The sequence below is a fragment of the Poecile atricapillus genome, chromosome 12, assembly GCF_030490865.1.
Source record: "Poecile atricapillus isolate bPoeAtr1 chromosome 12, bPoeAtr1.hap1, whole genome shotgun sequence".
NCBI classification, from domain to species: domain Eukaryota; kingdom Metazoa; phylum Chordata; class Aves; order Passeriformes; family Paridae; genus Poecile; species Poecile atricapillus.
In genome coordinates, this window is record NC_081260.1 from 12308605 (window position 1) to 12380693 (window position 72089).

Below are 72089 nucleotides of genomic sequence, written 5' to 3' on the forward strand. Positions count from 1 at the left end.
GCAAGGCAGCAAATACTGCAGCATGGACAGGTGGGTTTCTACAAAACAAGTGTTTGGCTGGCTTGGGCACAATAGCAGAGGTTTTCATAGGAATGTTCATTTCCCTGGCTGAGACTCCTAAAGGAGGTAATTAAACTGTAATTAAATGCTTTTCCATCACCACAGCCCAATCCAGGGTGCAGACAACAGATGTGTGCTCTGGTCCAGGGCAGCTCCCTGGGGCTGCAGGGTCTGGGTGGGGAGCAGAGCTGCAGGAGGGGGTGACATCCAATGTCTGGGTCTGTGCCTGGCCCTTCAGGACCACAGCCGTGATAGGGAATGCCCTAAAACAAAAATAAAAAGGTATGAAAGCCCACAGAGCAAGGGCTATCAGACAAAAATGAAGGGGTACAAAAGCAAAACTACAGTGGTGGGTGGGGCTCTCCTGGTGGGAAACCTCTCACCCTGGCCAGGACCCCAAACCTGCCAAAATGCTTCCAAGCAGGGAAGGAGGCTTGAGGCTATAACCAAAATAAAGATTCCAGGACCTGTTCACAAACACCCCCAAAACTCACCATGAGGATCGTATCTTTAGGCAGCACAAATGCCAGGAAGAGGAGGGAGAAGAGAGGTTTCTCCCCATTTTATTTATGTTAAAGGGCTGTATGCTACATTTCCTGATTAATTTTGAAAAGATATAATTTAGCAACAGAAGGTAGGAGACGTGCTGTATTTAATTTTGGAGTCTATAAGGCTTTCCTCACCCTTGGCCCATCACTGATTTATGTGCTGTGGAATGTGCTGAATTTCTTAATGGATGGGTAACATCATTTCATATCCCAGGAAGTGATAAGCTGCCCAAAATGTCAGAGCTTCAGACTGATGGGTTTCAATCAGGCTCTTTTCTTTAGTCTTTGCATTGTGAATGCTTTTTCTTAGCACCATCTAGGAACCATTTGATCAAAGTGGATGGTATTTTGGTAAACACTTCACATGCAATCTTTAACAATATAACAGCTTTGTTAATCACTGTAACAGATTAAATGCTCCTTCTCTGAGCTGGCCTAGTTTGAAATTATACAGCCTAAAAGGAAAAAAAAATACGGGGGGGAGGAAAAAAAAGTGCTCTCATTCTGTTTGTATTATTTTGCAGTACAAAAAGAAGATCAGCATCATCAGGAAAACAGACTTCATCTTGACAAGTAACTTTGTTCTGAAATGTAATTATTGAGCCAGACTCGCAGCATGGGTAACCCCTAAGGTTGTGTGTCCTTGGAGTGTGGGGGAAGGAGCAAAGATGAACAAGAGGATAATAATGCAATGTCTGGTTTTTTCTTTTTGCTTTCTCTGTACTTACAAAGAAGAAGACCTTGTTGCTCTGTGGATGAGCTTGTAGTGCAATGCAAAGAAAAACAGCCAACATTTGCTGTCAGATGCACAGTGCTTTAACTGCATGAAGACATGAGCATACAGGTCCTTTGCTGGGTAGTGGCAGACAGACAGCAAATAAAGTCATATATCAAAACTCTTTTTTTTTGTGGGGGGAGCTGTGGGATTACCTGCACATCTTTATATGATCACTCAGTTCAAAAAAAGGAGCCCTTTGGTGGCTTTCCCAGCTGTAGCAGATGGTGTGGGCTGGCAGTGGGAAGGTGCAGTGAGCCAGAGGCAGCGCTGCTGTGTGTGCCATGCTCTCCTGTCCATGACAATCTTCCCTGTACCCCTGACTGCCCGTGGCTCTGGCTTGCAGGGAGCTGCACAGAGGTGCCAGTCAGCCCAAGGCAGGCAGGGGTGGCACTGATTAAATGCCTTTCCTAATGATGTGCTATTAGAGGGGTTTTAACCAATCCCAGAAAAGGACTTTTGTTTTGCTGTTGAACTAGTAAAGATTAGGTGGCATTTGAATTACTGTTTTGCCCCTTTCATTTCCAAAGACTATGAACATGTTTGCATTGGTTTCCCCACTCAAGAGTTTTGTACACTCCATGTCTTGTCTGGCAGAACTGGCCATCAGTCTGTCCTGATGCTGTGCCAGTATCTCCAGTGACTGCAAAGTGCTGGATGCTGCATGCACATTCCAGATTTATCAAGGCAATTTGCATATTCTTAATATTTGTGCCTCACTGATGTAAAACTTGAATATTATTGGTTTATTAACTTTTTTTTGGGGGGGGAAGGTCTGCTTTATGGAGGTGTTTAAAATGTGCAGAGCTTGACGTATACACTTTGATTGCATGCATAAAACTTGTAGGAAATACTGTAATAAAGCTTATAGAGCAGCTAGTAAATGTCTTCGTGTTTGGAAGGAACTGGATGTGCTTTGTGATTCTTGATGAGTGGTTCATCAGTGTTAAGAAACAATTTTCCATTAATCAGGGTGTATTTCAGTTACAACCTGCCCCACGTGTCTGCGTGGGTTGGTAAAGGTGGAAGTGTCACTTTTTGTAAGCCTGGGTCTGCTTCTGGGAACCTTCCACCACTGTCCCTTTCAAGCCATGGTCTCTCCTCTCATATACTGTGCAATTCTTCAAATTTTCTCTTTCAGCAAACATAAAAACTGGCAAAAGTTCAGTACTGATTTTATTTTCATTCTACATGCTGGTAGGATATAGTGTGAAAAAGATAAAAAAGGAAAAGGAATTGTGATTGTTGCAGTAAGAGAACAAATCAGAAAAGCATGAAGTAATACAAGGAAAATTCTCCTGCCAGATGCAATATATCCATCTAAACAGAACTTTGTGTTTGACTGTGCAATGCTGGTGATCTCTTATGGCTGCAGAGAGTGCAAGATAAGGAAGAATTGGACTAAACAAGGTTAAGCAATCTTTCAGTCCTCCTCTGGTACTGAACTCTAGAATATCCTAAAAGATCTGTGGTATATCTTTCATATATAGAGGTTTGTAGTGACTTATTTTCAGTTTGTGTGTTCTGAACTAGTGAAAGGAATGAATGTTGCGCAATTAATTCATTTACCAATCACATTCAGTAAATAGATTGTCTGATCTGAAACACAGAGGGAGAAATTAAACAGATTAATATCTTTCTCAGCTGAAGCAAAACCAGAGATGAGAGTCGGCTGAATTAATCTCAAAATGAATTGACATCATTTCTGCAGACACAAGTAGTTTCTGTCATGTTTGGGGTCATGTTATTCAGTGTCCATGAAGCAGCCAGGCGTGATGGCAAAGCTGGGACTTTTCAGAACATCAGCCTGTGTGGTAATTCATGCCAGCCTGCCAACATCCATCTTTTGTTGGCCTTTATCTTTTCAGAGGAGGAGGAATGAGATGGTGTTTTCATCCCTCTCTGTCAGTGCCCAGTCATGGGAGAAACTGATGATGGAGCAGAGGTGTCTAATTCACAGATCACAGGAGTGCAGCAGGGAAACCTCCGTCCCTCCGTCCCTCCGTCCCTCCGTCCCTCCCTCCCTCCCTCCGTCCCTCCCTCCCTCCCTCCCTCAGGAGGAGCCTCCATCTGCCTCCCAGCCAGGAATCCAGGCCCAAGCTCTCCCTGCACAGGCACCACTCCAGTGCTCCCAGGGTAGCAGGAGGGGAGCTGACACACTCTGCTCTGACACAGCTGTGTTCAGAGTTGGGGGCTCCATAAGAAAGGTGTTTTCTGGGCAAGCTGAACCAGGTGCAGTCCTAGAAACAGACATTGCTGGAGGCAGCAGACATTCCACGAGCCAGGCAGAGCGTGCCTTACCTTGAATCCCATCATTTATTGGGGCTGTCACACCACTGAACTCACCTTCCTGGTGCCCTGCTACTGGGAGAGGGGGTGAGACCTTCTGTAGGCAAGGAAAGCAGCAGGGACAGTGGCTGAGGATTTGGGAGGTGCAAATTGAAAGACTTGAGTCCTTGGTGAGCTCAGAAAACTCATTCATATAGGCTAGTGGGGTGCAGGCTGCCTGCTTGTTGTCAGCTCCTGTGGTAGAAACCAAAATTTGTGGAGAGAGCTGCAAGGTCTGGTTTTGGTTCATGTGGACCTCTGAACTGGTGAATTCAACAGGGAAAGACAGATAAATTCAGGAGAGCAAAGCCTGACCCAGGCAGGGGCACTGACTTCACTGCCATGGGCAATGGTGTTCAAGTGCTGCCCAGAACCTCTTGTGGCACCTCTCAGTGTCCAGGCAGAGGGGAGAGGAGCAGCCAAGCTGATCCACTTGGCCCTCACCTCCTTTTTCCTCCTGGGTGAGCTCACAGCGAGTAGAGCTCCCAAAAGCTCTGCCCAGAGCTGAGCAGTGTGGGGAGCAGCTCCCAGCCCTGCCTGGCTCCTGGGGATGCTCTGCCAGCTGAGCTGCTCCTGGTGCCAAGCTCTGGCTTCACCTTTGTGCAAGCAAGTTACCCTCTGAGAACACAGAACTGCAGAGCTAATCTCTGCTCTTAATTTGCTATTAAAGTTTATTTTCAGCAAATTATTCAAAAAATCCTTTGCACAGCTGTTCCACATTAATTTCTTCCTTCTTGCAATTTTTTCCTTTGGCAGGAGGCAGTTTGTGTCTCTCTGTTTCTTGCAGAGTTGTGTACAAGGGACAGGAGCCTGATGAGCACTTGGGGCAGGGAGAGAGCCCGTGGAGGTGGATTTTACCTTACAGGAGTTTGGAGAGGAGGTGGGGTAGGGTAACCCATCACCTGAGACATCCCTGCCCTGCTCCAGTGCAGGTTAGGGCAGGGATTTCTGCAGCACAGATACACCAGGATGCTCTGAGGTTTGGGGAGAGAGGACTCAATCTGAATTATCCTGCCAGCCTCATCACTAACAGCTGTAATGGCTGTGCATGGGCCAGCTCATTTCCTTTACTAATGACAAGAGGAGTTAAAGCTGAGTGTTTCCTGAAAATCAGATTAGTGCTGTGTTAGTGCAACAGCAGGTTACCTCTGGGTAACAGTGTAGGGTCAGAAATGTAGTTTTAACTTTTGAAATCACCCTTTGGGTAGCTAAAAAATAATGTTGCAAGAAACCATTGATACTGTAGTCTTAAAAGCAAGTTCTCTTTACGTAGGTCCTTTAGACATTAAATAGATGATTTGAATTAACCATTAACTATTATTGAATTTAATTATTTAATATTTGTATTAAGTAATATTTTAACCTGATGTTTATGTATAATATTTAATATTTATTTAATTTTATTATTGAATTAATTATTAACTGTAATGGAATAGTATTAACTACTACTTTAATTGACCACTAACACAATACAAATTGATGCCTTTGAACAGCACAGGCCCAAATTGTAATGCAAAGTCAATTTATCCAGGTATTTTTAAGTACATAGTTTGCAGTTGTTGTCCCCTTTCTCAACCCAGTTACTCAGAAATGTGTCTGCACTACTGTGATATTTTTTTAAAAAGTAATTTATTTTTCTGAGCAGCTCTATCTTCCCTTGTTAACAGACCCTGAAACAGCTCAGAGCAGAAGGTGAATGGGCATTCAGTCGAAGTGGGAAATGTCAAACTTTTAAGCTGGTAAATGTTGCATATCTCAAGATGGAGAGTTTAGGATGGACAGGAACTGGAAAATATGTACAGCATCATTTTCCTGCAAATTTAAGACTGAACTCTTCTGACCCATCCATCCTGTGTGCTATACTATTAGAAACAGCACAATATTGGCAGGACCAGAGCTGGAAGGGAAATATGTCTTATTAGAAAATGTATCTGGTTAGAAATTAGGTTCATCTATTGTGGGTTTTTTTTTTTAATCATATGATCTTCAGCATTCAATTTACATTTACCCCATTCAATAGCCATGGGGTGTTTCAAAAGGGATATTTTCCTGTTCTTTAAATCCCACTGGAGTCTAATACAGAGCACTGCGACTTTCAACCAGAAACATGTGGCTGTGCTGTTTGGGGAGTGGAAGCCATGTACAATAACATTGAATTAGGACCAGTCTAGAAAAAAATACATTTTCATGTCTGTTAAATGAGCAAATTTCATGTCTGTTAGTTCAGACTCCTCTTAGGACCAAAACACTCACAAGGTACTTGGATGGGAAAAGGAGGTAGATCTTGATTTCTCCTGCCCCATTTGGCTGCAAAGACACTTCACAGTAAAGGTTAAAATTTTTTTCAGTTGTTTTGAAAAAGATGCAAAAGGAGAAGTGAGAAGAAAGGTCAGCAATATTCAGCAGATGGGCAATGTGGTGCCTTGAAAATCAACTTCATAAAATACGTCTTAAATGGAGGAAGGATTAAGTTAGGAGGATGGCATGTAAAAGCAGAGGAAAGTGATACTAAAGCAAGAAAATGTCAGTGCAGGAAGGCAGAGACGTGGCCAGTGTTTCAGGAGGAAGATCCGGTGTCTTCCAAGTTTATGGGAATTTTTTTGTTGGGTTCTGTGGAGCCAACATTTCCACCTTTCAGCTGGTGGTGCCATGTTTTGAATCATGAGTAAGATGATTTTTTCCATCTGAGCACTGTTGCTCTATTAGGAACAGTGAGGAGAACGACACAGACTCTCATGGAGTCAATCAGGAGAATTTCTCTCTTAGTTTATTACTTCAGGTCTTTTTTATAGACCAGTACGTGAAAAGTATAGAAAGGAAACTCTTATTGGTTAGCAAACTACTACATCACCATCATTGGTCAGTGGGGCTCACCACCCCCCGACCTTCTCCTGCAAAGAAAACAAGGAACAGACAAACAGCACCTGCAAGGCTGTTTTCTGTCTCTGAGGATTGTTTTAATTCTTCTCCAGGATTTTCCCAGGCCACTTTCTCAGGCAAGACTGAGAAAGTTATGTGGCCTGTAATTTACACAGGCACTGTGCTTCTCTGTTTCAGAGTTAGCATCCATAGAGCACAGCTTGCAGTGAAGAGTAACACACCTCCCAGAACCAGGGGCGATCAAATTGCCTTTAATATGTTCCTACCTTCCCCTTAGTTCAAAGCTTTAATCTTGGCCTCTGAACCATCCATTCTCAGAATCATGCCCTCCAAGTAGATTTGGTTCCCACCCATTCAGGCCTGTGTGAATACAGGAAGAGAAAACCCACCTGATTTTGCCATCTGGCTCCGTGTTTGATATGGAGCTAGGAAGAATGGTTGGTAAGCATAACCTGGGATAACAGCACTCTAAAAGGTTTTCTTATCTTAAATCTGTTCCAAGGATCAGAAAAAAACTACCAGATGTCAATTTTGATAAAGTTAATGAAAAAATGTGGCTCAGGTACAATTTTATGAAATACATTTCTACATCTGTTAGTCAAACAAAATGAATTCTTTTATTAGAGGCAGTAAGAGTAGCTTTTAAAAAGACACAAAGTCCAGTTTGAGTCACCACAAATGGAAGAAACTTCAAAAATTTGAAGTATGTTGCATTCTTCCTGCAGTTTTAGCTGTATCTCGGTATTTTTTATTAATCTTGTTATTCTGAGCTAAAGGGCTCGTGGGCCTAGAAGGCTGTAAACAAGATGAGACCAGCTGGGGGAAAAGGGGGGTCTCCAGAGGATTTGTAGGAAGGTGGGGTTTGTGACATCCAGGTTGCTGTGCAGAGCTGCTCTATCCCCCACTGTGCCTCACTGGCACCAGGGCTCTGCGTGCAAAGTCCTGCAACCAAATTTCTGCCCAGTCACAAAGTGTTGGGTTGCTCTGGGGACATTTACTGGCTTTTGCAAAAACATGCCCTTGAAAGCATTTTCTTTCATTTTGATGAGGAATGGGAATGCTTTGAAATCTCAGAAAATGCTCAGGTTAAGTCATACCCCACTGAGGGTATGGGAGCTCTCTGTAGCACCTTCTCAAAGAGCACAGAGAGAATATGCCCTTTCTTTAGGCAAGTGGGCTCTTTCCTGAGCTGTCTTCTGTATGTCAGAGCAGAGCTGAATCTCTCCAGGTAAAATGGAAATCATTTCCTCTTGACACAAGTTTATCCTGATGTAAGGCTTAATTGATAGCTCGCAGGGCACTTGTGTTTTCCAGGCTGTTGGTTTTGCTCTAAGCACAAATTTACTCAGTGATGAGAATATTTTGACAACTCTGCCTATCTGTGCTCAGGAACTGCAGTTTGGTGTGAATTTTCAGGGTGTATTGACCCAGTTTTAAAGCCTAAAATGAGCATGCTCTAGATGGATGTGGAAATACTGTAGCTGGCAAAATTAAACAAAGAAATTGTAAATAATTAGAAGTAGAGTACATTTGCACAAGAACTTTTAGGAGAGTTTTGCTTAGCTGGCAGAGGTGTGTTTTTGTCCTCAGACTTTCTCCAGAAGATGATTTTTAAAAAATGGTGCAATTCAGCTTGAAGAAACTTGTCATTCCAACCCACTTGCATGTCCTCACAGACACCTCTCTTCAGCAAATCCCTGCCTAACTGTAAACACACAAAAAATCAACATGTCAAATCAAAGAGAATTAGTTTTCACATGTTACTTCATTATTCCTTTGCCATCCCAGGTCTAATAAATGTCTCATTTAGAATTCTCTCTCACTCATATTTGTGGTGTTTATTTTTATGTGCTTATCAAAGCTTATTTTTAGGCAGCTCATGGCTCATTCTTTAAGAAAAAAGAAACCCTTTTTTGCTTTTGTGTGTTGTTGTGTGAGTAGAGCTGGGAAGCTTGTGCTTGTTTTCTTTAGATGATGTAACAAATTAGCTTCTTCCAAAATATTGTGCTTTGGGGACTGTGATCACAGGAAGCATGAGAAAACATTTGAATACATTACCAAATTTCTGCAATACATACATGTATTTTTTGTGTATAGAACAGGGTTTTAAGTAGAAATGTTCAAAAGTTTTTGCTACAAACTCTCCTGACAGTGTGTTTGTGCTGTCCATACAATCAGAAAAACATTTACATGCTGGAAGATAGTGGATTTTGGTACATGATTTGAATGTGGAAAAACATTTGCACTAATTATACACACACCAAAAAAAAAAATAAAAAAAAAATAGTGTGTTCATCTCTTTTATTTTTATGATCCAAAATCTGTCTATAAATAAGAATGCATTTGCTTAATAAAGAAGTATTATCACTTTGCTTCACCATTTCCCTCTTAGGTAAAATTAGCTGTGTTGCTAAGCCATCAAAATGCAGCTGAAAGGGTAACAATGATGAGCCCAGCTGTGCCCCTCGTGCTCCCACAGAGCTGCTCCTGCTCCTTGCTTCATCACTGCCTTTTGTCTCTCCTCATCGAGGAGCACACAAATTATGGTATTGCCACTAAATGTAAATTCTCCTTGGCCACTTTTTATTCTGGTAGCTGCTGGGAAGGTGACATGGATACCTGCTCACAGTTCCTCCCCAGAGCCCTTCTGACTGGGGCAGGAGGAATAATAACTAGATTATTGCTGCTGTATGAAGGCAACCAATTACTGGTTGAAGCAGGTAATTACGATGCTGAACACAGCTAGGAAAGTTAACATCTTGGCAACTAGTTGAAATTTAAAATAAAACCTCACCCCCATTATGTTCTGTGTGCAGAGGAACTGAGCAAATAACGTTTGCTCAAGCCAAAATAACAAATTTGGATCAGACTTCCCTTGCATTGGGATAATAAGTGTGGGATTTCACATCTGACCTTTTAGGCTGGGCTTGTTTTAAAAAAACCATCATCAGTAAATTCATTTTTTTTTTTTTTTGCTAAAACCATTAGAAACTGCTTACCAGGGTTTTGCAGTGTGGTGAATAGCTTCTTATGACTTCTGACTTTGGTTTGATGAGTTTCCTGTTCACCCTGATAACTTTCAAAATGGAAGGGAGAGTCTAAAATGACAAAAACAGCAAGGAATAAAAATTGTGTTGGCAACTGCAAGCTGTGTGAACACTCAGACCGCCCCAAATGTGGGTGTCTGCAGAGTTACTGCAGAGAACGGCAATGCTCATAAGCAGATTACTGAGTCATGAGCATGTTTTGAATGTGATTACAAGCAGAGAGACAGAATTAGTCTTTGATTTCCATAAAAAATTAATGAGAGAGACAGACAGGGACAGACAAATTGGAGAGTTCACTTGGTTAATTTTCTACCCAGCAGCAATTGTAAATGTTCCTCTTATTTAGCAAAGAAAGATACCAAGTCTATATTGGTTGTGCTGGCCAAGAAAAACTATTAGTGTGCTGGAGGTTTACCTGGGGGCAAACTGTCAGCAAATTAAAAAAGCAACAACGTGCTCATTTTGGGACATTTTGATGCATCTTTCACGAGTGCAGTCAATTAAGAGCTCCTCTGGAAATGTTGTTTGGCTGCTGTGCTCCTGAACAACAGCTCTGTCTTCCTGTGGGCTCCAGTGCACTGATTCCCTCCCTTGAAAGTAGAGTCTAGTTGTGTTTTAAGCGGGTATTAGTGGAATTATGCCCTCCTACAGATGGGATAAGATGGGATGGAATCATCATTAATGCTACAGATGCACCAAGTGCTACATCTCTAGGATATAATTTTATCTCTTTTATTCATGGCTGCAGGGCAGCTTATAATTGAAATGGTACAACCCTAGCAGTGGGTCTCTGAAGCAGGGCTGTGAGGTTCACACCTTTTCCCATGGATTGTGGTTTGAATCTGCCAAGGCCTAGCTATTGACTTTAGCCAGTATTTAAATACATTTTACCTCAGCCATGCTCCCTCAGCTTCTACTCAAGGCAGCCAAAATGCCACAATTTGTCAGAAATATCAACTTTTCAAGATAATTTGTGAGGAACAAAGAGTTCTGATGTTGTGTACAAAATGTAGTTTGCTCTAGTTTGCACTAAATACCAATGAACATTTTTGCAGAGATTTCTTATCCGAATCTAATGTCCTGTGTTTAGACTATTTACAGATGGTTAAGCGGTGAGATGAGTACATTTCCCATTTAAATGCAACTCACAAGAGAACATTGGAAGCTATACTTTAAAAGGAATAATTGCCCTGGCTATAGAAGACTTTGTTCCAATGGAAAATGGCTATGAAACTTGTGCTGTTAAATTATTTTCAACTTCTTTTTTCTCTCCTTTTTTTTTTTTTTTTAATTTAAATCTTGCAAAATGCTGACTTTTCAGTGAGAGGCAATAAAACTGTTGTACATCTTATGATGGAAATGGGAATATCTGTCTGGATGTAATCAACAGATATTTCCTCTATATAATAACAATAATAAAGATTCAGCTTTAAAGTGAAAATATTTAGCATGAGTAGATAAGGTATTCTAGTTGACTTTGAGATGAAATATAGAAAAACTGATGTCCAATATATATTGGGAGGAACAGCCCACTATAGTAAATAGGGTACTATTAGATATCTTGCAGGATTATTGGCAGATAAGACATATGTTTAGTTTTTGCTTTTATATTCTCTGTTATGATAGTGTCTGCATCAGCATCTTTGTGTTACAGAAGTGCCATAAATAATTCATATCTTTATATAAATGTGGGGTTTTTTCCAATTGGCATGGAAAAGGCCTTCATTTTCTGTATCATTGTGCACAGTTGTCATACCAGCCCTTTGTTTCAAAATGTTTGTGAGTCACTCAGAACACATCAGTAAATCAAATTGCAGCAAACTTAGCCTTAAATTTAATTAGATGATCAACAATCGTAGTTCTGTACTTTCCTAATAAAACTCATAACAGACACCTCAAAAGGCACTGTCACCTCACCTGAACCCATTATTCTTGGAACAACATGGCAAAACATTAAGTAATTCTGTTGACTGTGCTCTGTTGAGTAACAGGGGTCCTAGAGAGTCATTCTAGATTAGTTAGTGATGTGTAACTCACCAAAGCAGGAAGGTAACTCTGGCAATCTTTGCTCCTGTGGGATGGGAACCACATTAAAAATAATCTCCATCATCAGCAAGCATGCCCTGGGTAGAGAAAGGATTCACTCAGTTATGTGAAGAGAAATCAGATGGGTAAATTAAAGCAATCAGATGTGGGAGGCAGCTCCTGCCACACACAGCTCTGTATGGCTGGAACATGGACCGATCACACTCACATTAGTTTTTGCTGAGCTAGAAAGATGGATATCTACATGAGTTAGAAGATAACAGAAAATTCCACAGATTAAGGCATGCAGGGTAGTTTAGAGCAGAATAGAAGCATAGGCAAGAAAAAGCAAGACAGCCTGGAGGAATATGAATCAGTTGGAGATTGCAAAAAGTGAAGAGGAACACGTGCCTAGATTTCATATTGCCAAACCCAAGAAAAAAAAGTAAAAACCCTGCTGACCATCCCATGAGGAAACAAGTAGTCTTTCAGTACATTCAGTTTTCCTATTTCCAGAGAAAAAGCAACACAGTGACTAGGATTTTCCCTAACTTTCTCTTCCGTTTTTATGATCATGGGAAATTGTTTCACGGTTTTTCTTATAGGTCTTCCTGGACTTTTTGTTTAAATTTCTTTGTGAGTATTAGACTGTAAGCCTTTCCTTCGTATGGATAAGAGTGCTTCTGACAAAATTTATCTCTGGTGGAATTACTCACATCCAGATCTCAAGTCCTATCTCACTGGTAATAAAGAGTAAAACCTGGATGTTGTTGTGAGCGGACCTGAAAACCAGCCAGGAGCAGGGTGTCAGAGAGGAGCCATTCCTTGGAGGTGGCTAGGAGACCATCCCTCCAGCTGGGGTGGAGCCCAAGCTACAAACAAAGTAGGTATGGAAACAGAGAGCTGCTGCCTCTAAATGGATGCCTCTGAACTCTTCATCTTTTGATTTGTTGTGCACAGTCTGCTTCTCCTCTCCTAGAAATAGTATAACTTCTCTTCCTCTGCCAAAACTCCTAACCTAAAATATATCAAATAGTCTAAGCCTTGATTATATATGCCATTGACCTTTCTTATTTAGAAAAGAATATCAGTGTCCCTTGTTTGTCTAATGAAGGTTAAGTTTAACCTTCAGGGCACAGTGCAAAGAACATCTGTTTATTCAGACTTCTAGCCTAGGGTCTGAGAAACACAGTTTGTATTTGGGACCTCTGGCTGACATTTGTTAATTCAGTTTGCATGCATTTTAATGTGGTTTCTTGTACCTCAAGGCAGCTGTTTAGAATATGATGGGATATATATATATGGCCAAATGATTATTTTCCAAGTTATTCCTGCTGGAATATGAAGGAGAAAATAAATTTTTGAGATCTTAAAACCCACAGAGGTGATCAAGATTTTCATCAAGACTGGGATGTGGCACTGGACACACTGGAATTCAGCAGCATATGACACAGAGAAAGAGAGGAAAATCACCAAATCTGGCTGGTCTGAGCCTTTTGCCTCTGTGGGGAGAAGCTGCTGTTGGGGAGCAATGGATGGTGGACTGTGTGCTGGGGCATGAAGGAGCTCAAACCTCTGTAAATGGAACCCCTCAGTCTCCAAACCTCTCCTGGCTGTGTGGCTCGGTGGCCACAGCAGTGTGTCAGTGTCAGATGGAGCTGCACAGCCACGTGCCAGCAGTGCTTTGGATGGACACACGGCTGACACATGTCACAGGCTCCATCCCTGCCTGGGGGACACCTGGCACCTCCGGGGCCACCAGGTTCTGGGTCACCCTGTGAGATCTCTCAGTCCCATCCTCCCTGCGTGTGACTTCTTATCCGCCAACACCGTGCTGCGTGAAGACTGCAGAGAAATGTGGGTTTGCGAGAAATGACAATTTCCAGTTGAAATCGTGCTAAAAAATTTATTTTTTTATTGTTGTTATGATTGTATAGGACTTCTCTTAATGGCATTTAAAAATGGGGCCAAACTTGAGCTGATGGCATCTCAATAGAAATTCAAATGTGCATCTTCCTCCAAGTGGTTTTTCTAGCAGCAAGAGCTTATTATCTGGTGTGACACTGTTATCTGCCAGGAACTGTGTATCTGTACCAAGCTGAAGACAGGTACATTTAAACACAGAGGATTCTGAGTGTTTCTGATGACTGAGATAGCTGAAAACCTGCTAAAGGGTTCACTACAGTTTACCTAATGACATCAAACATTCAAAGCTGCTTCTTTATTGGTAGGATTATTGCACTCCAGAAGCAAAATGGGACTTCTTATGATGCCTTAAGAAACCTAGAAATGAAACAACGCATGCTTTCGAGATAATATCAGTATAGGTGGTAATATAAAGCCTGGTCTTTATTGGAGGCCTCCAGGGGCAAATACAGAAAATGTGCACAAAAGCTCACCCCCCATTGGGGGTGCATATAGTTTTATAAGTTTACTAAATAAGCATAATTAACAAAAAATCACCAATTAGGAACACAGGTGGTGATGCAATTCCCCTCCAGTTCAAGCCCCTTCTAAATCCTCCCCATCAGATGGAAACTGAACCTGTTGCTGAAAATGTGTCTTGAGGAGCTGTTTTTCAGCCTTGGTTCCCAGGGAGAACCAAGATAGGATAGGGGTTTTGGAATATATTTTGTGTTTCTATCTATCAGGGCAGGGAAAAGTACTGAGAAAACTAGCTGCAAATGCAATAATAGGCTACAGAGCTACAAATATATGTGTAAAGAATATAGAAAAGATTTAAAATAAAAAAGGCAAGAATCAGTATAGCATCACTTGATGCAAGGATTTGTATACAGAGAGCTCAGATAGAAATGGATGTGTGTGTGCAGCATTGTAACCCCACTGAAGGACTTCACTTTTCTGTAGCAGCTCTCCCCAAAGAAAAAAGGAAACCATTGCTGTGCCTCTTTTCAGATGTTTTCATTCACAAAGATTTAAATTACAAACTCTCAGTTCTGTTCCTTTGCAGGGTTGATCCCATTGGCTCTGGCAGCCCCTCACTCCCTATGTGCTGCCAGATTGCAGATTTACCTTGAGCCCACCATGTGGTGCTTACATTTCCCTGCACCCTCTCCTTAAACATCTCCCTGGCAGCAAAAGGGCTCTGTTCCCTTTTGGTCAGGCCCCAGGTGACTGTTCTTGTGTTCTCCACTACCTTGTGGGCAAATGACTGTTTCCATCTCTGAAGCTGGAGCACATTCATGATCTTCTTCCACAGCATCACTCTGAGAAGAATCTCTGAAACAGGAAAGTCTTGTATCTCTTTCTGATAGAGCCACCTCATGAAGCCCCAAACCATTTGCAAGGAGCCTTCTAATTTCTATATTCTAATTTTTACAATAGCATGCTGTGGGAAAAGTCACCTGGATATTTCTCTTGAAGAAGTAAATGAAGATGTCTTTCAAGATGTCCTCTGAGCCTGTTACCGGAAATGTCAAAAACTCCTGATGAACATGTCCTCCCAGGCAAGAAAGCAGTTTGCTTTCAGGTGTGACTGAACATTTTCTCCTGCAAGAAGGTCTTCCTGGTCATGGGCATGCAAGAACAAAAGCATTCATCCTTGGCCTGGTATTTAAGCATATAAAATTATCCAGAGATGGAGTATTTGTGACCCTTTCTTGGGAAAACCGTGTTACTGCTTGGAAATCATACACCCATGTAAGGATGATCATCTGCAGTGGAGCTGTCTATCCTCCAGGAATAGATGCTCAGGGAAAAAACCAAACCCACCTCTTCAGAGGGGAACAGAGGCAAAACATTCATCCCAGCATGAAAGGGATGGGTAGGATCTCCACAGAAGATATTGAAGTGCAGGAGGCATCCACGGCTGAACACCTCATCCGAGGTGGGTGCTCTGCTGCAGGGAGGGAGCTCTGGGGGCTGCTCCAAACTGCATGAGCACGGCCCTGCAGTGCTGCAGCTTTCCTGGTGTCCCTGGGGAATTGTGGCTCCTCTCCATTCCCCATTCCTCTGTGATGCTCAGGGGGTGGGTCAAGGGCACTGTCTTCTCTCTCTATTACAGCTCAGAGGGATCTCTGCTTTCCAGGGCAGAAAATCTGACTTCTTGGTCTTCCATTTCACAGCATGCTTCTCTGTGTGAGTTTCAGAAATGCACAGCTGAGCCAGTGCACTCACTGAGGCAGCGTGTGGGTGTCGCACAGCCACTCCATGTGCCTCTGCCTTCAGGGTCCCGTGGCCCTTGAGGTGCATTTCATCAGCTCTGTACACATTTCACTATCACTCAATAGGGTGAAAGCTTATCATCATTAATTGTGAGGGCTTATGTCGGCAGCCACTTAGTTCCTATGGTTACATCTCTAAGAAATTGTGAAATAGGCACTTCAAGGCTCTGGGCAGAGAAACAAATTTACTGTCATAGAATTCATGAATGATAATAACTCATTTACTTATAATGCTAATAAATAATTGGTGTAAAATCTTCTAGTACAGCTTTAAAATACTTAGGGTATTTAAAGGTCAGCACTGCTCTTAACTCTCCATTAAAACCCCCATATTGCAATAATGCAACCCAGATGGCAATTACAGTGTTTCAGTGTTCACTTAGTGAATCCATAACCTGGTCCTGGTCTGCAGGGCTGCCCTGCCTTTGTTCCCCTGACACCACGGCAGGACTTTCTAGTCTGTGCTAGGTCAGGGTTAGAAACCCTCCCCTTTCTGGACATGCTAAAGCTGTGCCATGGGAACAATATCCACTGTATTTTTGTCTCATGCCGCCCTTTGTCTAGGCCATAGCAAGATCCTGAAAGAAACAGTGTTTTGTGGCAGATAAATACTCCTCAATTTGTCTAAAAGGTCACCCCTACTACCCCACCCCATCAGGGAACCTGGATCCTCCTGGTCTTTGAGCTATTTTCCTGGTGGTGTTTCTCATTATCCCTATCTTTCAGTATTACTGAGTCCTGCAGTATCTGCCTTGTGTTGTGCTTTTATGACTCCTTTTCCCCCATATTTTCTTCCAACTTGTGTGGTTTCCCTTTTTGTCACCTGTCCTCTGTTTGTCTTCCATGCAAGCAGGCTTTGCACTGTTTTAGGATGCTCTCCATGTCCTATTTGTCTCATCAGTATATGTAGCAGTTCAATTTTTGTCACTCTTTCCTTGCACAGATCTTGCTTTGCCTACAATAAATTTTTTATGCCTTTTCTGTACCTTGTTTCCTCTTCTACCTTGTCCTCTGAGAGTCAGATTTCCACAGTAAGCCATGGGTGGGGGAAAATCATCTGTTTCTGTGACTATGCTTCCATCTTTGCAGTATTGCTCCTCTGCAGTGGGATAGTCCCACACTTTGCTTTTGTCCATCAGCAATGTGTACTAAACACAAGCTTTCTTTCTTAGAACTTACAATATATTGAGTTGGCTTTAAACTATTCCTTTATGATTCCTGGTGTGGGATGAATCAAGATGAATCACACGGTGATGAAGGCAATTCCTCCCATCAGCTGAACAATGAATCAGTCGCTATTTTTCTCACAGTTAAGAATTTGCATGTGGTACTAAATAATGTTCCCTGTTAAAATCAAGAGGCTGAATAAAGTGGTCAGTTTGTTACAAGCTTACAGGCTAAGAGACAGAATGCATATGAGCTGTACTGCCTTCAGTGTAAACAGTGTTTAATCATTTGGAGGGGGAAGTCTGGGGCCAGGTCTGGAGAAAAATCTTCTAGAAACATATAAACAAGCAGTTGCTTCAGATAGAAAAACAAGTCCATCACAAACCAAGTTTCCTAAAGACTCTGTATGTCCTGAAAGAAACCCAGGACTTAGTTCTGTAGTGCATATCTGACAGTAGACAGTTCTGTCTGTTGGTGAAGCAGTATATTAAAGAAACAAAAAAAGGCAGAGGTTGATATTCCTTCAAAAATATTAATAGCAATGTAATGATGCTACTTGTATTCATCCTAATTGTGGCCTGTGTGTTGTGTATTTAATGAATTAGAGCTGGGGAAAAAGGGTTTTTCTCTTTTTCTGTGGGCCAAAACCAAGAAGTGGACTGTCTTGAGAGAAGGATGAAAAGCCCAGGGTCGTTCTGGTAAGCTGGTTGTTCTCTAGCCTTTCAAATTAGCAGGCTGTGTTATGGAAGGAGGGAAGATATCAAAGCCATGTGGAATTGTGCTGTTGGCAGTGTGGGGTAGCAGGAGATAACCTTGGAGATAAGCCAAGGAACAGAGTGCTAGAGTGGGTTTGGAGGTGCTCAGCCCAGCACACAAAGCCCTGGATCTCCTCCAGGAACCCAGATTTTCTGTGCTGCTGCTTTGTGGAACAGCAGAGGTCTGGCTGAACATGCTCCATGAGTGCTCTCCTGGCTGGGAGGCACTTGCACAGCAAGGCCAGTGGGCTGCAGAGTCTCCTGTCTTAGGGGAGGAAAAGTGAGGAGGAGGAAATGGCCTAAGTCCCAAGGGCCTAAAGGGTCTGACAGGTCCCATGTCTGCTACACACCTCTTCTCCTCTGGAAACCTGCCAGATTAGCCTCTGACCTTGTCCTGGGTTGCAGTGCAAGATGTAACCAAAAGTATGTGTTCTATCACCATCTGTTAAAACCAGGTGGGGCAGTGTTCTTTATTTCTTCCACCACCCATCCTCCCTCCAGAGAGATATCTTCTGTTAATGGCCATTGAGTCTCACTGCAGGACTGATAAAATGACATCATCCCACTGTGAGATGCTCCACCCAGGGGGAAGAGCCAAGAATTCCTACCTGGATATAATCTGAGATTCAGAACACCACAGGCAGCCTTTCTCCACTGGATTCCCAGAGGAAAACAGGACCCATCTGTACCACTGGGCCTTCAGAGGAAAACTGCACCCTTCTGCAGGATCATTACTTCAACAGAACCACATCTGTCACTCCAGGAGCACTGCAGCCCCCATTTAATGGCACTGCTACCAACACCCTGACCAACAGTGTGTCAAGTTGTATTCTGGCTCTGTCAGTGGGTGGGGTTTTATTGGTTTGATTTGGGTTTTTTCTGTTGTTTTGGCTTGATTTTTTTGTACTACTGCATTTTTATTTTTATTTTTATTTTCCTAGTAAAGAACCACTATTCCTGTTCCAATATCTTTGCCTGAGAGCTCCTTGATTTCAAGATTATAATAATTTGGAGGGGGGAGTATTTTACATTTTTTGATTTCAAGAGGGGTTTCTGCCTTCATTAGCAGACACCTGTCTTTTGAAAGCAAGACAGACCAGATCTGTTTTGGAAATGCCTTCACCTTTTTCTAGGTTAAAGGCTGAAAAATTTGCAACACAAACAAGGAGCTTGTGCCCTTTATTCATTATGTCACTTCTAGTGTTAGCTAAATAAAGAAAATCCTTGCTTCAGTTGAATTTAAAATGACACCAAGTCATGATTCAAACTTGCAGTGACATTTATCCAGTTAGCTGGTGTTTGCTATAGGTTGAAGGGACACATAAATACAGTTGTCTTCATATCTCATGCACATTTCTCAGTGCTCTTTGACAGTTATTAAGTGCATTAATTCTTCTGATGCTAATTTCTGTGCAGTGCTGATGAAAAATGCATTTTTCCCAGGGAGTTGGCACTTGGCAAATGTCTCGATGGCAATAAATTAATGTACGAACAAAGTTTCTGTTGCCATGGTTTTCTTCTCTGCTGATACTCGCAGTTACTTGATCTTTACTATATCTTTACTCCAGCAAGGGTAGAGCAGCAAAGCCACATCCCAGATCACCTGGATGCCCCAAATCCTCTCCTCTCCTGGCTCTCTCATGTGGTTTGCCCTGACAGTGCTCTTGTTCTCTGAGGGGTTTTGTACAAGTCTCACTTCCCTCCCAGGCCTGGGAGGGCTCCAGGCTCCTGAGGAGCCAGAAGAACAACAGGGACGTTGTTTCAGGAGTGTTCAGGCATTGGAGCATTCCCCTGCATCCCTCCCCTGCCTCTCTGTGCTCTCACCCCACTGCAAGGCAAACTTTGCCAACACCACTTCCCTCCTCTTCACCAGGTCATCACCTGGCTAGAAGGCTAAAAGCAAAGTGGCTGAACTCAAAACATCAAGGGACTGGGTTCAGTGCTTGGTCCCCTTATATTATTTAAGTTTCCTGAGGCTTCCCAGAGGCTTTTGAGGGAATGCAGATACAATTCAATGGATCACCTGAGCTGTTCCCTGCAGCAGAGGTTTAGCTAATAGGCCTGTTCTGCACAAATATGTTTATATTTCCCAAGGCTGAGATGACACAGGGCTGTAAACCAGTGTTGCTCTTTCCAAAAGAGTAAGGAGAAGCCATGGAGATGGCAGTGGTCAGACTATGTCCTCAAACTTCATATGAAAGCAAAATATTGGTTTGACAGGACCTTCTGCTACACCTGCAGTACTTCAGCTATAGCATCATGCCAGTCCCACATGCCCCAGAAGAGCTTTTCTCCAACTGGTAAATGGTGGTTGGAGGAGATGTAAGTCCTCAGGACTGCTGCTGGGGTCTTCCATCAAGCGCTGATGCTGCTATTGATGGCACGGCTGACGAGGTCTGAACTGTGTTTCTCTCTGTGATGGACTGGAAATAGTTCTGTTCTCTACAGCTGGAGGCAAAAACATTTTTCTCCCTTAAAAGATAAACTGCAAATAAATTGTGTGTTTTCTTTCTTTCAAATTATATCCTTGTTGCTGTCTGCATAGAATCATAGTTCTATTTTTTCTTCAAATTTGTCTTACTTTGTTGGCTTTATTAAGGAAGAGCTTTTAACTATTTTTGCTAATAGTGCTAAATCTAGACCTTCTAGCACCGTTTTAGCCCATCTGACTATGGTTAAATATTTCTCTTTGAAATGTACAGATCTCAGTTTCTGAACCAAAGGGAATAAAACCCCTGCTTTGCCCTGATTCAGAGATAGGTCCTCTCTCAGAAACAAACAGAAATGATGGAGTGGCAAAATTTCCAGTTTTAAGGCACATCAGTTTTATGAAATATATTTGTATGCTTCTAGCAGAAAAAAATACCTTTAAGAGACAAGGCAGAACACAAGTATATCATAAATTATTCTGGGTGGTAGTTTTGGGTGACTGTGCTGGGCTCCTTGGCAGCTCTCAGGGCTGCTGGAGCACTGCCTGTGCCTCATCCAGCCACATTCCAGCATGTGGGAGTGGGAAGATGTGCTGCACAGGGTGTTTTGTCTGTGCTCATGAGATGTTCACATTAACAAGATTTGCTTTGTGTGTTTACAACTTCAGAAAGAGGCAAATGGCTCTCAGGAAATCTGGGGTCTGCAACAAGAATTTGTGGTGCCGCTGCCATTCTTCTCTCTGTGGGTCAGATTCCCTGGTGTTAAATTCCTCATTACTCCAGCATTCTTCCAGACCTGGGCACTGTATTTACTGCTGTGTCTAAAGCAAATGCTGTGCTGGGGGAGCAGAGATTGCTGCTCTTTGACACCCTGGACTGATGCTGCTGCTGCCTCCCACTCTGCTCAGAGAGTTTTGGGGATGTGGCACCAACCAGCTCTTCCCTGAGATGCTCCTGTTATTGCTGGCTTAGTGCAGCCAGGACTTGCTATGCACGGGTGCCCCAGGCTCTCACTGAGTGAGGAGTTTGCAAGATTAAGCCCTTGCACAACCCCTGACGGTGTATTCTAACCCCCCATGTCTCTATCATCACCCCCCAGGAAAACAGTGTGTGATAATATCACCAGGAGAAATCAAAGGGGCATAATCTACATCAGCTGAAGCAAACAGAAGTCTTGCCCCAACCAGTGCAAGAGCAGAAATACAAATCCTGGGTGCCAGGGTATAGTTGCTGCCAGGTTACTGATGGCAGCCTCCTCAGAGCCCTATCAGGGTTGCAGCACTCAGCTGCTATGCAGTTTATATTTATTAATACACACAGAGCTTGATTTAAGCACAGCAGCTCAGCAGCAAAAGCCTGATTTATGATGCAGGCAAGAGGTGACAGTGAGGTACACTCCCTGATATGGGTGTGCAGCCTAAAGAGAAAGGAGAGGCAAGGGGAAATGATCTGTATGGCTGCTGGTAACCAGCAGTTAATTTATGATACCCAGATATTTCATTCTATAGAATATACATTTAAAGGTTTGATCATAGAGATTTGATTATGTTTTTTTAAAAGAATATTAGTTAATAGCACAAAATCCTTTCTTTTCTTTCTTGTATCCATTTATCAGTGCAAAAGTAAAAAAAAAAATAATTCCAGCTCTTTAACCAATGGTACATCTATGCTTCATACAATATTGAATGTTTCTATTTTTTCCCGGTGATGTTTTCTTAAATTCTAATATCACCTGATCTTTGTGCAGTTAATTCCCTTGTCATCAAGCCATATAAGTACTGACCTCAGAATCTCAGAATAGCCTTGGCAAAAAAAAAAAAAATACAGTAATTTGCATCACTGTTGCTGAGGGCTCTACATATTTCTATTATAATCCCAGTTTCAGCAGGCTGGACAATACAGATTGGTGTGGCTGTTTTCAGCTTTCAGGAGGAAATTTATTCTTAGAAATTGGGTCAAAGAATTTGGTTTGTCAGGGCCGACTGTGTGGCTCCAGTTCAAAATAGAAAACTTGCAGAGCAGCTCATTAATTTAAACAATTAGGTTAAAAATTTCTTTATTTTAAAAGTGAGAATAAATTTTAGCAGCCAAGATACCTAAAGCTGAACTGAGATGTACAGGTGGAATAAACCTGTAAAAAAATGGAAGGTGTGCAGAAGACAAAAACCAGCAAACTGATGCACATTTTTTTTAATATTCTTTTCCTATCTTGCTTCCTTAATATTTCATAGTGTCAGTAAAGTTAGGTCTTTCTCAATATTGTATGTCCTTTATGTCGTTGGCTTTGACACTGAAGGAAGGGAGTTGTAAATTACATTTCTGACTGGAGATGGGTTCTGAGCCCCCATGGACACAGACCTTCTTGGAGAGCTGGTCGGAAGATCAAGGTCTGAAAACAAACACATTGAAATCCTGTTTATCTTTGCTTCCTTCTCATCTCAGTCACAGAGATTTCCTGGGGGAGATTTTCCTGCAGGAAATGTGGAAGTGCAGTGGCAGTGCCAGGCTGGCTTTTTTCCCCCACCACCACAAGAGCAGTTCTATCACAGGGTCCTTGTTCCCTCGTGTGCTTTCCCCATCCCTTCTCCAAAGCATCAGAGGCTCTTAACCATCTTGAATCCACTTGGCTGAGAGCCATTCCTCTGAGATGGTCAAGTACACAACATTCACTCCTGAGCACTCGTCAATTAACTTTTTCTCTTCAAGGGCTAATGACTCTAAATAGCACCTTGAGCTCATCGCTGATGCTGGGGAAGGAGGGGGGACCCTGCAGTCAGCACAACTCCAAATCTGGAAACCTACCTGCTAAGAAGATTAAGTCTGCAATGCTGAGCATTAAGCCCATCAATATTTATGCAGCAGGCAAAATTCATATCAAACCTGTCAGGCAGAATCTGTCACCGTGGTGTTTCTAAAAGGTTACCAGCCTCGAGATACCTGTTTCTCACGTATGAACAGGGTTGAAGATGAATTGTTTTGCAATTTCAGTCTTAGTCTACTGGTAAACTGCAGGATTCATTATGGAATTAATACTTTGCTTGGGTTCATCTGCAGGCACTCCTCTAGTGCACACAATGAATAACAATCTGGAGGATCAAGAGGGTAAGCTGGAAATGTTTTCGCTTCAGAGAAAATGTCTGATTTGTTCAAGTGCCCTTTATCAGAGTTTCCATACGAAAGGCAAACCCTCAGTGGGCAGTTCTGGCCTACACAATGGGGTCTCTGTTCAGAGCCACCTGACCTTGACAGCAGCTGCTGTGGGGAGCCTGGAGAAGAGCACAGGTACCTTGTGTAATATACTGAAAATCTTAGTGGAGCATTACTTCAACAATTATCAACTGGCACATCTGCCCCCAGCATCTCCCTGCATGTCCTCTCTTCCCCCAGAACTGGGCTGAGGAGTGGAGCTATTAGACCTTTTAGAAAAAAAGGAGCAGGAGATGAGCCTCTGCTCTCACCAAGTAGAAAGGGAATATTCATAGCAATAGAAGCAGCAGAGCACAGCAAGATCGGGTATGCAAAGGGTGCTAAGCACAACTCCTCTTCTGATGCATTGATATGTGATGGATACAAAACCAGGGAGGAGGTTATAGAAGTTTATACCACATGATCTGGACAGTGTCCTTTTAATTCCTGCTACCTCTGACAGACACTTTCAGCTCACTGCTCAGCATCCCAGTCCCTGCAGGGATATCTGTCCTTTTCCTTTCACTGTAAGAAATGCAGACTAGGGAAGGGAAATTTTTCTGATGTATAAATTATATGGTGAGAGAAGGAAAATCAGCATGTGAGAAAAATATCTAGGTGATGTATTTTGGGGAGCAGAATCCCTCTGCCAGCTCATGCCCTCCCCACGCTGCTGCAATCATTGCTGCAGTGTGCAGACGGTGTGCTGGTGAGCAGGTGATGTGTGAGGACTGCAGGCACTGATGATGCTGGCCATTTTCTCTTTTCTTCCCATCAGGCTGCAATTCTGTAGTTTTGACTTGTCTTCTGTTTGCAATAAAAGTTATTAACCAACTGTGTTATCAGAGCTTTACCTTATTTGTGTGGCACAAGGGTTTCCAGTCTCCTGACAATAATCTGCTGGCAAGGCAGAATCCCACTGAGGCACTGCATGATAAACACCCTCAGGATGCTGAAAGTAATTGACATGAGCTGCAGCTGTGGCTAAGGAGGATCCCTGCAGAGGACTGTCACGATTCTCTCTATCTCCTGCACAATGTGGCCCTGGAAAACCTGGTTTAGAGGCCCCAGGTAAAGGAGCTCCAAAAGGCCTGGGGCTGTTTTCTGCTTCAGAAGCTGGGTAAGGAGGGGGCAAGGGCCCAGTGGGCTCTCTGATGCCCCAATGCCATGTTTCCTCTGCCAGCTCTAGCTTAGAGGGGCACAGATGTGAGTCATGGTACAAACATCAGACTTGCTCTTTCCTCAGTGTAAAATTTCTGTATGAGTGGAAAATGAAGAAAACATTGAAAAACCCAACACCGTATTATCACTTGATGTATCACTGTAATGTAACACATTCCTTCCCTTTGTAATCCTTCTGCTCTTACATCAAATTTGCTCTGCTTTTTTCAGCCCAGCCTACAAAAAAACCCCTGTATTTTCACTCTAATAGGAAATTAGGTGTACAGTAAAAATATTTATTGAAGCATGGACACCTTGGTCCATTTCCTGTTTGAATCAATAGAAAGGTTGTTATTGATTTTGGTGGGTTTTTTGAGACAGGCTCTAAGTTTTATCCATTTTCCAGTAGATTAATTCCCTGCTGATGCATGCTTTGTCCTGGTTAGTCCTCATCATGTTTTTTTATGACTTTTGGGAAGGAATAGGAACATAACAGAGAGTAAAAATGGCCATTTTATATGTTAGAATATGAAAGTGTGGCTTGCAGTTAGTGACTAGCCTTGCTTTATCCTGAGTACCTACAGGTATGATGGTTGAACTTGGTATTTTTCATCTGCAGTGTAAAAGCTGCCAACTCCGTTAAAATCTGATTCAATGTGACATTTGTGTCACATTTGATCTGCTTGCATTGGTGAACATTATGTCAGCTGATGGGATGTAACCAGACACAGCCTAATAGGGAGTGATGTGAAAAGCAGGCATCATTCTTCTTCTTCCTGTGCTTAGGACTAGTGTGAGATAACACAAAAGGCAAAATAACCTTTGACTTCATCATTGTGCCATTATCAGGGGGTGGCTACCATGGGATTATACACTATGTGCCACCCCATAATATTATACATCTAAATAGGAAGCCCACTTTCATTTTGAGAAGTGATGATGAAAAACATGAAATCCCCTCATGGCATTCCTGATTCCTTGTATTCAGGAGTCTGCTGAAGTTGGTGTCTGGTGCTTTAGTTCAATTAATCTGTGTTAAGGGGCTTTTCCAGGCCAGCAAATGGATAAAGAGGTGGACCCTGCAAAGGAACCACATCACAGTGCTGTGGCTGGGAAATCCCAAATGACAGAGCAGTAGCCAAATCTGAAGGGAGATGGAGTGGGTATCCTGCTGGTGCTTTGATCCCAGCCATGGTCCTGCATCCTGGGATTCCTCTGAGCACAGCTTAAATTGGAGGCTCTGCGTTCCTCTGTGAGAAAATCCTTCTCCAGGTGTTTAGGGGAAGGAAATACACAGCACAGTCAGAAGAGTGAATGTGGCCCTGCCAGGGAGGGTGCATGGGGCAGCTTTTGGGGCTAAAAATCCTTGCTAGGCCAAACTCCAAAGGCATGATGTGACCTGCTGAGATCCCTTTTCAAATTTGACTCAAATGAGTCCACATGCCATATCTCACCAGCACAGTGTTTATTATGTTTAAATGTTACCACTGTGTGCTGGTTTTGGCTGGTGTAGGGTTAATTTCCTCCACAGTAGCTGGTACAGGCCCCTGTTTTGAATTTGTGCTGGAAACAGTGTTGATAATTCAGGATATTGTTACTGTGGGTGGAGCCAAGGCCTTTTCTGCTCCTCACCCCACCCCAGCAGTGAGAGGCTGGGGGTGCACAAGGAGCTGGGAGAGGGCAGAGCCAGGACAGCTGACCCCAAATGACCCGAGGGATTCCCAGACTGTGTGGCATCATGTTCCTGGCATAAAGCTGGGGGAGAATGAGCAAGTGGGGATGTCCAGAGCGATGGATGGTGTTTGTCTGCCCAAGTCACTGTTAGATGTGATGGAGCCCTGCTGTCCTGGGGATGGCTGAACACCTTCCTGCCCTGGGGAAAGATGAATTCCTGGCTTTGCTTTTGCTGCATGTGCAACTTTTGCTTTGCCTATTAAATTGTCTCTATCTCAACCCACAACTTTTCTGAGTTTTAACCTTCCAAGTCTCTCCCCCATTCCACAGGAGGGAGTGAGTAAGAGGCCACGTGGGGCTGCACCATGACACACTGCCATAAAACAATCTATCAAATAACCTTGGTGTCTGTCACACTACAAACTTCAGGCACAATAAAAACCATGGGCAGTCAGGTATTCTTGAAAACTGAGCCAAGGCAGCAGGATCATTCTGAAACACCTACATTTCTCTGGGACTGCTGCTCCTATAAGTGATGGGTTCAACCCAGCTGGCCAACACATTTTACCTCAAAGACTACACATTTTGTCAATATTCTGCTTTTTGCAAGATGAAATACTGCTGGAAGAAAGATCTCTAGGCACACTTAACACATACAATACCAAGTGATGTGTTTATGCTGTTCAATAAAAGAGCTAGAAAAGGTATTTGTCAGGGAAGCTGTGGGCAAGGTAATTTATATTTTGTATGAAATGCCACTTAGGAACACTTAAATAAAATCATCACAATACCTGTTTTTCTGCAGTAAGCTGGTCCTTGTAGTCATACAAACTGACTTCCAGCCCAACACAGAGGCAAAAGTAAACTGTCTCAGGGCTGCTAAGAGGAAAACAGGAATATTTTCACTGTTGGAGCACGGCAGAAACCTGTCTGCTCTTCACCCTCGGTCTGTGGTGGGGAAGCTGAGGTTGCTGTCTGTTCCAGATAACCCTCAACCTGATGACAGGCTAAACTCAGAGCTAAAAGTGGCAGAGAAGATGAGGATTAAAGGTCTCAGGAGATGCAGTATCCAAACCTCAGCTGGGACATTGGCACATCTGCTGCCTTGCTCAGCGCTGTTATCATGAACTGATGGCATCCAAGTGCATCTGCAGTGCTGTCACCAGGGCTCTCCTGGACAGCTTCATCTGCTGCACATCTGCCTTTCCTTCATGAGTGATAACAGCATTTTATTAGACTAGAAGATACTTGAAAAAACTGCTTCAGAAGTTGTTATGGAAAATAAAATTAAAATAAAGAAATAAAATAAAGTAAAGTAAAATAAAATAAAATAAAATAAAATAAAATAAAATAAAATAAAATAAAATAAAATAAAATAAAATAAAATAAAATAAAATAAAATAAAATAAAATAAAATCTAGAATAAAAACATCATCTCTGCTGGGAATTTCCTACACAGGCAAGGAAGGTGGGGTGGGTCACACAGACACCCCACCCCTCCAAGGCTGAGGAAGGTTAGAGTTACTCTGCACAAGCACAGCAGGGCAGGGCCCTGCAGCAGCTGCTCTCTGCACAGACACAGCTTAGCAAAGGTGGGGGAAACAGGGCTCAACAGGCTCACCCCACTCACCCAGGTCTCTGTGGGTCTTGGTCAGGATTAGAACTGAGATCTCCTAAAACTTGGTACCATCCCTCTCCTGAAACCTGTGAAGATCAGAGTGAGGGCAGCTGTTTTCTTCTTTTTGCTCTGACTTGAGCTGCACACACATTTGCCAGCTCGAAGCCAGCTAGGGTAAATATGCTTTAAAAGTGGTGCTGGTCTGATTAGGCTGGAGGCAGAGCAGACAAACATAAATACTTCCTATTAGTCAGTACTATCTCAAAATGTGACACCTTAAAGGTCCTTTTAATTTTGGCTAGCTGCTTTTGCAGTACAAGCTTATTATGGCTTCTGTGCACTATTAACTAATTTCTATGCATTGCTAATTATTTTTTTCAATTTAGAAACTTACAGGAATTGTTGTGATAACATTTAAATGGCAAAAGGAGGCTGAACTGTCCTACTATTGGTCCAAGAGTCCCTGTTCAACCTGCTGACATTTCAGGGGCTAGAACTCTTATTATCCATGCTGCTCAGCTGTTTCCAGCAAGATCACTTCTGTAACTTTTTCCTAGGGACATAATTTCTTCCCTGACACTATCTTGTGCTTCCTGAAACTCCAGCAACTCCGATGGATATGTGCAATTTGGACACAGCAAAGGTTGTAGCCCACTGGTAAATGAATTGGCACTTTCCAATTTCTCCTGACCGAGAAAATCCTGGCTGCTTTGAGATGGCTGCTGAGCCAATTGTGCAGGGTATAACCAGGATGGTGTTTTGAAATGATAAATAGTGATCAGATGTTCAGTTATTAACAACATTTTTCTGCTTATAGAAAAAATTCTTACACATGTGGCTTCCTGCTTTGTTTGGCCATTTATAGACATACATACTTCTCCCTTCATGTTTTCTCCTTGTGCTATTTGTAGCTGCTAAAGCAGATGAAGCTACAGACCTGTCCCCTACTTTGTCTGATATCAGTGGCTGCTTTCTTCTGGGGACAAACTCCTTCCTCTAGAGAACAGTACAATGCACCTCACTGGGACACCATCATCCAGCAAGATAAAACACTGAAGAGTAAAGGCTTTGGAAACTCCCCCAGAGGAGCAGAGGATCCAGTCAGGGCTCCTTCACATTAATATTTGCTGTTCCTCTATATTACATCTCTACTATGTGAACATTTGGGAGTGCTGGTTCTCCAGTTCCATGTGTTACATGCACTAGGGAGAAGCTCTAAACAACATCTGTAATGCCAAGACAAGTCACCACTCTGTAAGGAAGCCCAAAATGTTGTGCTAACCATGAAGGATAAATAATGGATAGGAGTTGCCCCTTCTGATCACTTTTGGGAATGATGCCTTTTCTGTGCTAAGAACTCTGACAAAATGTTGCAAGAAAAAGAAATCTGATTTGCATCCATTTTCCCAGCTCAAAAAGTTCACTTATTCCTGGTAATTTTGGTCTGCAGTGGGGCATCTACACACTGAACACTACAGCTACTGCAGGGAAGAGAACTGCAGCAAAAACCCTGCAGCAAAAATCTGTGAGGAGATCCTACTGCTGACCATAAGGATTTATGGGCTCAGTGACCTGGGTATTCCAAACCTCTTCAGTCTGAAGCTTGGATCCATCTGCTGAGCCATGGGATTAATCCAGAGGCTGAGTCCTTGAATGCATTTTTGCTGTAGATGGGGCTGGGGCCTCCCAAGACTCAGCAATTTAAGTTCTTCTGATTTCACTTTGAATTCAATGATGGATTTTTATATGCAGTAAGGTGTTGGCTGTAATATATGAGAACAGAATACTTGAAGGGAGTGAAAAAGAGCAAGCATTTAGAAGAAATGTTTAATAATATTTTAGTCAGAATTTGTTAAAAAAAAAAAAAGAGGCATATTTTGCATTCAGTAAGCTGTGTTAAAATCCAGTATCCAGGACATTGTTTAAAGAAGAAAACCTCAGGGTCTTTAACACTCCTAGTGCTGAACCAGCAGTGAAATGAGTGAGCTCTCACTGCCCTGCAGTGACACTGTCACATCTTTGCTGCTTCTTGCATGTGTGTCACTGGGAGAGTTCCAATGGGGTTGATGTTCTCATCTACAGATGATACAGATGCACAGATCAGCTACAGATGATACAGAGCCAATGCTGGGCACAACTATGAGGCTCTACTTTCCAATCACCTTCTTCTGAATAACTGGAAATCTATGGAAACCAGACTCAGACTCCTGAATCTGCAAATCCTTCCATTGTCATTGTTTGTTTTTAGATCAAAGACAAGTCTAAGAGTTTTGATAATGAAAAAGATGTATCTCTCTATCTACAAGTCCCTTGTGTTGTTTTGAAATCCTACTTGTGTGCTGCATGCTCCTCCAAGATTCTTTTACTCTTTTTGTTCATCGTAAACCTTTTGTAAAAAAATTCTCCATTATTTTCTTTTGTACTGGATCTGGCAATATCAGCTATTTCCCTCTAAAGCCCTGCTTAGAAAACTGGGAATTTCTTTTCTCTGGTGATTTTCTCCACTGTGCTTTTCATCTCATCACTGAAATGGAAATATTTTACCAGTTAAATGGGGGGGAAAAAAGCAGTTAAGGCAGATGCTGTTTCATCATCTGCCTAGCACAGACCTCCTCAGCATTCAGAGGAGCAGTTTACTGCAACAAATTAAGTGCACAAATTTTTCATGTGGAAGAAATGATTTCTGAATTCCCTCTGAAACTCCATTTCTTCTGTAGTTAATGAAGAAATTTACAATTTAGTGCCTGTTAGTGCTTATTCTGATTCTCAAAAGCACTTTTGTGTTAGTTTCCATTATTTTAAACTCCTTCAGCCACGATTTGGAAACAGCAGCTGTGGTCATTCCTATGGATTTACTTTTCAGTTACCTACCTTTACTTGCTCAAGCCCTAAGCTGACCACTGGGTCAGTCTTTAGCCACGTGCTTTCAGTGCTAGTCAAAAGTACAAGGAAAAGGGAGAGGAATAAAAGCTGAGTAAAGCCAGCATTTCTTTGTCTGCCTGTCCAGTGGTTCATCCCAGTTGTTTTGGCCCTGTCCCTCGCTGTTGTGCCAGTGCATGACGTTCCCAGAGGGGAAGAATCCCTCTCTGTGTGCAGGCTGCTCCCAGCATGGCACGAGGTGAGAAATGCTGCTGGGTTTTGTCTGGGAGAAGGAGCTGGTGCCATTCCCCACACAGATGTGGATGTATTTTTCCAGGTCTCTAATTCTTGCAGGAAATGATGCCACAGAGCATGGTTTCTCCTGAAAGGCAGTAAAAACATTCTTCGTGCTTTCAGAAATGGGTGCACCCAGGGATTCTATTGAAAGGAATATGGATGCCACAGGAAAAAAAAGTCTTGTTTCAGCCTAAAACTATAAATTTCATTTTATTTCTAGTTTCATGCTTTGGAAATTTTCTTTCTTGATATCTTCTTGATAACATTTTGTACTGTACTTCTGTTGTGTCCTTCCTAATTGGGAAATAATTAGATGGCTAAACTGAATAGTTCAATAATAATTCTTGACTCCAGTTTGATTTCCTCTGACACAAAACACTTCTCAGGTCTGTTTCAGGCACCACAGTCACCTGTTACACCAGTTCAGCATTGTACCACCAGGTACCAGGGGTGGCCTCTTCTTTTCCCTCCTGCTTGCACAGCTCAGGCAAAATGCTCCAGCTCAGGTGCAGATCTGGGAGGGAGAGCTGTTACTCTTTGAAACATAGATAGATACAGCAGTTTTCCAAAGGCTAAAGAGAAATGCTAAGTAAATTAGGAGTAGAAAACAGAAGCAGAAGAAAGAAGTTAAAATGCATTAACCAAGAAATAGCAAGCAGGGAAGTGCAGGGCAAAGGTTGAATGCTCATTGAAACACGATTCAAGGAACTTCAGAAATAAATTGAAGCCACTCTTTCAACTTAAGAAAGAGGAACATTTGAGGGTGTGCTTTCTAAAATATAAAGCAATGAATTCCACTTCTTGCTAATACTAAGTTTTTAACTACAGAGATAAATCTGAAAAGAATTCAAAAAACTTTAAGATATTTTAGAAATGTAGAACACGACATTGTGAAATTAACTGAATAGAGAAACACCATTCCCTTAAGATATTAGACTCAGGGGAGGCATCTCTGTCTGCAGCTTGGTTCCAGCAGTAAGGCTAACAGGTGCAACCTAAAGGAACAAAAATAGTCTTTAAAGCAGCCGTGGTTGAGCACCCAAGGCCCCAGCTATGCAGGGGGATGTTCTCCTGCCATGCTGCATCCCTGCCTGCTACCTGCATCTGTGTGGCTGCATGGAAGCTGGGAAACAGCAAGCAGGGACATTCATTTCCTGCTGTGGTGCTTTATAGAAACTTTTCAGATGTCAATTTAATATTTTATTTAACCTAACCATTTATTTACAAACCTGATCTTGGGGCCTGAATAAATCTGTCAGTGTTTTTCTCCAGCAGAAAGAACATTTAGACAATTAGCGCACTGCTGAGGGAAATGGAGGGATCATTGTCATCAGCTCTAATCATGCCCCTATATAGGGATGCTTTAGGAGTAAGAAATCAATGAGACAGTGGTTTGAAATGACCCAAGGACTTTCCAACCCAGTGATTTAATAACACGGTGAATAAAAAACTGAATCTTGGTAAGTACTAGTGACCTAGAACAGAATCTGCCCAAAGGAATTTTCTGATATTACTTTTATTTGCTTGTCATAATACATTTCAGCTGTATTTCCCCCTTTCAGTTCCATACACTATATTAAAGAAGAAAAGAAGTTTTCTATTCAGTTTGAGTTCTTCATGAGCCTTTTTCCTCTCTGGTAGACTAGAAAGACATTAAAATACATATATTTAATCAACTGACAGAACAATTTAAGACAAGTTTTAAAGTGGTTCTTATAGCTGTAGATGTGTGCCTGGAGAAGCTACAAGAAGAAAATCCCTTACTTTGAGACATGGTTTGGGGTTTTTTAGTGGTTAATTTTTGTTTGTTTGTTTTTTGTTGGTTTGGTTTGTAGTGGGTTTTTGTTTGTGTTTTGTTTTGTTTTGTTTTGTTTTGTTTTTGGGCAGACTTGAACCTTTTTGATGTCTCTCTTTTATAAAGTAACTCTTCGTCAGATTTAATATGAAGATCCCTATCAGAATTCACTTGGCTTTGGCAAGTCTGGCAGAGCCTTGTGTAGCTTGCAACACGGTAATGGCTGGCACTGAAATGAAAAGGTCTTGGATAATGAATAAAGAATATTTTAGCAGCATGACTCATAAGTAATACAAAGGCAGCTCTGGCAATGTCTGTTCTAATTACAGAGTAGTTGCTCTGTTGTAACAATCATGGCTATTAAGTGTGTGGGATGCTGAAATGTGTGGGCATCCTGCTAAGCTTGATCTCAGTTCCTTGCAACTCAAATCCTGTCTGTCCCAGCTGGAAAGTAGGTGCCTAAAAATGTACTGAGGGGGACTAAATGTGTGTATCTATTTTTTAATATTTTTTGTTGGGCCCTCCGGGCTACAAACTTTTTGAGCTGTCAGGATCATGGAGGAGTGTTGCACGGTGCAGCAGCCAGCTGTCCTGTTGAAGCCTGGTGCTCTGGGGCTGTTCCTCATCTCCCAGCACTGCCACAGTGCAGCATTTCCAGAGCATCTTGGTGGCATCAAAAAGAAGTAGCAATTCCAAGGTATCTTAGGTCTGTACAGGCTTGTTTTACCTCCAGGATTTCAGGGAACGAGATAACGTGGGCTGCTGTGTCTTTGAGCAGCAGAGATGGTGATAAATCTTGGATGGGAAACCTGGAGCTGCTTGAGGGGTTTGTGTGGAATGGGACAGCGCTGCTGAACATTGCCTGTCTGAGGGATTGGCTTCCTAGTCTGGCTAGAGAGGCATGGGCTTAGGCAGTAAGATGTCAATGTGACTCAATCCTGCAATTTAATGAAGGCAGGTCCAGATGTAGAATTTGCTCCATTTCAACAGTTAATGAGTTGGAAAATTATCCAAGCTCAATTTTCTGTTTCCTTCAAGGTTCTTGCTTCCTGAGTTTGGGTGATTATTTCCCTGGGCACCATTTGCCCTTGCCCACTGCTTGTCTTTCTGTTCTTCAGAGTTAAAGGATTTTTCTCCCTTTTCTGAATGGGGGGGACCCTCTGCCTTTTCCCAGAAATTTTAGGGATGTTAAACATGGTGCATGACTGCACAGGAGACTGCTCAAGAGCTCTGACTTCAGAGTACCATGGGATCCTCTTACAGGTGAAGATTTCTATATTTAGGTGGTGTGTAATAAGAAAGGCAGTCCCTGTGCTGGGAAACCTATGCACAGCAAATATATCCATGGGTGTTAACTCTCTGTGAATAGCATCTGATGATGATGTTTTAAAAATACATCCATAGGTATTAACTATCCACAGTTACCATCTGATGATGTTTTAAAAATCATCTGAAGCATGCCAGCAAGCTGAAGGCTCACAGACTGCAGCAGTGAGGAAGAATGAACAACGCAAGTAAGATTTTGGTAAGGAAGGATTGGTTTGGTTTTGGATTAATGTCCTCAATAATAGAGAACTGAGAGAAGACAGAAAATGCCTCTTGCACTGTGACCACCTTCTCCAATCACACTAATGTGTCTGTAATAAAAATAACATTAACCTGCCCTTATTCCCCCTGGGATGCTCCCCTAAATTCCCTGCTCTGTTGTCCCCACCCTGGTGCACCAGGAGAGGGGTGTTTTCCCACAGCTCAGTTGCGATAGCTGCCAGCAAATTGCTCTAATGCGTTCTTTGTGCAGCACTGGGGGCCAGCAAGGGCAGAGCTGGAGCAGAGCCCGGGCTGCAGTGCCCAGCTTTGCTGCTGCCCAGGCATTGGGGAGCAGTGGGGAGAGACCCCAAAAGGCTCACACCTCCCTCGGTGTCTCCCAGAGTTCTTCATTGCTGGGTGGCTCTTTATGACAGCAGAGGATTTGTAGATTGTGCTGTGAGTCATGTCAAATCATGTTGCATGAAGCTGAAGATGTTGCCTGTTCTAATGCCTGATCACCACTTGGGTAAAGGAGATTCCTCCTTGTTTGGTAGGTTCACAATATCACTGCTTGCAATGAGCACTTTTATTAAGTTAAACAGGACACACTCTGCTGTACAGCACCAGAATCTCTTTAGATGCTCTGCAGGTTCAGACCGGACCACATGTCCTTCACTATTTCCCCTTACAGGGAGAGAGGCAGTGACCAACCACCAAAACATTTTCCAGCTCTTTCTACCACCATATTACAAACATATAACCACAAAATCCTAATCACTTCTGCTTTTGTTTTGAAGAACATAATTCCCCATTTGCATTGAAATTAATATTTGCAACTACAGTGACAATGCAAGTAATTATTTAGCCCCTGAGTACACATGCAAAGTATCCTAAAGAACATCTTTTGTCCAACACCTTAATCAGGAGCTGAATCTAACAAAAGCTCAACTTTATGTGAATGAATATTCATGGGTTTGCACAACGGAAATGTTTATATTATGAATAATCTTAAAAGCACTTACAGTAATACCTTAGTTCCAAAAGCATAGTGTGAGGTTTCCCAGAAGAGTAGTACTCGATGTAAAAATTATGAACAATACACAGGATTTTATTTAGAGGATGTTTTGAGCAGACAGTAATGTTGTAAATGAAGCCTGTGGTAACAGTGAACAAAAGATGCCTCCAGTCTCTGCATGGCTGTCATCTGCAGGACTCAAATCCATCCCAACATGGCCAAAGGCAGCACTGGGTTATTTTTCCCACACATGAGGCTGTCATAATGTTGCCAGAGGAGACAAAAATCTCCAAATATTGCAATGTACTGGTGAAATTTGTGTAACAGGGAAAGCTACTCACAGTGCAATTTCCAGGGGTTGTAAGCATGGAGATCTTTTCATACACAGAGAACACCTCCAAGCAAGAGCCACTGCAACAAAAGAAGCAAGGAAGCACAGGGAAATGGAGAGGACCAGTTCCCTCTGTCACAAAAGGCCCTGTGACAATCCAGTTTCCACTCACAGACAATAAAATGCAAGCCAGGAGAAAGGAGAGGAACTCCCACCTGACTTGGGGGTCATCTGCATGGTCGGGAAGGTGAGCTGTAAACTCAGCCCAGTGCCAGGATGATTCTAGAAGATGAAGAATGGGGACAAAGCCAATGTGACCTGCAGAGGGGCATTGGAGGGTGTTCAGCATCCTTCTTGCTGCTCTTAGCAGCACCCTGGAGCAATCAGATTTTTGTGGCAGAGTCCCCATGACCAAGGAGGGAGCAGAGCCATGGGCAAGGCAGTCCCACAAGTGCAGTGGGTGGAGGGAGGGAGATGTGGCAGGACAGAGTGCCCTGTGAGTGTGACAGCCCCATTCCCTCCAGCCTGTCCTTACTTTGCAGCCTGAATTATTTTCAGTACCTCACCCAGGGTGTGCAGAATTAGGCAGGGACTGCTTTTGCATGGGCAGTGCTCAGCTACAAAGCCACACGGAAAAGGCAGGTGCTATTAATAACCCCAGTGTCCCTGTCCTTCCTATATCATGTGCTTATATCTGTAGCTCTGCAACACAAACCCCACAGGCACTAGGGACAGATTACTGTGTTTTGGTTTTTTGACAGTGGGATCATGGGCCAGGATTATGTCCAAAAGGTTATAATGAGAAGAATACATAAATGAAGCATCAAATTTGCTTTAAGTACATATACATATATATATATATATATATATAATTCTCTCTCTCTTTATATATATATATATATCTTGAGAAGGTTTAACACGTGGCCCTGCAGGCAGTGTGCTGTCATTTCAATAAACAAACAAATTACCTGGTGTCCCCATTCAGAAATGTCTTGAAATGTCTTTTGCTAGCAGTGCTGTCACACAAGGTGAGTGCATTGGTGAAGGAATGAGCTCTGACTTGGCTAACATGCAGACAGACAGAGCTGTGCACTGCCCCAGCAGCAGACCTGCCCTCCTGGGAACAACAAACTCCCAGGCAGACCCTGGGACTGAGGGAAGATCTCTGAAAGGTCGAGCTGCTGCTCTGCAGTGGTGAATCTCCCACTGGAGGAGATTCAACCCCATGCCCTTCATATTTGGTGCCATCACCCACACTTAACTCCTGCCCCACCTAACATTCCAGCACTGAATTTCAGTGCAAGACTACAATATTTGCACCACATTTTAGGCAAGTTTTAAAGGCTTGTTGATGGGAGTTATACAACCCACACCCCAAAGCAGCATTTTCAGTATTACCTTTTTACAGACTACCCAGTTCTGTGTCCCTTCACTACCTGTGTGCTGCATTTCCACTTCCCCTCGTGTGCTGCAGTGTGCTTGTGCTTGATTTTGAACTAGAGATGAGAGCAGACATCACCTTAAATATTCACAAGGAAATGTCAGCACAGATGAGGCAGTAGAGGGGGAAGGATGGAGGTGGGCTCGGCATAAATCATTTATGGCCATGAGGCATGAATAGAGGTCACATCATTCTCAGCAACATTATTTTAATAATGTGATACAAATCTTCACTTTAATGGCAACCTGACAATGACACAAGCACTTATTGGAAACATATTGGTTTCAGAAGCCCGGCTGGAAGTGTGCAATTTTAAGGCTGTCATGGGACTCACACTGAATAACCCAGTGGAGTGAGTCCTCCCTATTGCAAGCCCCAACAAGGCTTGTTCTCAGAAAGTAACCAGTTCTGCTGCTGGTGAACCACCCAGACATCTCATAGTTTCAGAAGTACCTGGGATTCCTCAGCACCCAGACCACTGAGCAGCCTTGGATAGGTGATGTGTGCCCAGCCAAGGGTGATTTTTTTATTCCTTTCATGTACAGTGCAGCTGTGCCAGTGATGGTATTCAAGGGCTTTAAGGTATAAGGTATATTAGGTTAAAACAAAAAATCTCCTCAGAGACAGTTTCAGAGACCTTTGATTTCTCTGTAATTTCATGTCTGCCTTTGCTTTCAGCAGCAGCTGCTAATTCTGAGCTGCTGGCTCAGCTTGGCTTGACAGTCGGCTTTGGCACAGCCCAGATGTGACACAGCTGCATTACAGAGCATCCAATGAACCTACCCACAGGTACTCACCTCCCTGTAGGTGACCTCCTGCAGATCCTCCTCAGGGGGCTGCTCCCCAGGGGCTGCACAGGCAGCTTCTTGCATCAGAGGACAGCTGACTGTACAGAATTTATTTCTGCTGTTGCTGAGATATTGTTAAGAACTTTCACAGTCACCTTGTCTGAATCACTGCTCACTTCATGTGCTGTCTATTTTTTCTTGTCCTTTCTTGTCTGCAGGCTTTGATAGAATGGTTTCTCTTGCCACAACCATTACATTGGACTTCACACACGAGACTTCCATTACCGTGTTTTTTCCAATGTACTAACAATGCTTCCTTTCCAGTTTATCTCCTGTTCTGTACTTTTTCAGATGTTATATTGACTCTGTGATGTGCTAACAGGCTTGTATTTTCAAGTTTTTCTTCGACTTCTTGGAAAAGAAGGTTTTTGCCTGCTTCTCCTAGACCCTGGACATAAATTTTCCCTGTAACAGGTACTATGGTAGACCTGGGTCAGCTTCTTGTGTTAACCTTCTCCCACCATTTGTTGGAAATTTCTTAATAGGGTAGAGAAGGCAAAAAGCTGTCTGGTCTTAGCTGAGTACACAGTTGATTAGCTGGATAATGCCAACCTGTCTCCCCTGTGAAAATCATGGCTGGATAACCAACAAGGCAACTGTCAGAAGCAGAGTGCTGTTGATCCTTAGACTGGTGGTTGTACATCTTGTATAGCAGAGAATATCAAAATTATTTGAGGAAACCAATGATGAAAGAGTAGAAGAGTCACATCAGTGTTTTACATGACATTAGAGGCAAAGTGTTGGTTTGTGGGATTAAAAACACTGGAGCTAGGGCCAAAAAGTAAGTCTGGGGACACAAGAGTAGGAAGTTAGCTGCTCTCTATTAAGAGCTGTCATTAAAAAAAGTGAGTTGTGCCTGTGACATTTGCTGATGTGGAAAATCTAAGCTGCCAAGGTGTCATCTTAAACCTCCTATTCCAACTGTCCCGAAGGAAAAAAAATTTTTGAACACATTAGGCTTATGTCTTAACTAGTGAGACATGTGAAAAAGGCTCACATAGCTAAGAACAATGCTTTGAATTTTTGTAATACCCGGGATAATTTTATCAGAGAGGGATTTAAGTGGTGATGCATTACATTATCCTAGTGCTGTGCAAGATATATGGAAATTAGTGATGGATTAGATTTAAGAAAGCTTATAAAAAGAGTCTTGCAAGACCTTTAACCTTAAAATCGCTCATAGCCGAGCAATCCATTAAAATAAGTATTGAAGTAATCCTTGGCCAGCACAGTAGTGAGAAATATGCTAGTGATTAATGGGTTTTGGTTACTTTCTTGAAACTTTAATATGCAGTGTACAGAAAATATCTGTGATAATGGCAGCCACAAGTCCTCACTCTGTTGTAAGAAAAATTGGACAAGGAGCTGCTGCTGTTCCTGTGGTTTTTGCTAAGAGCAAAACCAGGGCCCTCAGCAGCTCCTCTGTGCCTGGAGCAGAGCCCGACACGGGCCCTGTGGGGGACACCCCAGCTCTGCCCTCTCGGGGCTCTGCTCCTGACACGTGTGGCTCACACACAAATGTCATGAAGGTGCTTTGGCTTTGCCTGGAGGTTGCTGGTGCTGGGTGAGTCCCCAGCTGTGGTGTCACTTGTGGCACACCCAGGGCTCTTGTGGTGGCAGCGCTGGTGTTTCACACTCGTGCGTGGTGTCCCTGGCTGGGTCAGGGCTCGGTTGTACCTGTCTAGTGCTTTCCTCAGTGTCAGAGCAGATTATTCTGCCAAGGCAGCAATGTGACAGGCTTGTCTAGGCTGCTTTACAGAGCTGGGCTGCCTGTTGTCACCCAGCATAATTTTCAGGGCTGGAAATAGAATCTTAATGGTGGAAGTACAAATCAGATTTTCCTGTTGGACACTCATGGAAGTGGCAGCGCGTGGGACTTGCTGACTTTGCAGGGAACAAGATCACTGTGCAAAGAATCATCAGCAGTCATGAGTGCTGGAATATATATGTCTGCAACAAAATTCATTGCCAATGGTCTGCATTTTGAGCAGCTGGTGAGAGGTCTAATGCTGCAGGAAAGAAATTCCTCTGGTGATGCAAAGGAAACTGATCTGACACTCACTGGACTCCACTGAAGGGAGAACAGGAGTGAAGTGGTGGCTGTTCCCATTCAGATCACACCCACCTGAGCTGTACCCACCAGAGAAGAGCAGGTACATTTGTGTACCCCCTTTTCAGCTGGGCACAAGGCAGATGTGTGATGTCTGCAGAAAGAATGTCACCTGTGCAGTACCAGACTGCCAGGGATCACCATTATGCAAAGGCATCCCTTGTTAGATGAGCTAGAAATCTTTCTTTTACAGTTTTGCTGGTAGAACAATCTTCTATTTAATAAGCTATAACAATAGTTTCTGTTCTGATACGGGCCTTCAATTTGATGTACACTTGTACGCTCCATGCTTGCTTCCTCTTCTTTTTAAAATAATTCTCCAACTCATCCACCTGTGTCTGACACATTACCTTAGTTTAAATAAGGATGTGCTGCTCTTTGCTGTTGCTGCCTATTCAGCACAACACATTGCTGGATGGTATTTTCCATCACTAATCACAAGAGCTATTTGGTTTATCATCACAAGAATTGCATTAACTCTGCTGACCAACAAAGGCCATTTCCCTTGGCTGCAGCAGCTGCTGGAGCAAACGAAGAGACCATCAGTGTGCCTCACACAGCAACTTTGGGAGCTTGCTTTGCCTCCCACCTTTCTCTTCCAGATGTCAGGTGTTAGTGAAATGTGCCAGGGTTTCAGAGTAGTAATCACATCAATTTGAGCAGAGAACAAGCTGTTATAATTCACTGTACTAATGAAAATTATGATGACACCACAACAGAAATCCTTGCCAATCTAATCATCTCACACCACCACAGCACAATGTTATTTAAAGACTAATGTTCTTAGTAGCACATACAAGTTTAGGAAAAAATTCTGAAGATGATTAAACACCAAAGCAAAGTGGAGCTGTATGGAAAATTTAGCTCTTGCTTGGAGAGAATGGATCCCTCTAACCACCAGCATGATTCCCACTGTATTAGAGCAAACAAATTCAATAACGCATGAGGGACAAAAAGCTGGGGAAAAGTAGATTATGGCCACAAAAATGCTGGGGAATCAGTGCTGTTGCCAATCAGCATTTCTCTAGTAAAAAAAATGCAAATGGGGACGCAGACTCAGTTTGCTACCACTGAATTTCCTCACCTTGTGTCATGAAGTTAAATTAATTTGGACAAGGAAAGGGTTAGAGAAGAGTTCTGAGGAAGAAGATATGATTCAGGTTTTCTGTGGTGGGTTATCTCAGCATCTGCTCCCAGAGAAAGGGGAGGAAGTTGTGGGTCCCCTCCATCCCCAGCACACAGTCATCAGCATGTGCAAAAAATACATGTATTTACTTCATCATTGCTCAGGGGGAGTGTGTGGATGAAAAAATCCACAAAGGTTTATCAAAGGAAAGAAGAGCATAAAATCAAATTGGATTTAGGGAACTGGTAGAACTAGTTTGTGTGATTTAATCTGCTTCAAACTCTATCCGCAGCAGTGACTCATGAAACAGCATGTCAAACTATAGTAAATTCAAGGAATAGATACTGCATTAAAATACTGAAGGAAAGCCAAAATTAATGTGAAAGTGGGCAGTCAAAAGAAAAAAGAACAAACAGGGAGGCTGGTGGGAGGATGGAGGGGGAACAAAGGGAATCTGAGGCAAAGAGTGAATTGGGAACATCAGATTATGATGGATTCCACAGAAATATTCTCATATGTCTTTATATATTCTCTAGTGCCTTATTTAGAGGTATTGTTTCTTGAAAGGAATTTAAAAAGGTGTTTTGAAAGAGGAATGAGAACCTCAGGTGAGTGAAAGGAGAAATCTTTTTGGATCAATTCCTCCTTGGCTTGTAGACCAAGAGAATACTACTTGGTAAGTGTGCTCCCTTGAAGCTTGCCACACAATCAAATATCCAGTTCCTGTGGTATACAGAAACACAACATCTCATCTCATTCAAGGCACTGTGGTACATTTTCCACACCCATGGCCCTACAGATGGCCTCTGGCAGCCCAGGGCCAGAAGCCCTGAGAGCGCCTGGGTGTCTCTGTGCAGCTTCCTGGCTTGGTGCTTCCCTGGGATGAGCTCACATGGGCTGGGAAAAGGGAGCCAAGCAACCATAACTACCTCAAAGGAGGAGATGGTGGCTGAAGAATGAAAAGAAAAGCCCTGGAAATCCACAAAATTGAGGCTGGGCTGCTGCTGAGGAGCAGCTCTGAATCCCAGCAGTTCGGCAGGCTGTCGTTCTCTTCCCACACACTCAGAGCTGCTCACACCCAGTCTGTGTGTGCTGGGGAGATTCTTTTGTCTGATTTCTCAAGGAAATGAGGCATTTGCAACCAGCTTTACTTGTTCTCCCCATGCCTGTCCATGGCCATTCTCTAATGAAGTGTGACAGCATGGGCTTCCATCAGCTGAATTTCATGGACCTGTGGGACTGCTTGGCCCCAAAGGCACAGCTGGCTTGGTTGGGATGACAACTGCAGGGAGCTCAACTGCCTCAGCTCTGCAGATATTTCTGGAGATCCCTCACATGAAGATGCTCCAACTGTCACTCCACAGTCACAGATCTTTGTTGCTATTCCTCATATCCTGGCCACCTGTGTCATGAGCAGAGTAAGAAGGATTTCTGTGTTACTTAGGGTAATGAGAATGGCTGCTACTGGTTTTAATCATAAGCCAGACCTGCACAGAACCAGCACGGGTTTCTCTGCCCTGCCTCCCCCAGCCTGCCCTGGTCCAGGACAATGGCAATGGCTCTTCCCAGAGCCACTCTCAGTCCAATTCATATCACCAAAAAGGAGAAATATATAAAAAGACAGTTTCAGTGGCCGCAGACCTGCTCAGCTCTGTGCCCTTTAAGCAGTCTGTGGATACTGAAGAACTGTGTGCATGTACTTACGATTCAAGCACATGATAAGTGTCTGCATTTATAAGATATAGGGCTCTTTTTATTGCAAAACATACTAAAATATTTACTGTATATGTCTCTCTATTGATCTAGAATGACTGTATTTCCTTTCTTCAGGCTTTAAGTATCTCATTCACTTGAGGTAAAATTAATACTTTTTTTCCTGTGCAAAAAGGGCATTAAATTGGCAGTAAAGATGTACTGCTGATGCTAGAGAGTCCAAGAACTGTCTGTGTGTTCCTGGAGCCAGCACTCACAACCCTGGTGAAGAAGCAGTGGCAGTATTTAGCTGAGTAGCATTTTCTGAAGTGAGGGTGAGCTCCAGATTCTCACCTGAAGTGCCACCTGTCAGTTCTGAGACTCATTGGGCACAGGGACAAACTTATCATCCCGGACAAAAATTTTTGGCAGAAGAGTTAGATAAGTATCATTCCATGCACAGGCTGAATTGCTGGACTTTCTTACATGCTGGGAATCTCCCTTCCAGGAAAATCCTAGGATTTAACCAAGAGAGGAGACAGATGTCTTTTTATTTTAAGGAGGATATGAGGGAAATGCAAATTGGAGAACTCTTTCAGAAGAGCATCAGATAGATGATGGTTCTCTTCAAGTCCTGTCTTGCATCTTAAATGTAGCTTAAAGGTTAACAAAATCCACAGACAGCCACGCTGGGAGTGCTGAATTGTTACATTTTACACAGTCCTTCACACTAGGAAACCTGGATGGTTCCCAAGAGCAGTAATCTGGAAATAAAAACGTGTCTGATCAATAAAATGAAATGGCTTGAAGAAATTTGAGTTTAGTGCTCTGTAAGTCCTAATTGGCTTTGTGTGTATCAGAGGTGACCTTGCCCTTCCCAGCTCTTACAATGTGTGCAGGGTTATTGCAAGGTAACAACAGCTCAGTGGTGATCTCAGTGCTCTTGACAGCCCAAGAAACAACAACCACAGGAAAAATCAGCAGTGGGAAGGGTGGCAAGAATGGAGAAGTGCCCCAGGGGCACCTGAGATTTTCGTGCCCTGCCTGGGGATGCCTGAAGGCTGTAACATCAACTCTCTCTACGTCAGACATGGACTAATCCCATTTGCATCCCTACATACCTTCGTATTTTTTGTCAAAGATACAAAATACAGACATACTTACCACTAACATGGGTGGGATAATAAAAAGACGAGTATTCAAACATCATGAGCTATTTAAAAAGGGAAGTTAAACAAAATCCATCCCAACTGGCTTTCAAGTCTCAGCCCCATGATGTAAAAATCATTCTGTTTTACTTACAGAATGCTAAAACTTCCAGAGGAATTGCTCCTCTCTTCTCAGCAACATATTCAGGCAGAATAAACTTCAGAGGTTTTACAAGGGTGAGTCAATGGAGACAGCTGAGCAGAGCCCAGGCATCTTCCACAGTCCCCTCTAGCATACACACCTGGCCTTTCATCAGTATCATAAGAAAATCAGGGAAATTTGCAGAGCAAAACATATTGTGAGCCCTCACAGAGGGAATTGGAAACTCAGTAGGTTTTAACACATTGCTTGGCTTCAAAGAGTCAGGTTTGAATGGGATTTCCAGCAATGCCCAGAAGTATCCCCAAAGATATGTTTTGAACCTCTCTGCCACAGGATGAGCCAAAGTTCCCAGAAGGTTTCCCTTCCCTTGCCACGTGCATTTGAGCTGAGAAGAGAGGTTTGCTTCTCTGAGAACATGCCAGGCTTTCTTTCACTGCAGTTTCTAAAAGTCTGCATATTTCATTACCTGTGTTTTGTAACCTGGCACTGACAACATTCTTTGAGCAAAAATGTGACATTTCTCCCTTGTAATGAGAATATCGCACCCTTGTCCACTTAAAAATTCTAATAATACAAATCTGAAATGAGTTTTGCAAATTTAAACACTTTTAAATAAAACACTTGATGTTAGAGAGGAGTGAATGATGACTCTTCAGAGGGGAGCAGAAGAGAACAGTTCTGCTGTTTGCATTTCCACTGCTGCAGGAAAAGTGTTCTGGATGCTGATGACCCATCCCAGGGCCACAGGCAGCCCCATAACCTGGGGGACCCAAATAATTATTATTTTTCCACCTATACGTATTCTATGTTTGATCTACTGGTCTGACTTGCCACAAAAGACATTGCACAATGGGGTATCTGCCAACATCCATCCCAACACAGATACTGGACTGTGCCATGGACTGATCCTGGGGCTTCCAGAGCTGGAAGTGCAAACCAGAGCCCAGATGGACCCATAAAAATGTTGCATCTGGGGACAGCTGGTAGGACTTCTTAAAAGGCATGGAAATATGGAGACTTCTTTACCACAGGCAGGTGTCCCCAGAGCCACTGCAAGGCTCAGCTGACCCCCAGGTCACATCTCATTCCCACTGTAAGACTGTGAAACCAGAGCTCTCAATCAAGCAGTTTTCACAGGGACTCCACAACTTCTGCAGGAAGGCAGTCAGAGCCAGCCTGAAGGCTTTTATCCAATTTGACAACACAGTGGTCATAGCTATGAGATTTGCTAAGCCTTGGGAACATGGAATTGTCAACAAAAGGATGGAGATATCTTTTATTTGAAGTCTTCTCTTCCACCCCCTCCAAAAAGAATTTTATAACTCCAGCAACATTTATACAATTCTAGCAACATTTTTATAACTCTAGCAATAAATTCTTAACCCTCCAAGGGCAAAAATGGAAACTAGTGACAAGCTGTGGTGCCTGGGGTGATGATATGCTGCTATGTAATCTCTCAATGCCATGGCAAATAAGTAGTGTCATTTTCTTGTAATGTTCTTATTGCTTTATCAGAATAAACATTAGAGAATACATCACATTCCTTTGTGTTTCTCAATTCCTATTAAACTCCTGGCTGCTTCAATGCGGCCTCTGTACGCAGCTTGGCTGCAGACTGGTGAGCTGTGACTTTCTGCAGCACAATATTATCATTTCTCAACTCCTGTTCAACTCCAACTGTAACTTTTCATGGGAAAAGATGGATGCCATGAGCAAAATCCAGGCTCAGGCAAAATTTATCTCAATTTATCCTGGACAGAAAAAGTAACTGAGGGTACCTTACTGAAAGCAAAATATACTGCTTGAATGAATTTACAGTAAGTAATAAAATACTGCAGGGAGAGACCATTTACTGTAGGGGAAGAATGTAATATATGATGTCAGTAATTCCCTTTAAAATGATGCTATTAAGCAAGTATAAAGGTGATAATCACCTTTTTTAGGCATTAATGTTACATTTGTAAGCCAGTTGGTGTGTGACATCTACCAATATAAAATAGCCACTTTTAATTTCTTCCAGAAAAAGCTGTATATGTTTTATGCCACTTCCAGGACTGGCAGCTCTCACAGCAATGTGAAGGGTGAAGGTGGGCCTGCAGCTCTCATCAAGGCAAACTATCCTGAGGAGCAGGGCTTAAACACTGCAGAGATAAATCTCTGACCTGATCTATGGAGGAACTGCTGAGGTCAGACCAGGAATAAAATCAGCCAACACACAGACTCATCTTCACCCCAGCACTGCAGAACCCCAACAAGAACCTCGTCACAGATTTGGAAGCCAGCTCTGGCCAGCCAGCAGAATCTTCTTGGAGAGCCAGGCTATTTTTGCACAGATTAAGAAGAGCATAGTTTCACACAATGAGGCATCTGCAGATGTTTCATACATTGGTTATTTGCAATTTAAAGCCGGTTTTGGAGCCTTGGGTTGACTTCTGGCTCCTCTACCCAAAAAATCACAGCCCAGCTCCTTCTTCACTTCATTTGCTCTGAGTCCTTCCTAGTCCTGGAGGTCACTTGGATCCCTGTTCTTCACATTTCTGCCATGGATTTATGGCTTCTTTTTTTGAATATGTGCACTGGGAATTACACAGAATATTCTTGCACGCCACCAGCAGCATTCCCTGTCACTGCAGGGAAAACATTGCCTGCTGCAGGTGGATGAGCCAGCTCTGAACCTCTGGGATTTCAAAAGCTCTGCTGATACCTGGTACCATTTATGAAGCTGCAGATCCCAGAGGCAGGTGATTACAGGAAGAATCTCAGCATCTCCTTTGCTTCTCCAAAAGGCTCAGAATAAAGCCTAAGTATGTGCATTTTGAAGACTTAAATCCTAAAAGGGAAAAACCAAAAACTAAACAAAAAAAAACCCCACTAGTTATATTGCTCTCTACATATCTCATGGTTTGTAAGTCAATATCATGATACCATCATTGCATTTTGGTGTGGCAAGAAGACTCAGAGCAGAATTTTCCCCTACAAACCCTGAGCAGGGAACTCTTCCAACACAGGCTTGATCCTCCTGTCTCTGCACAAGAAAATGCTGCTGTGTTTCAGGGACCTGATGACTTTAATGCAATTAAACCAGTAGCTCCTTTGCCCATCTAGAAGTTGGGCTTTAGCTGTACAGAGCAGAGAGAACCTTCACTCTCCAGGCATTCCTGTGGATCCCAGTCCCTGTAAGCACATTTTAAATCTTTTACAGTTAAACTCCCCTCATCAAAGCAGAAGTGTCCTTATTAGATTATTTAGAAAAGCCCATAATTACCAGGGTCTAATTTTTTAATGAGATGGGCAATTTAAACACCATCTTTGGAGATAATTAAATTGTGCTAACTCTGAGACTGAGGGAACACCAACACCATGGAAACTGTCACCAACAAAAGCCAGGATACTGCAGAGACGTGGTTTGCCCGCCTGCTGGAAACACCCAACACATTCAATCTCTTAAAATGGAAACAAGACAAACATTACTCAGGCTGCATGTGATGCTGACAGAGAACAAAAGTGCAGTTTGTGGGTTGCCAAGGCACTTTCCTTTGGCTGCTGCCCCAGCTGTACATGGCTGTGGCACTGACATCCCAGAGTGTCCCAGAGGTGAAGCAGAATGGATTCACTGGAAGCTCCACACATGTTGGAGATAACTGCTCTCTCCAGGGATTTTCCAGAGGAATGCTCATTCCTTCAGAGGCCCATTAGAAAAATGGTGAAAAGGGAAAAAGAGTTTGGTCTGTTTAGCCTTTCTTGCTGGTATAAGGCTGCTCACTGGTAATGGTGCACACTGAGCAAGATTTATAATGTTGGGCTCTTTCTGTAGAGCCCCAGGAACAGCAAGTAACTTGTGCCTGCTCCCCAGAAAGAATGTTTCTTTTCCAACAGGAGAGAAAGCTCAGAGGTTGCCTGCAAGGGAAGGGGCCAGTCTGCAGAAACTGTTTGCAGTGCCCCTGTTCAGCAGGACCTCAGAGAAAAATGCCAGCTGCCATCAGCATAGACTCTTCCCTGGCCAAAAAAGTTGCTGCTGGTGTGGTCAGCAGAGGGTTGAAGAGGATGTATTTAACTTTAGGGCCCTGACAACAAGATTTCAAGGGATGCTGCAAGACAAGCAGAGGTTTCAGAGGATGCAGATCCCAGCACTGGTATAAGGGCAGTCTCTTCTTGCAGGGCCCAGGGAGATATGCTGCCCTATTTTCTGGTGATAGAAATACTTCTGCCTCTTAGCTGAGAAGAAAACACTGCCCTGTAATTATTCCTGATCCAGAGCACCAGACAGCAGCTACATGCAAGCCAGGCTTCTCCATCAGATACTTTAAAGAGGACGTCGGTGCATTTCACATTGAGGGATTTGGGATTTGTACATTAACTGGAGTGGCATGTGTTAGAAGGACATGTGAATTAATGACACTATTTATAACCCATCTCATTATCACACACAGCTTGACGCCTCAGACAGCCACTAATTCTCTTAACAAATTTCTTTTGCTGGCAAAAAAACTGCTTTGCTTCAGCTGTGATCAGTTAGAAGAATGCTGCTGTTGTTATTGTTTGTTTTTTTAATGTAAACAGCCCTTTTCAAAGGAAGGCTCCATGACTGCATGGTGTAACTCAGCCCCAAGTCTAGGTCTCAGATATGAAAATATTCATGTTGAGGCTGATAAATGAACAATGAACAAATTATATGCTTGAATCCCCTCCTTTGTTTTATTTTTGATCTCTAATATTGGATTGCTGTAATTGTTTTGAAGCTCCTTATGTGCACATTACCAATGCACATATTACTACAGAAAGGTAAAATTCAACACCTTGTCCCCTAAATTTAAAAAAAAATGTGCCCTTCCTTATATTCATGTCCTATTCTGAAACAAATGAGAAAAGAAACCATCATCTGATAAATATTAAACACTTAGATATGATTCCAGCCTTTTTCCCTCTGAGGCTGTAGCATGGCACTAGCTTTTTGACTCCTTCAGCTGAAAGAGGACACTGAATCCTAATCCCATTTTTATAGGAAACAAGTTAAAAGTCACTTTTTTTGTTGTTATTCTAGATATCTATTCTTTTATAGGTGTTTCTAAAATCCAGGAACCTAAGGGAGAGCTATAAGGAAATCAGATCCTCTTCTTAAACACAGACATCCAAGAGTAAAATCCATTCTTCCTCCTTCTCCCTGCCAAAACAAATCACTATTTGCAAGGTTGGCTGCCTGGGGGCAACCTCTCTGACCTGTCTTCATTTCCTCCTGCATTTGGAAATGGTGACTTTTGAAGCAAAGAATAGAAAGTGTCAGTGTATCTGCTATGGGCTAATTAATGTTTGCCCATGAACCAGGGTGGATTTCTGCTCCTCCTGTGTTCTTTGAGCTGGTACTGACAGCCCTTGAAGGACCCGTCATTACAGAAAAAATATCACCTCCCCATGTTCTCAGAGGTGTGCAGAGCATGGTGTTTCATTACCCTTGAGATGTCTTCATCTGCCCCTAAATGATCAGGAAAAGAGAGGAGAGACCACATCCTGGAGGAGAAAGAGCAGGGCTGAGAGTGGAGGCAGCTTCTGCTCAGCAATGAGTGATGCTTTTTCTGTGCCTGAGAAAATACACAGGGAATCAATTAGCTCTAAATATAAGTGGCAATAATGTGACTGATCAGGCACCAGAATTGTTTTAGTGATGAGAATGAAAAGGAATCCATTATAACTGACAATAGAGTTAATAAAGATCCATTTCCAGAGGTCTGGAGCAGGGGAAAGGGCTGCAAACACAGCAGGGCTCTCCACCCTCCTCTTTTCCAATGGGATGAAAGCAGAGCTCCTTACTTGCTGCAACTGCTGAGACAGAGCAGAAAAAGACACCAGGAGGATGAATCCCAGCACTGTCCCATGCAAAGAAGGTGTCAAGTCACCAGTGATGGGGCCTCAGTCCCTCTGTGCTCACCAGCTGCTCAGAGCCAGGCTCAATCTAAAGGGAAGCACAGGAGAGAGTTCCTGCCCCATGGGTGGAAAACCTTTGGAAGGTATTTTCTGAAGTCTCTCCAAGGAGTCTCTACATGCAGGTGCTGTGCTTAATTACAGCCTGCATCAGGCAGCAAATCTACTGCCTTGCAGATAATTCTCCATTGCTGCTGCACCACTGGGAATCACCTCTGTGCAAAGCCCTGCCCTGAAACCAGCATGGCTTGGCTACATCTTAGAAGCATCATTTCCTTCACACACAGCAATTTCCAGAATACTCAGGGTTTAGCAAGAAGAGGGATAAGCATATGAAGCATTGCAGGGAAGGTAGGAGTTGATTTACATCTCTTCTCTTGCCATGAGACTTCCAGGATGGAGCATGGAGGAGGAGGATTTAACAATGCACGATGTCTTTAGGCTAAAATGTCATGGACAAAGAGGACCCCACTAAAAACCAGTCAAAAGATGGCCTTTTACTAGAGAAAGGACAACCTTTTGTAGGACTTTCAGAGAACTTTGCTCCCAGCTAGCTGTTCCAGACATCTTCCCCTGCAATGAGCCATTGCTGTGAGCTAATCTGTCATGTTAATTTAATGCAGCAGGATGTGAATAGATTGCAGTCCATTCTTGCAAAAAACCCCAACTGTTTTCTGGTGACTATTTGCATGGAGGGAAGTCTTTTAGGCACATTTATATTCCTCCTTCTCTCCATCCAGACTGGCCAGGCAGTTTTCTTGCAGATGGCTCAGTGTGCAGCCAGGAGTGTGACTGGGTCCAGGAGCGTGGCTGTAACCAAGTATGGGATGATTCCGTGGGTTTTCCTGCCTCTGGCTTCAGAAGAGCTATTGGAGCTTTTCTTGGGCCTGTGTGAGGCACAGCCTGACACCTTTCACAGGGTGACTTATCTAACTCAGCTGGAGCAAGTCAGGGTCCTGCTGTTTCTCCTTGGCAGAGGAGCTCTCTCTCCATCCTGCTGTAGTGGGAGCACCACCACACTGATTAACCTGACCAAGGGTTTACAGAGTAAAATAATGTTCTCTTCATTCCTCCCCACCAGAAGTAGTACAGTGTGTGTGCTATCACCCCCTGCTAACTCCTCCAAGGGCATGGAGCAGCTTGATAACCATTTGGAAATCCATTGTTCCATTTCTGCCTCCATCAGAGCCCAATCCCTGGCTTCATGGCTTTCTCTCCTTGCATTTTCTCTGTGGCACAGTTTCCTGCTGAACACACTGAAAAGATCAAGTCTGTCTGTGTACCACAAAGATTTCCTTTTTGAGGCAGCAGTTACCAGTAAAGGCACTAACTGGTGCTGCTTCTCCCAGAGAGCAGGGATAAACTGGAGAGTGGCACTGTTACATGGTGTGCAGGGTAATAATTAGCAATAATTAAAGCACAAGCAAATACATAACAATATGCCTCACAGTCTGACTCTGGTGTATTGGTCAAGCAATCTTGAAGGCAAAAACTCTCCCATTTTCCTCCAAATTAGGGGTCAAAATTCTGTTGCTGCAACTAAATGAAATGCCATTGAAATTGGAATGTTTGTCACTTGGATCTAATTAAACATTGATCTGACCTCCAGAGTCCTCAAACACAAAGTTGAAATCTCACTCCAAAGATTGGATCTAAGAAAATTCTGGGTTCTGGAAACCTGCACTTTCCCCCTGAGCTCTGTAAAGTAATTCTGAGAAGTTACTTTGAAAAGGAAGCCCTGAAGCCAGACCTGTCTCTCCCAGGTGCCTGCTGCAGGCACACACTGCAACCCCAGCTGCCAAACTTGGGGCCTAAAGGGATTTCCCTTGGCTCTGAGGGGCCCCAAAAGAGGGGACAGATGTCAGTTTGGCCTCTGGGCACTGCCAGATTCACCTAACCATCACAAGACAGGGCTCTGAGGCACCCAGCATCCATAAAGACAAAGCTGTAATGAAAACCTGTCACTCCAAATGAGCCCAGGACCAAGAAAGGATCTCCTCTCAGGGACTGCACCAGTGCAAAAGAAAAACACTCCCTGCTTTGTTGCAGCTCTTGCTTCTTCTTTAATGTAATTTTTGTCTAAAGAGGGTTCTTCCACAAGTCCTGTAGCTGTGGGATCCAGAGCACAAATTTCAGAGAGACAAATCTGGCTGTGTTTGGGAGAATTTCCATTGCTAATGACTTGACCACAACTCCTCTGCAAATTGGTCCTAGAGTTCATTTCCCTTTCCCCAGAAAAAGCACAGCTTTTTCTTTTTCAGTGTGAAGTAGCTTCAGTTTCCACCAAATTTTATTATATTTCATCTACTACCCTGCAGCACCTGCTGTCACCAAGCTGCCCTCCATTACAAAGACAAGTGTAGATGGTCTTGTAGTCCAGCCAGAATTAATTATACCCAGGAAAATAACTAATTTTCAGTTCTTAGAAACATATCTGTCCCTATCAGGAGAAGGTCAAATACAGATTGCTCCTGTGCCAAGTGCAACGCTTTTTGAGTTAGGAGATTGTCATTTATAATTACAACATTTTTTGAAGACGTTTTAGCACTGACAGCCTGATACCTCTGTATGTCAGTCAGGCTGCAATCACTTGTGATAGCTCAGCTTTCCTCCCCAGAGATTACCAGATGGTGCACAAAGATCCCATCACTCGCAGGTCTGTGGGGCAGGGTGGCCTCCAGCAGTGGTCAGTGTGCAGCTTCTGGGCCATCCCCAAGCACAGATGTCCCCAGGCAGGTGTGGTCATTTGTTTTGAAGGTGTCAGACAGCATCTTGCCATGGCAGGACCTGCTCATCCTTGCCATTTTCAAGATAAACAGATTATAGTCAAAGAGCTTAATCACAGGCAACACTGACACCTTTACCTCAATGTACACTCTCTTTAGTTTTATGCACTTAGGACAATGAAGGCATCACCTGGAGTTTGGAAAATTATTATGCATTATTAATTGCAGATAGAGAAATTATCTGTAGATAATAACTCTATGCATTTAATGATTCTTTTTTTTGAGACATTCTTGAAAACACTTTTAAACTGTCACTGAAACACTTAACAACTATTTTTCACAAATAGTATCTAGTTTAGCACCTATTTTTTTATTAATAATACCTGGTTTCTTATAAATTAAAAACTACAATTTGAGTAACAAAAATTTTTCCAAAGTAAAAAATATAATGAATATTGCTGAGGGCTTCATCAGCGAAAGCTTATAGCTTGGGAAGCTATCTAAAAAAAAATGTAGAAATTGGAAGTAGTTGAATTTGCTGGCAAGGTGTGCCGGGTTACCAGAGACAGAGGCAAAACCCACACAGATAAAGATGCCATCTAAAAACAATGGCTCCTGATGCTGCTCAGGGACCAGCGTTGTCTCTCCTCCATGGCATGGGCAGCACACCCAGGTGGGATTCTGGTCTCCTTCACCTGCTCTGCCACCACCCCAGGAAAGCATGGAGAAACAATTAACAAAATATCAGGTGAAATAATTACACCTGACAGATGCTACATATTCAGGAAAGCCAATAAGCAGTGCTTTGGCTCTCCTTTCCTTTGACTTAAACTCAGATTTTTCCAGATGATGCATGGGATTGCAGTGGAGGGTTGAACAGGTAATTACCTCTCTCCATTTCCTACCCTTCCTCTGCATTATAAGCGTATTTAAAGGGCATTTAAAAAAAGCAGCCACAACCTAAATTTAAATGTAATATGAAAAGATAATGTTGGTAGGCTGTCTGGGAAAGTGATGGAGCAGGTATTACCCACTGGACAAAATGTGGCCTTTCCTTCTCCTGAGCTTTGCCCCTGGGTTTCTGGGCTTGCTTGTTCTCATCAGCTTTTCTCAGCTGCTGTGGCAGAGGAGGTGCTGCAGCCACACTTGGGTGGTTTGGAGCTGCTGCCCTCCCACCTGTGTGCAGGACAAGGCAGCACATCAGCACTGACCTCTCTCCTGGCCTGGCACTGGGGACTGAGCTCCCCTGCCAGCTCTGCCTGTCCCCAGCACCCACTTCACAGCATCTCCCTGGCAGAAGGAAAATGTCAGATCTCTTGTTCCTCAGCTGAGAATTTCTCTGTCTCAGAGGCTGATACCACAAGACAGAGTTGCAGAGCAGCTTAGTTAAAAAAAATACAAACCCACACACATACAACCCACACAGACAATGGAAAAGGGGCAATGTAGTAGCAACCAAAAGCCCTTGACACCAGCAAAATTTTGGTTTGGTTATAAATGAAACTGATTTTTGCAACTACAAAAGGCATGCCAAGGGGAGCACAGCCCCAACATTGCTCCCTCCACACCTTTGTCATTGGGAGCACCCTGCTGCTGGTCACCTCAGCCTCAGCAGAAAGCTGCTTTTACTGTTCAGGTTAAGGTCCAAAAGCCCCAGGGCCTAGAGCTCCAGGGACATTGCAACTACATGAAAGAAAACCATGGAAGATGGGAAAAGTTAAATATCTGGTGGGATCTGGTAGGTCACTGAAAAACTGCCATGTGAATAAATACATGTTATTTCCTCTAGTGGGACCAAAGCTGCCCTGAAACTCCCCAGCTAGTATGAAACTGGCTTTAATAACAATAAGCCTGCAAAAAGTGAAGATTAAAAATTTATTCCGAACTAAATGAAACTATTAAAAGAAAAGTTTTCTGCCATTACAAATTTATGATACATAATATACTAATACAGCTGCCTTCTTTTGAGAATACTAAACCACACTGCTCAGCCTCTGTGAGCACCTTGGAGTTCTGCTGCATCTCACCTTTGCTGCTCACTGCTGGACTCTAACACTGGAGAAACAATGAAAACTCATACTTTTTTCAATTCTTTAAAGAATAAAAAGCTCACATTTCTGTAACTGAAACATTGTGAGAAAGTGTTGGATCATCACTAATTTCAAGATAATTTCTTTCTGCTCTTTTTCACAGAATTTTCTAAGCATAAAATTCCTATAAAATATCTGCTATAGAATATTCCATTATAAATTATGGAATATTTAGTATAAACTGGAATAATGATAAATAAAAACCAAACCATGTAGTAAAAATCCCTGTCAATCATTCCTCTTAAAGGGATCCAGACAGATCTGGAGGCTGAGGAGACAACACTGAGTTGGAGGAACAAGTAAATAAAAGAGAAGCATAGAATTATTCAGGCTGCACTGACTCCAGATGCCCAGGGCTGTGCTCACTTAGCACTGACAGGAGCACTGGTCAGCAGGGGGGAGCTGCAAGCCCCCAGTGACACCCAGGGCTGTTGTCCTGCAGCCCTGGTGTCCCTGGTGTCCATGGTGTCCCTGCTGTCCCTGCTGTCCCTGGTGTCCATGGTGTCCATGGTGTCCCTGGTGTCCTTGGTGTAACTTGGTGTCCATGGTGTCCCTGGTGTCTGTGGTGTCCTTGGTGTCCCTGGTGTCCCTGCTGTCCCTGCTGTCCCTGGTGTTCCTGATGTCCCTGCTGTCCCTGGTGTCCCTGCTGTCCCTGGTGTCCCTGGTGTCCCTGATGTCCATGGTGTCCCTGCTGTCCCTGGTGTCCATGGTATCCATGGTGTCCATGGTGTCCCTGCTGTCCCTGCTGTCCCTGGTGTCTGTGGTGTCTGTGGTGTCCCTGGTGTCTGTGGTGTCCATGGTGTCCCTGGTGTCCCTGCTGTCCCTGCTGTCCCTGCTGTCCCTGCTGTCCCTGGTGTCCCTGTCTGCAGGGTGCTCACCCCCCTTTGCACACCAGGCCGTGGCTCACTGGGTGATTCTGGTCCCACCATCCCAGTCCCAGAAATCCCAGTGGCATCAGCCCCACGCTTGAGGTCCTTGGCAGAACTGCTGGGCAGCAATCAGCACCAAAAGGAGCCACCAGGTTTTAAGTACAGCAAGATATTGCATTTCTGGCCACACACATGGGCTGTGAAGGCTTTGCTGCACCTCTGCACGCCTCCAGTCCCTCTGCTCCCTTCAGTGTTTTGAGAGTGATGCTGTGGCCATGTGGACCAGATAGGGTTTTGTATTTCTTTTCTGACACATTGTAATAACTGCACTCTCAGTTTTATGTAACATTGAGGATAATTCTACTTAAGACAAAAGGAGCCTTAAATGTAAAAAAAAAAAAAAAGTTTTTAAAAAAGAGGAAATAATTTTCTGGTTAGGGTGCTTGCCAGTACATATAAATTCAGGACAGAGTTGACTTCCCTATAAAAGTTTGATGGTGTTCTCTGCTGGAAGGTTGACAAGACATTGAATTCCACATTCAGGAAATGTTTGACTCTATGATGTGTCTATAATTAAATTTATTTCTCTTGAATGCAACCGAGCATCTCCTTGGCCTATTGCACAAGATAGCTGCATGTTAAGGATTATGCCTGTAAAATCAAAAAGATTGATGACATGATTTAGGACCTAAAAGATTAATTGATTTAAATATATCTTACACAATTTGCCTTAATCCTCTGAGGAGAACCAGACCAGCCACACCTTTGCTTTGCTCTAGAAACCTTATTGAAAGAGAGGGGGGGAGAAGGAGTGCTTGTTTCATAAAGTTAAGAGCTTTGAATGGTCAATAAATCACTATTCTTTGGAGAGAAAATGTGAAATGCTTATTGTCTCATTCCTTGTTGTCTAGTTCACTATTTATTTTTTTTTTTTCTTCTTTATCAATCAGCAGTGTCTGCAGTGCTCATGGTGGGACTTCCAGGTCCCAACAATTTACCTGACCAGATCTCCACCAAAATGCTGGCACCACACACAGGCAAAAGGCAAAATAAGTTTCATATCTCTGGGAATTCTGTGCTGCTCTACACAGCAAATCCCACAGATCTGTCGGGACAATGAGAGATGAGATGTGAGCCTTGCCCTGAGCTCAGGCATCTCCAAGGTAGCTGCAGCATTTTTCCCTGCAGGTTTCTCCATGTGGATGTGACACCTGGTCCTGGATGGAGCTAGAGAAGTTCAGAGCTGCCCATATAACACCCACACAGATGACACTGCCATTTCCCACATTATCATTTTGTCTTGGAGCTCAAAATTGCACAGACAATTAATAAATGTGATTTAAAATATGAGAATTTTTTTTTTCTCTCAGTAATACTTTGGGGTCTTTCTCTGCAATAGGCATTTTTCATCATACACATCTTTTCCAGAGGATTTTGGTGTTTGTTGGACAATACAGAAGCTCACAGCCAGCTCTGAGCTGCATCCCAAACTTGCACTCCAGGTTCACTTTGGCTCCCAGTGACCACAAAAGTTCAGTAATGGCTCGGTGGAGTTATAGACCCTCAGGCTGACAATCTGCACCTGCCAGGGTTCCCTGGCAGAGGCTCTGAGGACTGGCAAAACATCACTCATTGTATTGCTCAGGTACTCTGTCACATCCCCTGCCTTTGGAGCAGACAGCGAAAGCAACACTACACCACATTTTCGGGACAAACCAGCAAGAAGTACACTCAGCTGTAGCAGCAGGGGCATGTTGGTATGCAGAAACTCACTCTTTGGCTTGGATTTGGGCCAGAAAACAATATCTAACATCCCTACTGGGGTGGGAAATGGGATTTTAAATCTCTGAGTCTTCAGCCAAGTAATTAGATGGACAATAAAATTCACCCCCCCTCTCCCGATAGGTAGCCAGAGGCTTTTCAGTGATTTTTTCCTTGTAATATCTTTAATGAAAGCAGCATTGAAATGTAATATCACATCACCTACAGTTTGAACAGAACTTTAAACTGCACAGTCTTAAAATTAATTTTATATTTAATTACTGTGTCCTTGTAGATACATTATGGTCATATTTATAACTATCTACAAAAATGATGAGTTGGCCATAAAAGCAATGAGGTGCAAAGACTTACAAGGGCAGCATCATTTAGAATCAAAGTGTGTTATGTGGCTGTTCCAGTACAAATGCCTGAAAGTTTAATGCCACAGTTTCTCTGCTGTAGAGTCATCATGTAAATATTTGTGTCTGTAGAAAGAGTGATGTTCTTGCAAGGACACAATTTGTACAGCATTTATATATAATTTGGCACCAAAATAAACAGCCCCCTTTTGCTTTCAGTTCAGATCTGGCATAAAGCCACCAAATTTGCTCCAGATTTGTATTGCAAGCAGGAATTTTCCCCACTGCTTCTATAAGGCAGCTAATTTGCCAGTATTGTATTTTTTGTTCTGTGCCAACTAATTTGGAAACAACAGATTGGATTTAAGGGTCAAAAAGCCAAGAAAATTGACTGACTGAAGATGATGAAATGTATTTTCAAACCTGATTTGAGATAATTGAAACAGCTCAAAGAAGTCATGGAGCATTTTATAAAATCTGTATTTCATAGAAGGTAAAATTGGGTCTATGTGCTGGCAACAGCCTGACATTGGTCTTAGTGTGCCTGCCCCAAATCAGTGTTTTCATCAAAAACTAGTTTACTTCTGGCAGTGCTGATGACCAAGGGAGAAAAGAATTACATCTGCACCCTAAAGTCCACAAAAGCAGACACCAGAAAAAGAGCAAAGAAGCAAAGAGCTTTACTGACCCAAGCCACAGATCTGCTTGGAAACTACCTGTAGCCAGATGTCAGATTGCACACAAGCCTTTTCTCCAGCACAGCAATGATGAATCAAAGTCTGGAATCCAAGCAGCCTGGAAAGAGCAGTTTTCTTTCATTACAACCCAACCATGTGTGCAGCATTTCTCAACAACCCAGTACAGCTTCTCTTTCCACCCTGGTGAGGACAGTGAACCTGTGTATTTCTATTGCAACAGAAGTTATGAAGACAAGCAGAAAGGCTTTCTACCCTGGGGTGATACAAGGGGAATTACTAACTCCACATGGCAGGAAAGAACGACAGAGCTTGGAGGGACTCTCTGTTTTGGTGGGGCTGTGGCAGGATGACAAGAGCCCTGAGAGGAGTCCTGGCAGGGAGAAGAGGATTTATAAAGGACAAAGGAAATGGGCCTTGGCTCAGATTAAAGTTACTGCACATGAACTGGGCTAATTAGTGCTTATTGACACTTCGTGGCACAGAAACTCACACTCTTGTGTGGGAGTAAGCCAGCAATTCCATTCACAGGCCAGCAAGCCGCTCTGGGGACAAAAGCTGACACCTGAGTGAGTTGTACATCCTGGTGACTGAACACAAAGAAAAGCAGCCGGTTTGTGGCTCCTGCAGTTTTTCTTTAAAGGGTGCTGCATGTCATTGTGTTGTTACTGTCCCACAAGGTGCTCTCTGGGTGTGGGATGAGAAAAATGCCATCTCACCTGCTGTCCTCAAACGCTGTCTCTCAGTGAGCGGGGAGCTGTGAGCCCCTAGAGCTCTGAGAACCCCTCACCTCACCCTGCTGAATGGGCACTGCAAGGGCAGCTTTTTATCCCGTGCTGAGGGACACAGGGCCACCAGGCTGCTCAGTCCTGGGCATGCCATTTGTATGGAAAATTCCTCCTGGTTTACTCTTGTAGGACACCTCTGACCCGGGCAGAGCCCTCGAGCTGAGCCTGCCATGCAGCTCTCAAGTGCTCTTGTGCTGAGCAGAGTGAGGGGCCCCTGAGGGCTGAGAGCCACCAGACCACCTGGGAGCACCAGCAGTGCCTTGTGAGCCTAAAGGACAAACCTGAGAGCTGAGAGCCACCAGACCACCTGGGAACACCAGCAGTGCCTTGTGAGCCTAAAGGACAAAGCTACAGAATCACAGGAAACAGGGCTGGGAGGCACCTCGCAGGTCCAGCTCATACATTTTCTTGCCTAGGGCAGGAATAGCTGAACTTCTGCCTGTGAGATGTCTCATCTGTCCTTAACCAACTCCCCAGAGTACTCAAGTATTATATTGCTCACTAGGAAGTTTTTCCAGCTGTCTGGTTATGATTGTCCTTTCACAGCTCACCTGCAGCCTCTTGCTTTTCCTTCTTCACTGATGCCAGAAGTCTTCTGTGCCACATTTAACATTTATGCTCCTGGACGGGGTCCCAGGGTTTGGATAGATATACCCAGGGAACAGAAGCAGAGCCCACTTTGCCAGAACCCCATAAGAGCAGAGAGGCTGTTCAGCCTTCCAGAGAGGAAGATGAGGGGCTCTGCCACTGGAGATGCAACGACCCAGAGCAAGGCAAACAAAGAAAGGATGACAGTCAGCATGGATTCTGATCCCAGCACAAGGAAATGAGAAGTACCTGCTGAACAGTTTGTGGTTTTGATCTAACACAGACCCAAGGAAGGCCCATTTCTGTTGCCCTGAGAATCAGCCTTTTTGATAATGTTTCACAAGTTCTAGCCACTTCCCCAGGAAAGTAACCATAAACATAGGTAAAGTAACTATAAACATTCCATTAAAGATTTGCCTTTTGATGGACGTCTCTCAGGGCCAGGGTGGTTGGGAATGTGCTGACCTGACTATCCAATCCCTGGTCATGGTTGAAAACCTATCAATACTGAAAGAACAAATAAACGATTATTATTCTTTCACCACACCTCGAGCTGCATCCATGTGAATCATTTTGTGTCTGACAGTGACACATTTCTGTAGAAATTTGTGCCAATATAATCTAGAAACGCTGTTTTCCCAACACTGCTGTCAGAGCCCTGCGATGCCGTGGTTGCAGCAGCCGCAAAGGCTACTGCATCATTCCTCCATTCCATCACCAGCACAAGCATCCATGCTAGGCAGGGCTGCCAGCCCAGAATTATGCTAGAGACTGTGCTGACCATCTGCTAACCTGTTACACGAGCCACAGTTAATGCGCTTTGTGTAAATCTCACATTTACAGAAGTGCTGCAGCCAAAGGTTTTTCAGCAGTTCAGTAGTGCAAATGCATCTGCTCCAGTCTGAAAACCTACACACAGAGGGAGATTAAAGATGTTACATCTAACAGCAAAAAATACCTTGCTTCTAGTGACAGCTGCATAAATGTTACCCTGAGAAGATGATCTAGGCTTTTCAGGGTGGGGGAGAGCTGTTCTAGACAATTATCACACCAAGAAGGTGAATGTACTTGGAGCCCTTTGTTTTCTTTATAGAAACATAAAATCATTTAGATTGGAAAAGACTTAAGATTATCAAGTCCAGCCAAGAACATAATACTGCCAAGTTCCCCTACCACATCCCTAAGTGCCACATGTCACACACTGGGGACAAATTAAAAGCTGTTCTATATGGTTGGAAGTAGTCCTGAATGTATTTGTACACATAAACACCTGTACTGACAGTCTTTGCTTGAAGGGACCCTTTTTCAAAGTCTGCCTGTAAGAGGTAGGTTTTGGTTTTGGTAAATCAGAGAGGATATTGGATACAGCCACTGAACAGCACCACAGACTGTTCAGACCCAAGAGGATTGAATCCAGTCACACAGCCAGCTGAGGCACTGCACTATAGCCATCTTGCCCCAAAACCCCATCCTGGCAGCACTCAGCATAACATCCACCAGGAAATTCCAGCCTTCCCTCTTCCAGGAAGCTGCTAAATGGCACTGTGGATCTGAATTCAAGGTGGGAATTTCCATCACATCTCCATCATTGGCATCCTACTAGAATTACTTTAGGCTCTGTCCTTGGGGGGAAACATGCATTATGCATGGCAAAAATTTCTCCATCCATCTTCCAGAATGCATTACCACTCTTGATAAGGGCTTTCCAAGCCACCAGTCTCATTGGAAAGGAAGGTGAGCTGACCCATGAATGCTGCAGCTCTAAAGGCTCTTTGCTAGAAACACCATCCAAGAGGCACAAGGGGCAGGAAGGCTGAGCACAGAGCCCTGGGTGACATCACAATGGACTGACCCTGTCCCTCAGGCCATCTGTCCCATGCCCACTACTGCTGAGTGCATTGAGCATCTACAGGGAGCTGCAGGAGCAGGGGGAAAGGAGGCTACATCTTTGTGGAGGTATCAGGAACAGAGTCAAGAAACAGGGGATCTCCAAATGTCTCTTGGGACTTCCCAAATCCAACACAGCAAGATTAAATTTAGCATATTACAGTTTCCTTGGAATGGGTAAAAGGATAAGAGGATGTTTAGAGGCCAGTAGAATAGACAGAGAGAGAAAGCCACTGAAAACTTTGCGAGGCATGCTCTAGAAGTGTATACAATTACACTACAGCAAAATGCATTACCCTATTTTACCTTCTGTACTGTAATAGCAAATTTCTTATTTCGCTAATGGAATGTGCAAATGCAGCAGGAAGTCTGATCCCAGACTCACAGGGGCTATTTTTACAGCTTGTGGAATCAGAGAAAAATACCTCCCAGAGACACAGGGCAATGCAATCAGCCACTGCTGGCAGTTGGCTGCTCCCTTAATGAGCAGGCAACTTATCCATGTGTCCAAAAAGGCCACTCCAAGCACAGCCCTGCTCCCATTGTGCTCTAATCCCTCCCCCCATCAAATGGCAAAAATATTTATGCCTGCTGTATTACATTAAACATTTATATTTCTGAAAATTAATGAGTTGTGACATGACACCAGGCATGATAACTGAACCTCAGGGCCCAGCCCTGTTGAAGCTGTTTTCGAGCTGTCTTACTTTGGGGGTTAGAATAACCTCCAGATGGCATTGGGGATGTTTAAAATAAAGAGACATCCAAGTCTATAGACTGACTTTCCACCAAGGGATATGTCCAATTATACATCCACTTTGCTTTCTCCTGCAATGTATTGGAAGCAATTTTTTTAAACAGATAAAGGATGTCAGTGGGGTTCAATTTGCCTCTCTGTCTATCAGCTGTGCAATATGAGCATGCACAGAGTAAAGTCTTAGTCACGGATGTGGATATGTCCTGATGTTGAATTCTGACATTTGTGAGCCTCGTTAAATGTGCTCCGTTTATTGGTTTGTCTTTTGTAATTGCAGCATATGAAGATTTTCAAGATTTTCGATTCCACTCTTGGCATTTAATTTGAAGTGCTCCCAAATTTAGTGCCAAGACACGTATTGGAGATGACCTTCAAGCTTGAGAGAAAATAATTTCATTTTAGAATCTGTCAATAAGCAATAGGCAGAAGCCTTATACCTTTAGCAGCATCTATCAAACATTTTCCCTTCAGAACTTGCTGACCTTCTTGGCAGAGGCCATTCAACAACACACCACTTCTATTCACATCCTTTATCAAAGAGGTGCATTTCTGCACTCAGAACCATTTCTGCACTCAGAAATTAGGTCAGCTATCAACAGCAACAGATTACAGAGTTCAAATGATCTCTTCTCTCTGCCTGATGAAAGGGAAGTATAACAGTGGCCTTTCAGTGCCTTACAGTCTGGGCATCCTCATCTCAGCTCTGCTGCTGCATTTTTAAGGTTTAAAACAGTTTAAGAAGGAGGTTATTTAGCAGCCAACTGTGAATCCACCCAACAGTTGTTATGTTCTGGTTTTGCTAACAGGAGCTGGATAGCAGCTGATCAGATAATTTGCAGTGAATATTCAGAGGAGTATCTCGGGCTTTACAGCTGTGAAAGTGGGATCAGATCTGGAACAGAATTGGTCCCAGTGAGTTACACAAGCACATTTGACAGAGAACTCATTTTGCACATCACAAGAGGGAAGGAGGAAGTTTTGAGTGACAGCCTCTTCAATAATAAGTTTTTGATTGCACATTAGAAAAACTACAAATTAAAATTTTTAGAAAGCAGGTGATAAATTAAGAAAAGTAAGTGTTCTCAAATGATTTAAAGCTCTAGAAACACATCCCATGCATACATTAGTTTTAGCAGAATGAAATTACCATGTTTCCAAAATTAATTCAGTAGCAACAAGCTTAACAGAAGGTAAACAGTTGCAAGTATGTCCCAGTAATTTATTTCATAGCACACATACATTTTGTGCAAGAATCCCCTTTGCATTCTCACCAGTAGTCAGCTTTGAAATGTTTCAGCTAGTTAGGGATGCTGCAGACACTCGGCTCACAGATATCCTTGTCACAGAAAGGTAACTTGCAGATGTCCACAAGCCCTGAGCAGATGGTGCACTGAAGAATTTCTGCATACTGAGGGGCTGTTCAGAATTAAAAGGAATTTTTATGAGCCCACCAAGAAGTAGCTGCAAGCACAGCTAATTTCTAATTATCAGACACTCAGCCTGAATAGGACAAGCTCTCTGTGTTGTGCTTTAGCACACTGGGGTAGACAAAAGGCTTCAAAACAAAGTATCAACAACACCAGAGAAGAATCAAACTGATGTGGCTTTTCCTGAGCCCCTATCCTTGCTCCTGTCCTCCCCAAGTCTCTGCTGGAAAAGGATGGATCTGTCCCCCAGAAAACCCCTTGGGATTTATGGGCACTGAAAATGTATGGAACAAAAACAACAAATCAACCTACTTTTCATTTAAAAAAACTCTGAAAATTTTTGAGGAAGTAATTATAGCTGAGACAGATTTTCTCCAGATGTTGAAAATAATAGTTTCCCTTGCATGACAAAATAAGTTTGCTAACTTTCTAGTCTACTATTTTTTATGATGCTCAGCAGTGCTGGTAAGTGGAATTTGATAAGTTAAAACTGTCAGGTGGTTGTAAGAAAGGCATTGCAAACTTGCAGATGCACCAATGGAAGTCAGAGTTTTACACAAGAGGTATTTTGGAGTGGAGATATTTAAATCTGGAAGCATAAAGTTCTGGAACAGCAAACACATATTTTGTGAGCTCATAAAGATTCGTTTCTATCATGTTTGTGCCTTCCCACAGACTTCAAGGATTTTTTAAGGTTATTCTGTTTAAAGCTGAAAGTAAAAGCATATAATCACATAAAATGTAAATAAGAGATCACTTACAGTTCTCTATCCTGTGTGTCATCTTAGGCAAGTAAACAGAGTATTCACAAATAATAGGCATTAAAATGTTCTTTTTCTTTTGTTGTTTCATTTTTTATACATAATGTTGTACATAATTTTCACTCAGTGTGAAAACAGGTATTTTCAAATGTTAATTGGTAATAAAGCTTTCATTAAAGCAGGAGGACCTATCAGAAAAATCTTCATTAAAACCTCATTATTTTCTTACCAGATTTAGCCTGGGAGAGGTTTTTTTTCCATTATTTTAACAGCTAAATAAGAAAAACAATAGGCTTTTTGTAAAAAAGACAAGGTATACACATGACAACAGCCTCCATTACATCCCCAGCCACTTCCATCCCAGGTCTGCACTCTCCTGCCTGCACCATCCCTCCTCTATCTGCTCCTGCTGAAAGCATCCATCTAATGTGAATTTTTTTAAGAGAAGTCCTGATCCCCTGATACAAAAAAAAGCCCTTTTCTGTCTGCATCTCCATGAAACATTAAACTGGATGCACATACATAGAGCTGGGTACACAGCAAGAGAACTAGAGCAAATCCAGCTGGAAAATAGATCTGAGTGGGGACCAAACTTTCCCTTTTGGGGCTACTGCAATAGCAGTAAAACCAATATCCTCATTTGTCTATTTATTTATTATTAACTGATTTTCCTATTAAAAAAAGGACAAGTTTTGGTATTAAAACATTCAATCATGTTTATAAATAATAAAGCAAAATCCAAACATGGTCTTTCTCTCTAGTCAGTTCAGAGCCCTAATATCAAGTGCAGATATTCCCGGCAAAACTTTCAGATTTTTTCACTAATTATGTTGTTAATCAAGAGCATGACTGCACTTTGATTGCACTCAGTTATCTCATCTCTTTCTTCTCAAAACAGTAGGAAAAAAACCAGAACAAAAGGTTCACATCTCTCACAGCTGCTCTTTATGCACATCTAATTAATCTTGGGACTATTAAAATTCAATACAATGAGAAAGTGGCCAATACCATAATCAGATAAACGAGCTCACACAGTAGTGAAACAATCAAATCAAACAAGCTTCATCAAATATTTCTCAAAAGTGACAGAACAAATACATTTCAACACCTGTTTTCAAATTCCTCGATGATGTTCCAATAGCCTTTCCTAATCCTTCAGGGAACAACAGTCGTGTCTCCTACTGCATGTGATGCATTATCTACCCTTTGAAACAATTTATCTCTAGTACCTTTCTGGATTAAATGCTTCTTGAAATTCTAGAGCAACTAGAAATGGCTATTCCCACTTGAAGACAACTCACAGTCTGCAGATCAAAGGAGCTAAACAAGCATTTCCTCTCTCAAACCCAACAAGAAAATCTTTCCAGTAGCAAAGAGATTCACTACATGATTGCCACATGTTCCTTATCTCTCAACAGCTTTGGATTTTACATTCAAAAGTGCAATGGGCATTATTTGAAATAGGACATTGATAATCATGTTATGTTTAGAGCCTGACATCGCAGATTAATGAAATCCTCCCGAAATGCAATGAAGAGAGAGTAACTGGGTAGGTGGTTTTTGTTAGTTACTTAAGACAATTTGGGGGTAGCTTCTCTGAGAATAAATACCTGCTCCTCCACAGGAGAACTGTCTCCTTCAGGTCTTCTAATAGCCTAATTGCAGTTTTGAAGACAGAAAAAGAACATATCCACTGTCTTAAACAGGCTGGAATGGAATGATGGCTGGTTAAGGGGGCTGTTCTTCTTCCTGTGATATGTATTGGTGACATTGACATGGTGAAAGGCTCTGTGATTAATGCCATGTGAGCTCATGAACTGAAATTGTGTGAGATCCTCACAGGATGCTGGCATTCATCTATAAGTAGTGGAGGAAAATGAGTCCATCCTTACCTGCTTTACCTCACCTGCTGTCTACCTCTACCAGCCCCATCAGAATCAGTTTGCTGGGATTGTTTTGCCAGCAAACCTTCCCACCAGAGATGATGCAGTTTGTACAGACAGCGACCAATAAATTCATACCTCTAAAAAACACCTCTGAAAACCCACAGGATGAGACATAGCAAAATCATTTTGGGGTGACCACATTCAAACTAAAATTCTTGCCAACATCACATGCATTGATTGATTTCATATGCCTAATCCAAAAAGCCCTGGCAGCAAAATCATTACTTGTGAGCACACACTGAGCAATGAGCTTCCCAGGGCAGCAGTCCTCTACCTGCCCAATGCTGCTCCCATTCTGATCAGGAATATTTTCTCTAGACTTTCCAGCAGATGAGATTTAGATCCCACGTTTGTGTAGGTGGCTACTTTTATGAACTCATTCAATAACAACTTGGGAGAATTTGTCAGCATGACTGACAAATATAAAAAGTGCTCAAAATGAGTGCCCTTTGCAGTGTTTCATGATCCACCTGAGAGTTATCAGTAGAAATCTGAAAAGCACATTTTAATTAAAATTAAATTTAAGCATAAACTGGATTTTTTAAACTTAGATCTCATTACAGCCCAGTGCATCCCTCCAGGTGAAGGATTGGAGCTATTTAAGGTTTCATCATGCAAATCTCTTCTCTTGCAGTGAGGTTTTTACTGCTGTTAAGCACAGTAAAAGAGGGAGATGGCCCAAGCTGCTGCTCCTTTGGGCTTTACACTGGTTATACTGGGGGTGTAGAAAGCCCTTCATGCTATGAAGCCCAGAGCATAAGCATCTGGATAATTTCAATTGACCTGAAAATCTCCATGTCCTTTTCCCCCCACATTGCTTGCTGTTGAGAGTAGTGCTGGGATTGAGGAGACCACAGTTTTATCCTGGTTTCTGCTGCAGTGCCCCTGTGTGACCTTGTATATTCTCCACTCATATTATATGCTATAATCCAGAGAAATTCACTCTCCTCTTCATGTAACACAAACCCTCAATCCCAGCCTCAAGCAAACCAACAACAGCCTTGATTAGAAGGAAAAAGTACAGCAAAGCATCTACAGACACCAGAACATGTAGCCCAGCACACTTCTCATTTCTCCTGTTTTCCCTGCCCTGGGCACCTGTTTCATTCCTTCCTCAGATGTCAGTGCAGCATCAAAATGGCAATTTCTTCCTCTACTGAGCTGCTTTTGATACCCAGGCACACACAGCCCTTCCAAGAAGGGGAGGGTGGCAGCATGATTGCAATTCTCTAGGGTGCTCCCAGCTTGCATATGTTTTAGCAGTGCTCATGAATTCCAGGGCTTGGCAAATTTTATCTGATTGTCAGTTCATATTAGTCCCAAGTTATTAATATGCTATTTTTTACAGTTTGCAGTCTAAAAACCCCCTATTGAAAAATATTACCATCTTATCTCCATCTTAGAGGAGTTGAAAATTACAATCAAGTATCAGAAAACCCATCTCAGCTTTGGGAAAGGCAGTGTTTTCCCCTACCCTCATGTTATTAGTGAATTAGGCAGTTTCCAGAAAAGCAAAAAACTGGAAAGATTTTGCACCTGGTTATGACCACTTTGCATGCTCTCAGCTTTGGTTCCTCAGCAGGAATTCAGCACCAGGAAATAACAAACTCTTTACCTCTTTCCTTAAGCCATATTCCCCATTGCTTCCCACTGAGCAAGAACTTTGCTTTCTCACCCCATGGTCCAATTTCCTGAGTTCACACAGCGCTGTCTGAATAGCAGCATCCCAAATTGCCTTTTTCTGGTTGTGTGGTCTCACACACACTCCTCATAACAAGCAGTCGAGGTTATGGCTGTCCTGACAAGGGGAGAGGAGAAACAAGCTGCATAACTCAGAGACATCAGTTCACTGAGAAGGCTGGGCTTCCACCAGAAAAGTCTTCTTCATGATTATGGATCCTCCTGAGGACGTGGAGAGACTCTTCTAACAGACCCAAGGGTTTGGGAGCTGCCCTGCCACCCTGACTGGTAAATCTGCAATGCTGCAGGCTTGGCTTGTCCCCACGGTAGCTGCAAATTTGCTTTTTGTGCCCCCTGACTGGAAATGTGGAGAGAGTCTGGCATGACTGAGTCAGCAGAGAGTGAAGGAGTGATGGAGGCACAGGGTCAGCATTACCTGCTCTGCAGTGGGATTATTCTCCACTGGAAAAGTGAGAATTCTGTCCCACGGGATTTCTGCCAAAGTCATGGATTGCAAAGGTCAGCCCAGAGGCAATGCAGGATCTTTGCTCTACTTCCAGCCCTCCAAAATCTTTACAGATGCCTGATTTCTCACTGCACAAAACCACCTGCTAATTCAACCAGTGCTGGAGGTCCCCAGACCCCAAATGCCAGAGAAACCCCGGGCTTAACTCTGACCCATCATGAAAGAAACCAGAGAAACCTCACTGTGTCTGCAGACTGAGCCTCCTGCCACTATAACAAGCAAATAAATCCCACTAACTAACCCATTAATGCCTCACCTTGTGCATTTCCCAGCATTTTCCCTTTGACTACAAAGCTAAATTAATATTAAAAAGGAAAGGGGACCAGATATTCCACTGGTTGCCAGGGAACCTTCAAACACAGAGGTTCCTTTCAGCAGGCAGCAGCCTGGCTGCCATCCTGGGTGCAGCAGGGCTGTTCTGTCGTGAGGAGCCTGGTGTTTCACTGCATGCTGGAATAGCTCAAAGTATTTTTTTACAAAATCATGTGTGTTGATTTGGCACAGCCTAGTTTTTGGTAGTGGAGGAAGTGGCTTCTTTGAGGAGCTGCTGGAAGCTTCCACCATGTCTGACAGAGCCAATCCCTGATGGCTCTGAAGATGGACATGCTGCTGGCCCCGTTAGAGATGTTGGTAACACCTCTGTGATGACATTTAAGAAGAAAATCAAAACTGTACATGGGCAGATTTTTCCAGGGGTGGTGAGGCATCTCTGGGAAGAGGGAGGGGCTGAGGTTGGGAGAAAGGTGTTTTAAAGGCTTATTTTGCTTCTCATTATCCTCCTCTGACTCTGTTAATAATAAATGTACCCTATACTTTTAAATTTGAACCTATTTTGCCCTTAGAGCGTTTTCTCTCAGTCCTTATTTCAACTCATGAACCCTTTGTTATTTTTCCCCCCTCTCCTCTGCCCAGCTGTAGCAGGAGAAGGTGAGCAAACAGCTTTCATGGGTGCCTGGCATTTGGCCAGTGTCAAACCACAACATCATGGGAGGTCAATACCACAAATACTTGGTGCCTTCAGCATTTTAAATGCACCTGTAAGTATTTCACTTCTCTGTGGAGAATTACACAGCATCCAGAGTGGCTATGATAAGAGATTGCAGCACTTGTCCACTCCCCTGAAGTCTTGGAACCCAGGAGAGCTGCTGCAAAGCCCAAATGCACCAACACAGACTGTGGGAATGGAAGAAAGAGAAGCTGTCCCACGGGCACCTTCCTCCTCCTCTTCCTCACAGGCCTCTTCCAGCCTTCTCCTGAGCAAGCAGCAGGGGTTGGAGTCAGCAGCCATTCTCAGCAGCTGATTCTTCCAAGGGCAGGAAAGAAGCCTGCAGCACTTCCTGCACTGGAGAAAACCAGTGAGGGAGAAACTTGTTTAGTAGTTCTGCCTAAGCAGTGCCACCCTAGAGCCTCCCAAAACTGTTTCTGTAGGAACCAACACTTCTAGTCCTTGGAAGCACCAGAACAGATCTCATCATCTGAATTTTCTTGTTCCTATGTTGTTTCATTCTGAAAATAGGATTTCCAAGTAGCTTAAGCTCCCAGCAACAGCCTAGGGAGTTGAATTTATTCATATAAATATATATATGTGTATATAAATATATATATGCATATAATTGGTTCTGCAGAAACACGTGGAAAGTAAAAATGACACAGAGTGAAATCATAATATATTGATTTAAGGCATCTGCAGCCCCTTGCTGAGGCAGCAGGCGCTGGCATCCACACAGTCAGAACCTCTGAAAGTCATTTTAAATGCCCTACACTCTGCTCCCTCATGGAAAGCTGGCACAGCTCTGGCTCCCCAGTATATCCTAGTTCCAGGATCAGCCCCAGCCCTGCAGATGAGCAGTAGCACAACTTAAAAACATCAAGTAAAAGTCAAAGTCACCTGGGCAGGCAGCAGAGAGCCAGCCTGCTGCAGAGCCAGCCCCTCTGGCAGAGCCAGCATCTGCCTTGGTGTTTCTACTTCTGCTGCAGACCCCAAGGCAGATGTGTGCTTTCTGACAGCACAGTCTAAAATGGGATGTTGAGGAAATCCTAAATTATCCTAATTTCCTAATTATCCACTGTCCACACCACAGGAACCAAGACCCAGAAAGAGGAGACTTCTAGTCTTCCCCCCCTGCTTTCTCTCCAGCTAGGCAACTCTCACTGACTTCATCCAGCAATTGCATCTCATTTGTTTAATAATGATAGAGAATATTTGTGGGTGGTAACATCATACAATGCTTTGATGTATATTTGATAACAAAAGTTAATGTATGCTCAAAGGGAGAAGGGAGCAAATCAGCCCAAGGAGAGTTCTGGAAGCAAATACAGTTTGTGGTATCTCCCAATTTCCAGCTCCATATGCATGAACTCCCAGGTGCCAGAGAAGCCCCTGGTAAATCAGTGTCAGGGCAGTGGGAGGTGCAGTGGTGCACACACAGCTGCACTACCAAAGCCTGTTCCATTCTGAGCTGCCAGTTCCATGGTGTTTAGGGAGAGATGATGCTCTGACAAAGCTGTTTCCTCACTGCAATGACCTAAAGAGGGCAGCTTGGCTCACCAGAGAGTTGACAATTAAGTTGCTTGGACAAGGAGACTGCAGCTGCTTGGAGCTTTAAAGGAGGATGTTTTAAAGAGGAGAAGCAAAAAATACCATTTGTTACTTCAGTTTCCAGAAGTTTGGCTAATATTTCCTGTTAGGGAGGGGTTTATAATCTGAATGGATGCACAAGCCAGGAAAGCAAGCCACCCATGAAAGCCCAGGTCCTTACAGGAGCTCTTCTGCAGGCTGGGGTGGAGAAGCTCACAGACCACAAGTGCCCTGTCCCCATCACAGTCTGCTGTGAACAGCACACCCAGCACATCCTTCTTCCCACTGCCTTTGGGACATGGACAATTTGTCATTCCTGATGCTTTGTAGGGCACATTAGAAGGACATCTAGAGCCACTGCACAGCACACAAATACCTGCTTAATTCATAGAACCACGAGAAGAATGAGGTGAGGAGGTGCCTCATGGCCCTTCAGTTGGTATCTTCCAGATGAACCTTGCTCCTCTTTCTTTATGCCCCACACTTCAGGTAGGTAGAGGTGGATATCAGCTTCTGCTCCATCTCCTTATCTCCAGGCTGAACCAT

At 43.1% G+C, this 72089-nt stretch overlaps 1 long non-coding RNA gene across 1 annotated transcript; it reads right to left on the reverse strand.

Moving 5' to 3' along the window:
* Positions 1–22419: 22419 nt before the first annotated feature.
* LOC131583385 (uncharacterized) lies at positions 22420–27950 on the reverse strand. The gene is made up of 3 exons (XR_009278511.1): positions 27850–27950; positions 27011–27095; positions 22420–22587 (listed from the first exon to the last, which is right to left on the reverse strand). It is a non-coding gene; the product is annotated as an uncharacterized LOC131583385 (long non-coding RNA).
* Between the last annotated feature and the right edge of the window lie 44139 nt (positions 27951–72089).